The sequence below is a fragment of the Myxocyprinus asiaticus genome, chromosome 41, assembly GCF_019703515.2.
Source record: "Myxocyprinus asiaticus isolate MX2 ecotype Aquarium Trade chromosome 41, UBuf_Myxa_2, whole genome shotgun sequence".
Lineage (NCBI taxonomy): Eukaryota > Metazoa > Chordata > Actinopteri > Cypriniformes > Catostomidae > Myxocyprinus > Myxocyprinus asiaticus.
The window spans coordinates 35845202-35917290 of NC_059384.1; the positions used below are offsets into that span (position 1 = coordinate 35845202).

The window sequence follows — 72089 nt, forward strand, 5'->3', positions numbered from 1 at the left end:
CACTGACAAGTGCCATCTCCCATCATACATTTTTGCATCGGATCAAGTATGTTGAACTTCCCTTGTGGTGCGACCGGAAACGTGTTGCATCAGCAATGTGGGAGACTTGGGTTTGCATCCCACATTAACACCAGGCAGTAATTGTGTTCGCATAATCAATGACGGATGTGATTCGGAGGTTGTATTCAGCTCCCCGCATTCCGAAATGTTCGTTCCTATTCGCTGTATTACATCCTGTACAGCTAAACACAACTCGCTTACCCAGAAAATGGAGCTTACACATGCCCTTATGCCCAATGACACTTACAGCTTTGGCCACTGGGTGCAGTGTTTCAAATTTTGGTAAGCACAGACCGATTTTAGCTACATAATTCTCCCATTCATTTTAATAGAAGTAGCCTGTCTCTGCTAAATAGTCTCTGGCATCATCAGTGTTAAAATCACACATTTACCAAAAAACAAATGACACTAGTGTAATCAATTTAAATGATTTCAATTGTTCAAAATTAGACTTTTAGGCTTACAGCAGTGTGTAACATTACAAATAGACTTTATTCATTTTAACAAGCCTATTCAAATTGTAATCTGTTGAAATTTAACATTACCATAACTTGTACTGGGGAATTAAAAGGAACCAAATTGTAGGAACGACCATGAACTACTGGCTGTGTCTGGGCCACAGCTCCAACAAAACAGGCACATTCCCTCAAAATTTATCAAAAATAAAAGAAAAAAGAAAAATACTCAAAACAGGATAGCTATGCCAGTCATTATTTCTTATTCAGATTGTATAAGATACAGTGTACTAGGGGTTCTAAAATGTTGGTAATGTTCCCCATTAAAATTTGTACCCCGCTATTATATGTGATGAGGATCTAAATGCGGCTTTAATGAAAAACAAGATGAACAAAGTAACTCAGAGTTAAACGAAATAAAAACATGGGAAACCAGGCACAGAACATGACAACACATGTAAAGACTGACAAAGAAACCAGGGGAAAACAAGGACTTAAATACACAAGGGAACGAGGACCACCTGTGGAAACAATCAGGGGAAAACCAATCATAAAATGAAACTACAAAAGGACTACAAACTAACAGGAAACAGGAACTAAACAAGAATTTCAACATAAGTCAATACAAAAACAGGGAATATGTGACAAAAGGGGGGCTTTAAGGAGCGGATTCCAGACGCTCCAAGAAACAAAAACAATTGTCCATGGAGTGTGGGGGAAAACAGGTAGTTCAGGGGGGCACAAGGGGCAAGGGGAGCAGAGGAACAAGGCAAAGTCAGGGAGGCTTGAAACCAAGGCAGAGCCAGAGGGATGGAGAGCCAGAGTGATGCTGCAGGCTTGGAGGACCAAGTAGATCAGGGCAGATCAGGCAGACAGCCAGGAGACCAGGGAGACCAGATCAGATCAGGCGGATGGCCAGGACACCAAGGAGATGACCTCAAGGTGGGGACTGGGTCAGGAGTTCTGGGAGGTGGCCGCAGGACCGATACAGGGTCAGGAGGCCTGGAAGGCGGCCGCAGGACAGGAACTGGGTCAGGCGGCGGAGCCGCTGGAAGAATAGTCTCTGGGGGCGGAGCCATGGGGGGCGGAGCTGTGGGAGGCTCGAGACAAAGAGTCCTGGATGAATGGGAAACAACCTCCATGGTCACAAACATGGGAAGAGCCTCTGGAACGACCTCCGTGGTCGTGTACAAGGGATGAGACTTGGGAACGAACTCTGTGGTCGTGGGCATGGGCGGAGACTTGGGAACGACCTCCGTGGTCGTGGGCAGAGACTCGGGAACGACCTCCATGGTCGTGGGCATGGGCGGAGACTCGGGAACGACCTCCATGGTCGTGCACAAGGTATGAGACTCGGGAACGACCTCTGTGGTCATGGGCATGGGCGGAGACTTGGGAACGACCTCTGTGGTCATGGGCATGGGCGGAGACTCGGGAATGACCTCTGTGGTCGTGGGCATGGGCGGAGACTTGGGAACAGAAACTTTTCTTTTCTTCCTACTCCGGATGGCCGAAGTTGGCAATGCTGGCTCTGGGATGGATGAGGCTGGCAACGCTGGCTCTGGGACGGACGAGGCTGGCAACTCATTGGCCGTGGCAGGTGTGGGCGCTGGCTCGTTGACCGTGGCAGGCGTGGGTGTAGACAATTTTTGAGGTAGGGTCTTCATGGACCTACGCACCGACATCAGTGGTAGATCATACAACTTGGAGACAGGGGCGGCTTTAATGAAAAACAAAAGATGAACAAAGTAACTCAGAAACAAAAACATGGGAAACCAGGCACAGAACATGACAACACATGTAAAGACTGACAAAGGAACCAGGGAAAACAAGGGCTTAAATACACAAGGGCAAACACCTGGGGAAAACAACCAGGGGAAAACCAATCATAAAATGAAACTACAAAAGGACTACAAACTAACAGGAAACAGGAACTAAACAAGAATTTCAACATAAAAGTCAATACAAAAACAGGGAATATGTGACATTATCTATAATGAAAATATATGAAAATCAAGTTTAAAGTTTTTATTGAAAAATGTAGCTTTGTTGTTGCTCTTTCTTATGAATAAGAAAAAGAGTGTTTTGTCAAATGTGCTTCAAAAAATACAGTTAAATACTTAAAAAAGTAAACATTTTATTTACAACTAAATAAGCAAACTCAGAATGACTTGAGATAGTCTTCGAAGCCTCAATATGAATGGATTAAAAAATAAACAATTAATTAATTTACAACAGATTTGTTTTGAATATATACTGTGTGTGTCTAATATATACAGTGTATATATATATATATATATATATATATATATATATATATATATATATATATATATATATATATACATTTTTAACTAAATACTTAAAAATGTATATAAATAATATCATAGACCTTCTCAAATGTTTTTAGTGTGTAATCACACACAGGTCTTCTGACTGCAGATGAGCTCTTGACTCCTGGAGCGGTAAGTGGGAGGTCTGAGACACACCCACCAGGGCTCCAGCACACACACACACACACACACACACACACACACATACACACACACACACGCACACACTTCCCCTCCTCACCATCTCTGCCCATGAAGCTCACATTACCCAGTGGGTATCATTATTTTGTGTTGAATGGCTTTCTCTTTCTCTCTTTTTCTCTTATTGCAGCTCATTCTCTTGTTTACTCACTCTCACTGTCTTTTTTGTTGGTTCTCTTGCTAGGGTCTTGATCCCACACCGGCCGCAGGGAGGCATTGAACAGGTGGGCATCACTCATGACCCGCAGCACTGCCGAGAGCACTCGAACCTGCCTTACTCTCCCTCTGCCTGTATCTCTCTCTCTACATCAGTCAGATCTAACCCTGGGTAAAAGAGCAGGTCACTAATCCTGGTACCATTTTAACCGCCCCCCCCCCCCCCCCCCGAGAGTCCAGCAGAGAGAGTCATAGAAAACAGCCCGTCACGGCCGGTGTTGGTTGGAGTTTGTCTGTGCGTTCTCTCGGGGCTCGACGGAGTCCGCGGTACCCCTAGTGAAGTCTGAGAATCAACATATGCACTTATCATCATGTGCTTTTCTGGAAACCCTGTCAGGGCTGTCTGGCAATGCTAAACTGTAAAGCACTTTGGGTGAAATCATTGTGTCTTTTACCATTAATGTTAACGGCAGATCTGAGGGCCAGGGAATATGTGTGTTTGTGTGTATGTTTGCGGACTTGTTGCTGTCACTTCCCCCGCGGATCTGCGTCGGTGTCCGAGTCAAACTGCAGGCAACAGGCGGAGAGATGCCCGAACCTGTGGAAGCGCGTGATGGAAGTGACAGGCCCGCGATCAATTTGGGGACATTCTTTGTGTGTGAGAAGAACAAGTCCCCTGGCTGTGACTCCCTCCTCCGCCACCTCTCTCCTTCTCCGTGCAGGAGTGTGGATCTCCTCTGACGCTTGTGGAAGTTTGAGTGACCCGCGGTGGCCCACGCGGGATGCACCCGCCCAGGGGTGCTGCGCGTCGGAGCACTGCCGTGCCGGATTAGGAGCTCGCTGGCTGAGTTTGATGGCAGACCTGGTAAGACAAACCCTGCCAGGCACAAACTGCTCATCCACATGATGTCAGGAGGACAGAGGGGGAAAAAAAAAAATAGCCATGCAGCGGCAGAGTGTGGAGACAGATGACACCCAGCAGGAAACTACAGCCAAATCTGTAAGCATCCACAATCCAGCTGGCTCGCCCTAGGGTACCTGTCTCACAGAAGAGACTCCACAACACCCTGTGAGCTGTCAAATTAACTCACAGATCTGGAAAGACTGAAGCCATGTCCCCACAACCTCAACAGGGATGAGTGCTTTTAATTCAGCGCTGCCTTCTGTACTGATTTATACATAAATATGCGGTATATAAATAAAAAATAAAAAAATAGAAGCCTAAAAAAATGGAAATACAACATATACACAGTCGAAAAGTACACACCAGCATAAACACGCACACTCATACATGCACAAACATACACACTACTGAAGCGGAAAGCCTGCAATAGTTTACAGTTATTGCTCATGCCATGCAGTCACCTGGGAAACATGTTCTTTATGGACAAAAAAACACATTATTAAACACAAATTTTCCATAAAGAGTCTAATTTTATTCAATAAACACAGTGACCTTATTTTAATATTGCCTGATTGAAAATATACTTTAACACAAAATGACAACAAAGCAATAGGCTAAGCCATGTGTCATTCTCAAGATCCATGCAGATGACCAATTTATTATTGCTAACCATGTCATTCCACGAAATAGGTGCCTTTTGTGCCCCACATGTGTACAAAATGACTTTAACAATAAATAACTGCTGCCAACTTTTATGTGTTATTATGGGTGGTTTTCATAACACATAAGCAAAAATCCAGTAACTTTTAGTTAATTTCTTGTAGGTGTTTTGTTTTTTTCATCGTCATTTTGGCCTATCCCCAGCCCTGTGTTTCAAAAATAATGTACATTATTTCCAAAAACTATGTACAATTCTACCAGAAAAACTTTGAACAAATGAGAATAATTATAATATGGGGATAGAATAGATTCCATTGGCGTAAGCCCCGTCCAACAGTTCAGCAATCAGATTCTCACATGAACCGTCACATCATGCTGGAGGAGAGAGGAAGGGGAGAGGAACTGGCCCCTTCAGCAGGACGGGACCTAAACTGGTGGTGAAGGGATGAATGGGGGATGAAAACAACGTGCATAACAAGTGATGAAAGACTACAAAAACATATAAAACTTAGAAAGACTGCAAAATTTCTAAAGCAGATGCTGGATTATGGTCGGATGAGGTGCCTGAATTGAATGAATGGTGTAAGACTACTACAGGTCTTCCTGACAGAACAATCTCTATGCTTCCATTTCCACCAGAAAAACTCGGAATAAATTAGAATAATCATAATATGGGGATAGAATAGTTTTCTTTGGCGTAAGCTACAAATAACGGTTCAGTGCTCAGATTCTAGTTTGAACCTTCAGATCCTGCCATGTGCTCACAAAATAAGAGACATGGAGCATGAGTGTTCGGATCCTGAACCAGAACAGAAACCTAACTAGGCTGAGTCAGCATCCAGATTTAAAAAGGCTTTCCACATAGTGTGTATGTTTGTGCATGCATGAGTGTGCGTGTTTATGCTGGTGTGTACTTTACGACTGTGTGTATATTGTACACATCGACCAGAAGACGATGACAGCAGGGGATAGGAACTTACCCAAAAAGGAATTTAGGCCTAATTAATATTTAAACCCCCAAAAGCCAAAAAAAAAAAAAAAAAAAAAATGACAAACCTTCAGAAGGTGAAAAACCTGAAAAAGTAATTTTATGAAACATATAGCACAGAATGTGACTAAATAACATTAAACTATGAAAGTGCACATACTTGTGTCATACCCTACAGAAGCATGGACTAGCTTATGTGATTTGATGGGCCAAACGAAATGATGTGCACTGTTTGTGCAGTATCTTTGCAGAGGGAGAGCAATGTTTGCAATGCCCTTAAAAAGAGCCCTTGAAAAGGGGGCTCTGGTTGTGCAATACCCTTGAATAGGATAACAAATGCTTTGCGATGCATGTGAATCCTGAAAAGGGTGAGTTTTGTTGTACAATACCCTTGAAAACAACACACATAACAAGCGATGAAAGACAGCTGCAGAGCTTATAAAGCAAATGCTGGATTATGATTGGATGAGATGCCTGAATTGCATAAATGGTGTAAAACTACAAGTCTTCCTGACAGAACTACCGCTGTGCTTTTATTTCCATTAAAAAAACTGTCATAATGAAATCATAATCCTCTCAGGAAGTAAACTCTACAAGTAAGTTTCCTCTTTTTTATTTTTTTTTTATTTTACCATTTTATCTTAAATTGCATTAGGTTACCAATCTGTCACTCACTCGACATTGTGTCGATGTAGTGACACTAGGGGTCACTCTTGGGAACCCGAGACACCTCTGGTCTTTGATAAAAGGCCAATGAAAATTGGCGAGTGGTATTTGCATGCCACTCCCCAGGACATACGGGTATAAAAGGAGCTGGTATGCAACCACTCATTCAGATTTTCTCTTCGGAGCCGAATGGTCGTGCTCATTGAGCTGAATATTACTGTTCATTCACCTCTGCTGGATCTGACGGCACATTTCAGCGGCTTCTCCCTCCTCTGCACTGGTGCACTGCAGAGAATGCCCCTGGGCACTTCGGCAGAAAAACTAGAGAGTATATTTTCTGAAAGAGCTTTCTCCCTCTAAAAGAGTATATATTTCTCTAAAAGAGCGCACACACGGAACGTCTTTTTAAAGATGCCTTTCTGATTGTGTGTTATTCCTGTTTGCGGTCGTTATCTCTCAACTTCGGATGGTCATGATCGCTGTCTTTCGTGTCTGGGCGCTACCCACATGGAGGCAGCGTTTGTGGATGGTTCATGTTCTCACTGCATGAGATATCCCCCCACAGACCTCCCATTCCCCAGCACGCTCGTCTGCCCCAATCGGGCTTCCGGATGAGTTCGCCGGCTCGACGCCCTAAGCTCCCGTCCAAGCCCTGTAGGCTCACAACATCCCTGACGGCTAAAGCCTGCAGCGCTACTGGACAAGCCACCTCTGCCCTGCACGCCATGGCTCTCCTGCAGGTCCACCAAGCCAAGGCACTGAAAGAACTGCACGAGGGTAGTTCCGCCCCAGATTTGATGCAGGAACTGCGCTCGGCGACCGACCTCGCTCTCCGAGCGACGAAGGTCATGGTGCGGTCTCTCGGGTGGATGATGGCCACACTAGTGGTCCAGGAGCGCCACCTTTGGCTCAACCTGGTCGAGATGGGCAAGGCCGACAAGACATGGTTCCTTGCTGCCCCCATTTCCCAGGCGGGCCTATTCGGTGACACCGTCGAGGACTTTGCCCAGCAGTTCTAGGCGGTGAAGCAGCAGACGGAGGTCGATGACCGTCTCCTTGATGGCGCGCCTTACGAACAAGCATGCCCAGTCGGTTCTGGCCTGTTTGAAGGCGTTCAAACAGAACACAGCGGTTCCACTGAAACTTTTTCAGAGGCTCCTGGGGCATATGGCATCCTCGGCGGTGGCCACCCTGCTCAGGTTGATGCATATGAGGCCGCTTCAGCACTGGCTCCAGACTTGAGTCCCAAGATGGGCACGGCACCACGGGACACATTGCGTGGCCATCACGCCGGTCTGTCACTGTCTTTTCAGCCCTTGGACCGACCTCTCGTTTCTACAAGCCTGCGACTGCATTGGCACATCAACTGCCTCGAGTTGTTGACAATTCTGCTTGCCCTGCGGAGGTTCCGGCCATTGATCCAGGGCAAGCACGTATTAGTTCGGACAGACAGCACAGCAATGGTAGTATATGTCAAACACCAAGGCGGTCTGCGCTCTCGTTGTATGTCACAACTTGCCCGCCGTCTCCTCCTCTGGAGTCAGCAGCACTTCAAGTCGCTGCGAGCCACTCACATCCCAGGCAACCTCAACACTACAGCAGACGTGCTGTCACGGCAGGTTACCCTCAGGGGAGAGTGGAGACTCCACCCTCAGGTGGTCCAGCTGATTTGGAGTCGATTCGGATGGGCACAGGTGGACCTGTTCACCTCCCAAGAATCCTCCCATTGCCCGCTCTGGTACGCCCTCACTGAGGCTCCCCTCAGCATAGACGCACTGGCACACAGCTGGCCCCCTGGCCTATGCAAATATGCGTTTGCCCCAGTGAGCCTGCTTGCACAGACCCTGTGCAAGGTCAGGGAGGATGAGGAGCAGGTCATCCTGGTAGCACCCTACTGGCCCACCCAGACATGGTTCTCGGACCTCACGCTCCTCACGACAGCTCCCCCCTGGCGAATTCCCCTGAGGAAGGACCTTCTCTCTCAGGGACGGGGAACCCTCTGGCACCCGTGCCCAGAACTCTGGATTCTCCATGTCTGGCCCCTGGACGGGACGCGGAAGACCTAAGCGGTCTACCACCCGCGGTGGTAGACACGATCACACAGGCTAGGGCCCCCTCTTTGAGGCGCCTGTATGACTTTAAGTGCCGTCTGTTCGCTAAGTGGCGTTCTTCCCATCGGGAAGACCCCAGAGATGTACAGTCAGATCAGTGCTTTCCTTCCTGCAGGAGAGGCTGGAAGGGAGGCTGTCCCCTTCCACCTTGAAGGTGTACATTGCCGCCATAGCAGCACACCATGACGCAGTCGACGGTAAGTCCTTAGGGAAGCACGACATGATCATCAGGTTCCTGAGAGGCACCAGGAGGCTGAATCCCTCCAGACCGTGCCTCGTTCCCTCATCGGACCTCTCTGTAGTTCTTCAGGGTCTACAGAGAGCACCCTTTGAGCCTTTGCAGTCAGCCAGGCTTAAGGCACTCTCCTTGAAGACTGCCCTCCTGACTGCGCTTACTTCCATCAAGAGGGTAGGTGACCTGCAAGCATTCTCTGTCAGCGAAACGTGCCTGGAGTTCGGTCCGGGATACTCTCACGTGATTCTGAGACCCCGACCGGGCTATGTGCCCAAGGTTCCCACCACCCCTTTTAGGGACCAGATGGTGAACCTGCAAGCACTGCCCCAGGAGGAGGCAGACCCAGCCCTGTCGTTGCTGTGTCCGGTGCGCGCTTTACACATCTATTTGGATCGCACGCAGAGCTTTAGAATCTCTGAGCAGCTCTTTGTCTGCTTTGGTGTACAGCAGAAAGGAAGCGCTGTCTCCAAGCAGAGGATCACCCACTGGCTCATTGACGCTATAACTATGGCATATCTTGCCCAGGACATGCCGCCCCCGGTAGGGCTATGAGCCCATTCTACCAGAGGTGTAGCGGCTTCCTGGGCCCTGGCCAGAGGTGCCTCTCTAATAGACATTTGCAGAGCAGCGGGCTGGGCAACATCCAACACCTTTGCAAGGTTCTACAACCTCCGGGTGGAACCGGTTTCGTCCCAGGTAGTGGCACGCAACACAAGCGGATAAGCCAGGGATAGCTTGTCGGGTGTATCGCTTGCACATAGCGCCTTCCACCTCCCTTGGAGCTGAAGATGTGCGCCATTAATTCCCAGTAGTGTTCACAAACTTTGTTCCCTGGTTGACTTCCTCCGAGCCCTGTGGCAGTTGAGTTTTCGGAGAGACTCGCTGTCGGCCCAGTACACGTGCTAAGAGTCCTGTTCTGGGGTAGGTGCTCCACATGTGGCGGTTCCCTGTAAGGCTAACCCCATGCGATATATATCTTCCGCTAGTTTGTTTCCCTGTTGGCAAACTGCGTCTTCCTAGGGCAGAGCCCCTCTGCCCCAGTCTCCATGTTTGTAGTAACTCCTCCCCCGTTGGGTAGGATCTACCTTGAAGACTCTCCACATGGTCGGAAAGACCATGTGATGTAACACAGTTCAGCCAATTGTTGCGTTTCGTATAGGGACCCCTAGTGTCACTACATTGTGTCAATGTCGAGTGAGTGACAGATAGGGAACGTCATGGTTACTTGTGTAACCTCCGTTCCCTGATGGAGGGAACGAGACATTGTGTCTCTCCTGCCACAACGCTGAACTACCCGCTGAAATGGCCAGACCTTATATCGGCTCCTCAGCATAAAACCTGAATGAGTGATTGCATACCAGCTCCTTTTATACCCGTATATCCGGGGGAGTGGCATGCAAATACCACTCGCCAATTTTCACTGGCCTTTTATCAAAGACCAGAGGTGTCTCGGGCTCCCAAGAGTGACCCCTAGTGTCACTACATCGACACAACGTCTCGTTCCCTCCATCAGGGAACGGAGGTTACACAAGTAACCATGACGTTTGTCAGTTCGGGACAATAATAAATTGTCATCCCTGTTACCATGATTTTGTAAGGAAAACAAACGATAGTTAAAAAGTGGATATTTGTTGAAATATCAACTTTTATTTATCTTTCTAATAACACCCTGTACACTCTAAAAAATGCTGGGTTAAAAACAACCTAAACTGTTTTGTTTTTAGACAAGACGCTGTTTAAATATGGGACAGAACACATGTTGGGTTGTTTATTTTAACCTAGAAAAATGCTGGTTTATGTTTACAGGAATGCTGGGTTAACTTTATTTCATAAATGGTTCAGGTCCAATCTCATCACAAAGTCTAAAGTTAGTTTCTGCATTTGCAGTTTGGAGATTCCACCATCAGGTAGTAATAAAGTTAATCTCCAAACTCTAAATATACATTGTAGAGGATGTATATTTTCAAATTATGTCCCTGACAAAAGCCGTTTTATGAAACGGATGTATTACATTTGTGTTAAACTATCTATAGGTCATGGTTTATTTTTCAATTACTATTATTAACAGTTACAGTAACAGTTCAATTACTATTTTAACTCATGAACAGTTAAAACCGCCCCATTGAGCAATAATGAATGTGCAATTAGTCTATTTATATTTATCCAACATATCCTACCTCTTCTGCCATCACATTCCCTTGCATCTGTATATAACAGATTTGTATTTGTATTTTGTACATACATATAATATATATATATATATATATATATATATATATATATATATATATATATATATATATATATATATATATATTGTCCTAATGTGTACTTCTATATATACTTTATTTTAGCAAACTTATCCATGATCCAGTGGGCATTATAGGCTAGCAAACCTAAAGCTAATGAAGCTAGCGTGACATCTAAAAACATTTATGTCATATGAGGTGTCCTGTTCTTATTTTTATGATGGCTTCAAATTTTGAGCACAATGATAAGAGTGTTCGATACTCACACTCTGGTTCTGTTACCAACATAGTTTTCAGGAAACAGCTTGATCACATGAGACAAAGAAAAGAGTTTGGAGGTACACTATAGCAGTCACATATTTGGATACATTTGACTGAATTTATGATTCTCATGATCTTAAAGACCTTTTGATTTAATATACGTAAATGCTTAAAAGTAGTTTTGTATGCAAATACATGTGCCTATGAATGAATTTGTTTTACAAAACCAAAAATGTAATGCATACTGTTTATATATATATATATATATATATATATATATATATATATATACATATACAGTTGTGCTCAAAAGTTTGCATACCCTTGGAGAATTGGTAATTTATGTACCATTTTTAAAGAAAACATGAGTGAGCAGGCAAAACACATTTCTTTTATTTCTTATGGGATTCATATTCAACTGTAGGTTATAACAGAATGGCACAATCATAAAACAAAACATGGCAACAAAGAAAAAAAATGAAATGACCCCTGTTCAAAAGTCTGCATACCCTTAGTTCTTAATACTCTGTATTGCCCCCTTTAGCATCAATGACAGCATGCAGTCTTTTGTAATAGTTGTCTATGAGGCCCCAAATTCTTGCAGGAGGTATAGCTGCCCATTCGTCTTGGCAAAATGCCTCCAGGTCATGCAAAGTCTTTGGTCGTCTTGCATGAACCGCACGTTTGAGATCTCCGCAGATTGGCTCGATGATATTAAGGTCAGGAGACTGTGATGGCCACTCCAGAACCTTCACCTTTTTCTGCTATAACTACTGGAGGGTCAACTTGGCCTTGTGCTTAGGGTCATTGTCGTGCTGGAAAGTCCAAGAACGTCCCATGCGCAGCTTTCCTTCAGAAGAATGCAAATTGTCTGCCAATATTTTCTGATAACATGCTGCATTCATCTTGCCATCAATTTTCACAAGATTCCCCATGCCTTTAGAGCTCATACACCCCCAAAACATCAATGAGCCACCACCATGCTTCATAGTGGGGATGGTATTCTTTTCACTCTAGGCCTTGTTGACCCCTCTCCAAACATAGTGCTTATGGTTGTGACCATAAAGCTCTATTTTGGTCTCGTCACTCCAAATTACAGTGTGCCAGAAGCTGTGAGGTGTGTCAAGCTGTTGTCGGGCATATTGTAACCAGGCTTTTTTGTGGCATTGGCACAATAAAGGCTTCTTTCTGGCAACTCAACCATGCAGCACATTTTTGTTCAAGTATCGTCGTATTGTGCTCCTTGAAACAACCACACCGTCTTTTTCCAGAGCAGCCTGTATTTCTCCTGAGGTTACCTGTAGGTTTTTCTTTGTATCCTGAACAATTCTTCTGGCAGTTGTGGCTGAAATCTTTCTTGGTCTACCTGACCTTGGCTTGGTATCAAGAGATCCCCAAATTTTCCACTTCTTAATAAGTGATTGAACAGTACTGACTGGCATTTTCAAGGCTTTGGATATCTTTTTATATCCTTTTCCATCTTTATAAAGTTCCATTACCTTGTTACACAGGTCTTTTGACAGTTCTTTTCTGCTCCCCATGGCTCAGTATCTAGCCTGCTCAATGCATCCATGTGAGAGCTAACAAACTCATTGACTATTTATACACAGACACTAATTGCAATTTAAAAAGCCACAGGTGTGGGAAATTAATCTTTAATTGCCATTTAAACCTGTGTGTGTCACCTTGTGTGTCTGTAACAAGGCCAAACATTCAAGGGTATGTAAACTTTTGATCAGGGCCATTTGGGTGATTTCTGTTATCATTATGATTTAAAAAGGAGCCAAACAACTATGTGATGATAAATGGCTTCATATGATCACTATCCTTAAATAAAAGACTGTTTTTTTTTTGTTTTTTTTTGCATGATCAGTCATTTTTTCAAAATCAATGCCAAAATTTCACAATTTCTGCCAGGGTATGCAAACTTTTGAGCACAACTGTATATAAAATCATCACAGGATGCACGTCATGAAGTTGGTTCCTGGAAAAACATATTTCTTTTCTACTAACTAATCCACTCATGTCCATGTACTACATTGATTTTACCATGGATAAGGGAGTTTTAGGCACTCCTCTTTGCGTCTTGACAAAGAACACCCCTTATCTGTGGTAAAATCATTGCAACACATGGCCTCAAGTGGCTTATTGCATTAATACATTACAAATTGTACTTTAGGGGCAAGAAATAAATTTCCAATGTCACAATACATAGAGACACATGAAAGATTTGCAGACTTTGAATGTGTCTTATTTGTCACCACAGTACATAATTGCCATACTTCAATTTGTGTACTTTGATAGTTTTGATGACTTAACTTTTATTCTAAAATGTGTGGAAAAGTAATTAGAAAGAATGAGAAGGTGTGTCCAAATATTTGTTGTATTTGTTTGGAAAAAAAAAGGAAAGAAAAAAGGTTGATATATCAAGTTCAGTAATCAAATTGCAAAACTTTTGGTTTTCATAGTTTTGATCTGGGCCCTAAAATGCTTGCCTTCATTCACAACAACATAAACCAATCAGATTACACTTCTAGGACTGTGAGGTGTTATCACACCTCACTTTGTTCCTTCATACCTCACAGACCCTAATCATCTGTTTATTTACAGAGAAACAAACGATGAAATTCTATTACAGAGAGTAACATTGCACATCAAATCATGGGCAATATTATCAACTGCCAAAGAGAAGATTTGTCCTTTTGTGAGATCAACTAATGATCTCATGATAGCAAACTGCTAGGTCAGTCACAAGATGAAATGTAAAGAAATACAAATTCTATATCAAAATCAGTCAATACACAGGAATGTTGTAGTTGTGCACATCTTGGCTCAGTCTCAAAGCTTTAAAAGTTGGATGTGGATAACTGACTTCATTGTGCAGGTGTGTCAGCGGCATAATATACTGCTGTAACCTTTCCACCCACAGTAAACTCATCACAAACATCTTTGATTATGGAGCAGTGTGGGGCCACAGGGGCCACGGCACTTCTATTTTAAAAAAGTGTGGCGGTAGTTAAGGAGAATTATAAAGAGAACATGAGATATTGCTCGCTCCCTTTCACTGGTGCAATAATGGTAACTTTGTCCTGCATCCTCACGCCCTGCGGTCGGGTGCAAATGTCGATTTCACAGCAGCCTCAAGCGTGTGTTTTTCAAAGGGCCAAGAATCAGCAGTTTGTCATGTGCGCTTAAATATAGTCAGAAAAATGAAGCAACAAGGAGTTGCTAACAAGCAGATGATGGCAATATGATTCCCTTGAGCCGAATGACTGAAGGGCCGGTGGTATGAATCGTACTCAGTGGTAAATCCAGATGCCCACAGGTCTTGCTCTCATGGTGTTTAGGGTGAGTGTAAAGTGAACACTTCCTCTACTCAACCCTACAGCACTGCATTTCTCCAGGCATTGTTGCTGTTTCTAAAATCAAATGTAACTAATGTCATCGTACAGCAATTAACAAAGACTAGTGGTTATCTTTTTAATTTCTTTCCAATTTTTGCTCTATTGACAAAAGCCAGTGATGGGCAGTAGCTGCAGTTAGCGAAGCTATAAGCTTAATTACATTTCTCTGTAGTGAGGTGTTAGCTTTGCTAGTTTAAAGTAGCTTTTCAGTAGCGAAGCTATTTTATTGATTAGGTAGCGGCATAGCTTTGACAAAATTTTGCCAGTTTTGAATGAGAACTAAAGATGTCAGATTAACAAATTAATCACTTGAATCAAAGTATATCAAAGTACCGGTTTTACCATCTGATACTGTACCATCAGTTTACTCAATTAATACAAGACTTGTTTAACACATATCTGTAGCTAACTTATATTGGTATTATATTCATGCTGTATAGCTAGATGGGGACTGGCTCCCCCAGCTGAGCCCGTTTTCTCCCAGAGTTTTTAAGTTTCTTGCTACAGTCGCTTTTGGCTTACTAACTGGGGGCTTAAAGACAACCAATTTTAAAGCATGGCTTTCAATTATTATTATTATTATTTTTTTTTTATGAAACTGCTCAATGGGCACTTTAACACATTTAAGACATTACAACATGATTTTCTGTAAATGTGGTTGCTTCAGCAATTGAGTTTTTCATCTCACATTTTCTTTTATGACACTATTTGTTTATTTAAATCTCAGTAGAGTGTTAACCTTAAAAAAAATTTTTTTAGAGAACATTTAACTTGCTTTTAGCACCACAAGGAGACATTTCATAAAGGAATTGCCACGATACATGCAATGAACCACATAATATCATTTTGCAAACATGTATGATTTACTTTTCCAAATTATTTTCAACACTAAGCACATTGAAACAATGAAGTTAAAATTATTAAACTTACTAATGCTGGCCATGTTACACAGCTGGGTTCTACTACATATTAGTAAAAAAAGAAAGCAAGAAAACTAAATAAACACAAAAATACACAATATTGTACATACTGAAATACATAATACAGTAAATGCAAAATAATCAGTCAGTTCATTTGAGCATTTTGAGTTATGTGCCAGTTTACCCATATTGTAGTAATACTTAGGGTTAAGGGTTTGTTCAGGCTTAATTATTAGCAATAGTAATAGTGATGCCAGGAAGGAGTTGAATTAAAATAAGAAATATAACGTCAATTTACATGTTATTCATCTTGATTTTTAGATTCATTATATTAACCCTCCTATGGTATTCAAAAACAGCACCTTCCTTTGGTATCATTTTTGACCAGAAGGTTTAGAAGTGTAACCTTTTTTTTTTTTTCTTTTTTTTTTAATGATGATAATGATACAATTTTATTTCCCTGAAGTAAGAACAATACAATTATGCATTTTGTTAGGGATTTTATGCTACTTTGAACTTATTTACATGTAAATTTCTAAATTGTCCCTTTTTTTTTTTTTTTTTTTTTTTTTTACATATAAAAATAAGCAACTTTCTGGAAAAATAAAATTCAGAACCTACATTTCTACATAAATTAGAGGCAGATTGCTGCCATCTGGTGAACAAAATATAAATAACATGACTTGAAAACCATGTCATGCCAGTAACAGCCAGTAGATGCTGTAGCCACCTAATGTGTTGTCTGATGGCTTGTTGTAACCTAATTTTATATTTTATCACAATATTTGCATTTGGATATATATTAAGACGTTATCAATCTATTATTTGTCAAAGATTAACATTTTAAAATGGATTTGAAGTGTCAGTTTTTGCAGTTTATGTCATTATGCTTGTCATCAAACCTGACCATGGTGTTACAAAGTGAAGACACAGAATAAGCATTTTTCTACCAAGAATTTATTTCAAACATAAAAATGTAATAACTCAAAGTAAATGCATAATAATGTCAAGAAAATGAACATCAAGAAAAAGAAATGAACTGCAAAATTCTGAAAATTCAATTAGAGTATAAAACAGAAGAATAAGAGTATACATTGTGCAATTTCAAACTTTCTGTAGTACAAATGTATTTTGGAAACGTGTGTGTGTGTTCTGCATTGTGAGTATATTATCATCTCAACCCTTCATTTCTGAGTGTGTATGTTTAGCATTGTGGCTTATTGTGACTTATTGGTTTTATCTGACAAATGTAAAAAAAAAAAAAAAAAAAAAAAAATAGAAAAGAAAAAAGCATTGTGTTAAAGTTTCACCAGTTCATTTGTGTGTGTGTGTGTGTGTGTGTGTTTGTGAGTGTGTGTTTTGCATTGAGGATGTTTTAGAGTCTCACCCTGTAATATCTGTCTGGTTTATTCTGCATTGTGGCTGATTTATTGATTGTATTTGACAATATAATATTTTAACAATAACAATATTTTTTTTTATGTTAAGATGGCAAATGGAGGAAAATTCACCAAGTCTTGTACTGCTCAGATAAAGGAAATCATTTTTATTAAATTAAAAACATTATTTAGCTCAAATATGACCAGATTCCAAATGAGGGTTAAGCTAGATAGTTATAATATACCTTATTAAATAATTTTAAGTCATCTTGAGGCCTCCTTCTGGGCCCTGCCCCCTGGTTGAGAACCATTGGTTTATATTGTCCATAGCTGGGCCTGTTATGGACGGTCATGTGGAGAAAGGGGGTGGGTGGGTCAGAGCGTGTGTTTGGCGTGTGTCTGTATGTTGTGAGAGCACTCAGTGTCCCTGCAACAGCCTCACGCCCAAAGACATGCACGTACACACTAAGTGAGCATTGCAGGCATGCAGCAGGCACACAGTCATGCAGGAGTAAAAGGTGCACTTCTGGTTCATCAGCATGACCTGTCAAGGTTAATCCATTAGAGACAGGCCGTCTGACTGCCAGCCGCTGTGTGCCTGCTGCTGTGCCCAAATCAAAACACTTTACACAAAGACAGGAAGATGTTCTGGGTAGTTGTTGCATGATGTCTGTTGTATTTAATATTTTTAAATCAACATCAAGAAATTGGGTTAAAATTTAAAGGAATGTATAAAGTCCATTTTAGATGCTGTAGCATGCCACTATTTCCTTTAAGTTTTTTTTTCTTTTTTTTTTTTATCACCCATTTACCTTCACCATTTTTTTTTCAAAGGTCCTGGTGCAATAAATTATATATATATATATATATATATATATATATATATATATATATATATATATATATATATATATATATATATACACACACACACACACACACACAAATATTCCATTTAGTCTCACAATTAATATTGGTCATAAAAGTTTATGTATAAAATGTGAAATGTTTAGATGAAGTATAGCATGTGAACTTCCTCAATGCATTTAAAAAATAAAATAAAATAACATTTATTATTAAATTAAATTTAAGTATACAAAAATAGAAATAACAAAACTCAATTACAAATACATATTAAATAAAAAATAAAACAACATTTTAAAAGTTACACATTTATTTACACAAAAGTAAAAAAAAAATAATTAAAAGTAAATATTCATGCATACATAACTAGATTCTAAGAAAAATATTTTTTTTTAATGTGGATTCAGTGAAATAAATATACTTTTATTATGTAAGTACAAAATATTAACATAATGTTTGCTTATTTAAATAAAAGCATTGGAATAAAGAAAATATTAATATTACAGAATATGGGGGTAAAAAAGGATGATTAGGTAACAGTTTTATCACATTTAATAATATCAACACGTGTTTATGCTACTCAGTCAAATCAGCATGCTTTCATTTCCATGGTTATTACAGAAATATGATGGGAAAAGAGTAAATTGTGGCTTTGAGTGAAATTATTATCACTCCAAGTTTAAATAAATTAGTCAGAATGAATTAAAACCTGCATTCTAATGGAGCACAAATTAAAAATTCACAACCGGTGTGACAAATATGCAAATGTGAAGAGAGTATATGGTAATGAGAGCTTGTAATTGGAGTGTTTTGTAACCGGTGGTCATTAGTAGGGTAGCTGAGGGCGCTGCACTGGCCCTCACACATGAACCCTGATAAACAACTGCAGACTGGACTCAAGTCTAACAGTTTTATGCCTCTGGAGCTCCAGAGAGCTCGTAAAAACTATTCCCTTTGTCGTGCCGTTTCAGTTGGAATTACTTTTAGTATCACTTCTCACAGCACCCCTGAGACATGCTATCAGAAGATATTAAGACAGGAGATATTGCTAAAGTTCCCTGGCAAGACCTGTGGGGCAAAGGGGGCAACTGGAGGAGGTGGGGTAAATACGAGTGTTGAGTGAGGATATAGGGAGAGAGGTGCAATATCAGCCTTTTTTTTTTTTTTTTTACTCAAATTGAGCCCTGATATCAGGTAATGCTTGGTCTTTGATTTGCTCAATTTATCTGTAGAAAATCTTTATTTATTTATTTTTTATACAAATAAGAAAATTCGGTAACACTACATTAACTGAGTGTGAGCATGAAGACCTGCAGAGGACTGTGTAAGACACCACTCAGAGAAGCACCATTCTTTTTACATTAACATTAAAGTGTCATAGTCATAGACATTACAATAATGAATATAGACACAACACCTTTAATCTCTATACTAGTCTGTTTTTGCTGAATCATTACATAAATGATGAATTATGACATTTCATGACTTATATTAAAATAAGTATAAAAAAGTACCTTTATTAAGCATTTATAACATGAGTTAAAATTGGCTCAATATTTGGCAGGTATTGCATGAAAGTCGCCCTTTTTATTCATGTTGTTCTAACTCCACATAAATGATTTATAATGCATTAGTAAATGAGTTATTAATCATTAATAAACCCCTTTATAAACCCTTTATAAAGGGAATGTTAATGTAAAGTGTTCCCGAAATAAAGCTGCATGCAGCAATAGAGTGCAACAGTCTGGTTCCGGAAGATCCCATAAATTTTTCCATAAGAGAATGTATTATTAATGATAACTTATAAACCTTTAAAGACAGACCTGCTGTGAGCTCCAATGTTGTTAATCGATGGTATATGCTTCTATTAAAGATATCAGTCTGAGCTGAATAAAATGTCAGAATCTAATGTGAAAATTGGTAAATGCTTTAATCTTGATTAGGAAAAGTAAACACTTTAAACATTTCAAATTAACTGAATGCATTAAAAGGTTCATTTCTACAGCTCTATTAAAAATATATTGTTTCTATACATATAATCAACAACTTTAAATCAATCACTATATATTTTTTCATTGTTTTTAATGCAATTACGTCATTCAAGGAATTGCAGTTTATTCTCTCATTAAAGACGTTAAGTACACAGCCTTGTGCCTTTGTCTTTTTGACCAATTTGAAAAAAAAATGTGAAACTTTGTAATGTTGTGATACACCTCGGAGCTGGAAATTTTATGAAGACTTTTATGAAATCCCTATTGAAAAAATGTATGGGAAAAATACTTATGGAATCAAGATGAAAAAGTGGGCGGGCACTGGTGCGCTCTATTACAATGGCCAAACATGGCAGTTGCAGACACTTTGTACATTAAGCATGATCACAGCATAACTACTATCGTAGAACTGTCAATGGCTGAGTGCAGGAAAGATGGGCATCTTTATACTGAGAATTCCCAAGCAAAGTAAATAAGACAGAATCTTGAATTCAAGCAAAAATATTTAAAAGTAACCAGCATATATATAATCTTTTTTACCAGTAAGTGGTGCTATCCCATGTAACCGCACAAGTAACCCCAAGGGCTTGGTTACAATGACAGTTACCAAGTTTCGTTTCAATTCGCCAAAGCATTGCAAAGACACAGCCTCACTTTCATTTTGGGTTAGTCACTGTCAAATTCATTACATTCAAACAGTTTGGTATATTCAAATATATGATGTTTGGCCCTTAATAACCTCTCTAAGTTCCAGGAAGATATTTTCATTTTTTTTTAACTGTCCTCCCCCAACCCTCCTAAACCTCTGGTCCCCTCAAGCCAAATCCATAACCCCTTAAATGAGCGTCTCAATGCACACATGGTGCACAAGACCCAAATATCCCTCTCAGGAGTGAGTTTTGTGCAGCTGGGACAGGGTTCTGTGGACTATAGCATCTATTTCTGGAAAAGTCTGTCATCCGTGTCCGTGTTAAGGTGTTATCACGGTGCCTGGGGTCACACACATGTACTTTAGCACCTTCTTTCGAATCAGACGCTCTGATTGATAAAGTGAGCAAGGAGCATCAAGACTTTGCACATAGACATGCACCTGCGATCTTTCAGGACCTTTCTTATACCCAGGTACGGGGACAACACAAAGTCAACACTTCAGACAAAAGATACTGCATTCTGTACTGAGCCATTGCGTTTCTATTATGCGTTTTCATTGCCAAGTAAGATTGACAGCTCTTTCATGCTTGTGTTTAGTTCAGAATTCCTCATTTCATGATAACATGCATTGATGCATCTGTACATGCTCTTGCCTCCGAGACATTTTGAATCGCAGACTCACAAAGGTTTTTTTTTTTTTTTTTGACAATTACACTGCCTCAAGTGGAACATTTCCACCTCAATTTGTTTCTTACAGTTCTAAAGTAAAGCTATTAATTGTGTGTGGATGCGTTACCACCACGTAACTTGTTTACTCTTCCTGTTTAGCTTCAGTCATGTAATTGCAGTAGACAATCAGATGCCTGCTTTATGGGCACATGGTAGAACTGTCACTTCCTGTTGAGGACAGATAACACAGGAGCTGTCACAGCCACTTACCCTGTGCTAATGTGCCCCACGCAGCGTTGATAGTTTCATTGAATCAATCAGGGTGTTCTGTTTTTCCTATTACGCATCTCACTTGGCATGCAGCTCTTTATCTTGTTTACAAGACATAATGAACAGTTGGTGAAAACTTCAGGCACTGTGGGGGACATGATACAAACAAAATGCGAGCGCAGCCTGACAAAGTCACTGTCTATCCATCCACCTTGGCAGTAGCCGCATCGATGAAAGCATAATGCATTACACTAAAGTAGACTCTGGTCTATATAATATTGCCAAAAGTATGTGAACACCCTCTTCTAAATAACAGGTTTGGCTATTCTTTGTTTCTGTGAGGACGGATCTTAATTCTACACCATACAATGACATTTTAGAGAATGGTGGGCTTCCAAATTTGTTAAAACAAGTTGGAGTAGGAATGGCAATCGTAAGGAATTTAACGATTCCGATGTGTCTTAATGATCCTCATTAAGGGACAGTTCCATTAACAATTCTTTTAGTAATTTATAAGAAAGAAATATTTGGAAAAAATAAATTCTTCCTGGATTTACTGTCCTCAGCTGACTGTTACCAAATGATGAGATGTTCACAGAACAAATTCAGTGCAAAAGGTGTGTTTACACAGACTTTTTCCTTAAAATAATTTATTCATATTTATATTTATATATATATATATATATATATATATATATATATATATATTTTTTTTTTATAAATCTTTACACATTGTGATTTCAACAACCATCCAGTAGTTACTGTAATGTAGTCTCAAGAGCTGCAAGTAGCCTGCACACATAACATTTCGACATGACGGAATGGATGACATGCGGTTCAGCAAGTCTTTGATTCACTAAAAAGAACCAACTGATTAAAGTAATTTGTTCAGGAATCTGACTTCATTGGTCACACGCAGATGATTCAAAAGAATCAGCTCATAAGAGTCATTTGTTCGGGAATTGGACAACACTGGTTGTGCTGTATATTTTGCGCTGTAGATTCAAAAGAACCGGCTTATAAGAGTCATTTGTTCGGAAATTGGACTACACTGGTCATGCTTAATATTTCATGCTGTAGATTCACAAGAACCAGCTTATAAGAGTCATTCATTTGGGAATCAGACTAAACTGGTCATGCTACTGTATATGTTTCGAGGTGTAGATTCAAAAGAACCAAATAATAAGAGTCATTCCTTCAGGACTTGGACTACACTGATCGCACTGTATGTCACACTGTAGATTCAAAAGAACTGGCTCATAAGAGTCATTTGTTCAGGAATAAGACAACGCTGGTTGTGCTGTATATTTCACGCTGTAGATTCAAAAGAACCAGCTTATAAGAGTCATTCGTTTGGGAATAGGACTACACTGGTCGTGCTGAATGTTTTGTGCTGTAGATTCAAAAGAACTAGCTCATAAAAGCCATTCATTCGGGAATCAGTCAAAACCAGTTGAGCGTTTTTATTTCTCTTTTCTTAATGCAGATTCAAAACCGGCTTATAAGAGCCATTGGTTTGGGAATCAGACAACATTGGTCAATAAGTGTAGTTTAAGATGTAGATTCAGAAGAACTGGCTCATGGGAGTCATTTGGGAATCGGACTAAACTGCACGCTACTGTATATGTTTTGAGGTGTAGATTCAAGAGCCCTCAAAAGAGTCATTCCTTCAGGAATCATACTACACTGTACACCTGTTTCACGGTGTAGATAAAAAAAAAAAAAATAAAAAAAAACACCAAAAAAAATAGTTAATAAGAGTCATTTGTTTAGGAATCAGACTACATTTGTATATGGGAATTGGGCTCCACTTGTTGATCTGAATAGCTGTAGATCCAAAAGACCCATTTACTAAGAATCTGTTTGAGAAATGGGGTCCACTGGTCATGCATTTTTTTGCGCTAGCTGTAGATTCAAAACAACCATCTAATAAGAGTCATTTGTTTGAGAATCGGACAGCACGCTCTACGTTTCATGGTGTAAAACATAGTGTCCTAATGGATTCTCAGTTCTAAACCTTAGTTTGAAGAGTGTCCTTCTGCACAAAACCAAGTCCATATAGAAATGGTTTACTGAGTTTGGTGTGGAAGAAATTGTCTGGTTTGAACTGAGCCCAGACCTGAACCTTAATTAACCACATTTGGGATTAACAGGAACTCAGACAGCCTCCATCACTCAACAGCAGCACCTGATGCTCTGATGCTTTAAACTCAAAGTTTGAAACGCACAATTCTCTACTGGAATAGCCAAACCCGCTAATTAGATAGGGGTGTCCACATACTCTAGGCCATGTAGCGTGTTACTTTGTTAGAGCACTCAACTTTTCAGAACTACTGTGCAGCTCTCCTGCAGTGCTACTTGTTCTACAGCCTTCTGGAGAAGTGATAGGTGGTTCGTTGACCATTAACCTTGTGGCAAGCTGTGAGACGGACCCCCAAGTGAGAGCTGATGCCCCAAACCCCTTGAACTTTTTCTTCTTGGGAACTGGAGGCAAAGGAAAATAATTGCCAGAGTTCAATGAAGGAGCAGAAGTTTTATTTAACTTTAGAGTGAATTGCCTCTAATTTTGCATAAAGGACAAAGGTCCAAACTAATTAAGGCATCCTAAACCTCCTGCTGTGGATATTTCAAAATCATGCATGACACAAAACAGCTTTTATATTCTTAATCTTTGAGTGAAAGCCAGAAGTGACCCCATGACACCTGAACTGATGTTTTGTGGATAACTCGAGATGAAATCTCTTTTAAGCTCTCCATTCAGGAACATCTGCTAAATGCTGTTTGGTCATCTTTTGTAGATGTGAAAGAGGCGATAAATTTCATCTAGATGAGGGAAGCTTCTTTTAGATTAGCCGCCCAATTAACTCTGGAGACAGAAATAAACAGGCAGACAGAGACTCCAGTGTGGATATCTCCATTATCTGGTCACAAGGCCTGTTCTGATGACTACATGATTTCTGTCGCTTCTTCAGTTTGCACTTCCACAAACACACATCGCTTTGTTCCGCTGCAATTCCTCAATGGACACACTGAATGTCAGCTGGAAATTCTTTGAATTCTGTAAAAAAAATAAAAACAAAAAACAAAAAAATAAAAAATTAAAAGGGATGTGTCATAGATCCAGAAGCAGTAGTACTAATAAAAAAGGACACTGATTGTTCTGTTTTCCCTTTTTCATGTGCTGGCACAGGACAACATATTGTTGACATTAAAGAACACAAACTTGAGCTTTGAGAACAGCAGATGTTTCATAAAGGAGGCTTACAGGAAAGGAAGTATAATAAAAAGAACAGAGGCATGTTTTTGTCAGCGTATGCACAGCAGATAAATGAATGCACAAAAAGACAACTCTCTTTCATAAGAAGAGGATTTTCCCCATAAAGTCTACTGACAGAGTAACTCCAAACCAGACTGGCCACTTGTTGTCTGTTGTACAAAACATTTTGTTCCACGAAAGATGCTTTGACATGTTTCATGTTTAACACACAGTTTATGACTAATGATTTATACTATTTATACTATAAGTATTTCTGTACTGTATTTTTTTTCCAGTGCAATTTACTTGAGAAGCAAAACAGAATAGCATTTTAAAACGTGTTTTATTTTTTATAAAATATATCTCGAATGAAGTTTATTTTTCTTACCACATTGTCAAATTGTCAATTTGTCAAAATTATTTTAGAATGAATTTAGTGAGGCTCATTCTTAAAAAGAGATATTTTCAAAATCCAAGATCTATTTTCTTATTATCTATATAAATACTAAATTTATCTTGTTTAAAGGATTCGTTTTACGTTTTATTGGAAAAAAAACTTTTTGCATTGGAGTGCCTAAATAAAGGAACAGTGCAGGAGAATTGTGGGATGAGTGACACACTTGCTGTAGATGGAGTGAAGAGCACATGAGGATCTGAGCACACCAGCGCTGTTTGTGCGGCTACGGCTGGTCGCCGGCCCGCTGCCCCAGAGCACAAACATGACATGCTGTCAAACTCAGAATACTGCCCACACCAACACACAACACTGTGACCATAAGAGACAAACAGCGGAGGAAAATATAAACTGAAGGAAGAGAGAAAGTAGTTCATTTGCAGCATACCAATTTTATTTTGATTATTAAATTAAAGACTACCTTATCTACTATTTACACACTTAAATATTCAGGTTATTAATAATGTTACTGCTTTCCAATAAGCAGTTTTTTTCGAAACATTCGCTTGAACCACAGTCATTTGCTCTCATTCTTCTTGCTGAGCCTATGATTACTTTTTAACCCTATGCACACAATTGTAACAAACCATTCTCTAAGAAACAACACTCAGTTTGATAACTGCTTTATACTGATTTAATTGTCCTTACCAGCTGGATGACACAAAACAAAACAAACTAAAAAAAAAATAATAAAACAAAAACATCAAAGCAAAGCACATAAAATAAAATAAAAAAACACACACACAAAAGACTTAATTGCCCTGACCGGTCAGATTGACATCAGTTTTGGGGTGTTAAACCTGACCCAATGGGACAGCTCTGTTTGTCAGCTTGGGGCTGATATGGTGGCCTCAAGGTCTGGCTTATTTAACAACCCAGAATGAAGTTCTAAAGAGTTTCAGTGGTGACCACTGGGGTAAAGTCTGTTCCTCAGAACCACCACAGGAGGCAGATGGTGTCGTACACCTGGATAATGCTGGATATGATCAAACCATCTTGTGACGTTCAGATAATGCTCTTTCTCCTGTATGGCCAAATCCACCTGAGAGAGAGAAGAAGAATGAGGCAGTGAACATTAAATGAAAAAGTATGGGCATTACACTAGAGACATCCAGTAGGTCTATCTAACCTTATCTTCAGGGTTTAAAAGTGAGTGACACACCAATGCCTTCTGTGTAATGACAACTCTCTTTCAGTCAGTTAGTAAATGACAAACGCTGACATGTAAACATGTGATCTTTTATTTGCTCAAATTCTCATTCCATCCCTCTCTTTCTCTCTCAATGGGCTCCTTCAGGCATCTTAAACTTGCTTGGCTGTTGTCCTGGCAAAATACATCACTGCATCTCATCTCTTCTGCTGTGTCAAGGTTTATTTTCATGAGCTTCAAGCATCTGACTGTTTTAATTGGGTTTAATTGGGTCTCTAAAACCGCTTCAGTTTAGCTCTGAGGGAAACACTTACAATAATGTGATGAATCCCACAGTACATGAAAATGTCTGCCAGGGTGAAGACGTTGCCAGCCAGGTAAACCTTGTCCTCCAGATACTGGTTAATTTCCTGCAAGGCAAGTGTAAAGGAGGTCACTATGGGCCCACTGTGCCCCCAATAAAGAGAAAGCAAATACTTTTATCAATGCAGCTGCTTCGGTATCAATATTAGGAATCACTTTGAAAGTTTGAGGGTAGCCCATCATGTAAATTATGTGACGCAAGTAACATAATAACTCAATCACCTGAGTAGTAGTAGACCACCAAAATTAAATTGGATGAAAGATTTTAAAATATAAAATATTTGCATTTAGGCTTCGGAAGTAAGACTTGACTCTTGCAATATGTTAATCCTGCTCAAGTACTGCAGTAACAGGACAAACCTCCATATACCAGTACATGTGCCAAGATAAAGCCGGCGATATGCGCTTCTTATACTCTCAACCAGGGTATGAAATGAACCAAAAAGAAGGTACTTTTTTTGCACAGTGGCATGTAATTTAGCTCATTTGCTTGCCGACCTGTACGTCTCAGAGTGACTTGTTGCTGTTGTTGCTTAGATGCTTGAAGGATCCCATTTGATTATATTTTGAAGAACTGATGAAAGAAAAGTCGCCTGCATGAATTCGTTTTGTTGAGATGTTCAATGGCGCTCCGCCGCTCATGAGCTTCTCACAGAACATGCATATGATTTTGTTCTTTATGTGAGCACAGCAAATGATCTCGAAACATCTCAGGAGGTGATCTGAGTTAAAATCACTTTAAATCCAGCAGTATATTACTGTACATGATTTGTGAATAGCCTATATACTGTGTATATGAATCGGATAAAGATGGCTTTAAAAATCAAAGTGGCTGGTAAGACTGGGCATTCACATGGTCAGAAAAGGTAGTTTTATACAGAGATTCGGAAAATGCCAAATATCTGCATTAAAGGCATTGCAGATTTCACATGCGAAGGTGAGTCAGAATAAATTACTAAATTCAGGCAAGAAACTCTGAATGGCTTAAGCTGAACTTGTTACCACTTAGCAACCAGTTCGCTCACATGGGATGTCAAGCCAATTGGCTTACATGGTGTAAGCTGATAGGTCCTTTGACATGTAATCAAGTGGCCAATCAATGTGTGTACTCTCTCTTTGCCTAACATTTCAATTTGCATAGTTTGCAAGTAAGTCAGTTTCACTGCAGCGTGATACGATAGTTTTTTTCTGAAAATGCTATTTGCTGGGGCCTTTACTTCAATCAACTTGCACAGTAGGGTCTGCTTTTGGCCATCACACATAGAAGCACGTCTTTATCAAGGTAAGCCGTAGCCAAATCATGCATTAGCACACATTGCTATCTTACGTTATTTGTTTAAATAATTCCACACATAGCTAGGCTAATTCATTAGTTAAATAAGCTCTGGGATTTCCTGGTCCAGATACACATTATGAGTCAGGTCCCTAGCCGTATAAGCCTTTCGGCCAAGCAGGCCTGGCCACACATAGGCATTTAATTTCATTAGAGTTAGGCCAAGGCCCACTTAGCTAGCAAACACTCCGTGCACATGGCTCTTCAGAGCAGCAGCAGTACACAAGTCTTGGTGATAGATTGTTTGGGGGGTTGTGCTTTGTATTATGCATTTTTGCAGCTACTCTACTTTGTTGGGGGATTGTATTTATGTATAATTGTGCAGAAGCACAATTAGACATAATTAATTTCTATATTAAGAAACCACAATTAGTGCAGGCTAATATGTCTTTTCACTTCATCTTAGACAGCATGTTTGGCACTGCCTATAATGTGTGACTCTTCTTGTGTGTTTATAAATCAGTCCCTTCAGGATTTAGCGATTTGTTAGTCTGTAATATATAAAAAGATCAGCTGTTTGTTACACATGGTAACTAATTTGTCTCGTGGTAAAATTTTTGCATTTAGTACAAAGATCTCCCAGTTCTTATTCGTCTTGGGATTAGGGATGTCAGTCGATTAAATTTTTTTAAAATTGCGATTAATCGCATTTTTTTTTTTTTTTTGTTGTAGTTAATCGCGATTAATCGCAGATTTTGAAAATGCTGAAATTTGACACCATATATATTTATTTTCCTTTCAAAATGCATTTATTTCCATCTTAGGAAAGAAATCAAAACAATATGTATCAATATAATGCTTTATTAACTTTTCCAAACATAGCCTTTCATAATATAATGTCACCTATTGAAGTAACATTAAAAGTTTCCCAAAGTCTAATTGGGAGGTTGACTTATTTGATTTATTGAAAGAATTAGTCCCCACAGATTGAGTATTCATTCTTTTCATATTTCTATATTCATACTTTTACATTTAAAATATTCATCTCATAACATTATTTATGCATTTGCAACTGCTGTGTAAATGCATTTATTCCTGCTCTGTGAAAATACACCCAATTGCCCCTTCAGATACAGCTTCTGTGCCACCTTGGCTGTGTAAAGATGGCTTTAGTCCCCATAGGTTTAGTATTCATTGCAATGGGCATAAAATCTCTTAAACTCTCATCCTCCACAATATTGATCTGCCAGTAGACTGTGGCTATCCGCTTTCCTACAGCAATCGTGAAGCTGCGCTAATGATTCGTATCAGAGTGTCAATGCCAGTGTCCAGCGCCACTTTGAACTCCATGGGAAAAGCGGAGTGATAGTTAAGACTTGGCGTGCTTCAGTGGTAATTATAATGAGCTGAAAATACTTGATTTCTATCACAAGTCCCATCTGGGCTTGTTTTGTACATCAAATAATAGCGCTAAGAGACAAAATTGGCCAAAGCATGTCCTACCCGTCTCACTCATAAATGACGCCTATGTATTTATATGTATGTATGTATTATGTATGTATGTACTATGTATATTTTTAAATGTATTTATGTTTATTCTTTGAATCGTTTAATGTAATTCTGAGAGTCAGTCTTTGTGGTCAATGAAGGTTGTATGCCAGGTTGAAAATCTCAAGGATTAAAAGCGGTGTGTTCTTATTTACATCACACATTGTTCTGAAAGCAAATAGCAACAAATAAAATACAAAAATGTAGGCTCTCTTTCGCCCAAACACACAGCGTGGCTGAAGCAAGCAGACATATTTACTTGCGCGATTCAATAAAATTGAAGCACTACCTGAATAGATCTGCGCCGCTGGCTCGTGATGCACGAATTGCTTGCACACGCTGCGCTCGTTTGTTGACTATACTCCAGTCTCGTCATACTTTAATACTGTTAAGCTTTCCCTACAGCTCATAACTAAAAACACTTGATCGTGAGTAACAATTACATAAATTGGCATGCAGGTGCGAGGGACTTCTCCTCTCTCGCTGTTGCTTGCGTGCCAGTGATTACCTGCATGCCAAAGGCTGCTGAACCCTGGCCTGGATGCTATTGCATTCACTATCAAAATTCTGGTCTAAACTTTTGGTGGACCAGAGTGTGGTGCGCAGTGCAAGTCCATGACAGTCAGAGTTCATCTGGAGTGCTCATAAAATGCCCTGTGTGCACCGGAAAATAAGACACAAAAGCATGCCGTTCACATCATATATTCATTTACAATTAATACAAAAATTATTTAAAGTCCTTAATATTGCGGTTATTTTAAACAATCAAGCTAAAATCAAATTATTGCTGTCAGGCGATGTAATAATTGCAACAGGTCTGATTATTAATATATCTGTGTTTATAGTTTTTTTGTAGGTCTACTATTTTAACCATATCAAAGTTTACTTGCCTTGTATAAATTGTGATATATATAAAAAAAGGTCTCCCGTTGAACTTGTATTAGCCATTTCATAGGCTTTACCCCTTAAAAGGAAGTTTGTTTGTAACTGGTCCTGTTTTCTTTTCTGGGCTTTGCTTGTTTGACCAAATATCTGCTTGCTTCATGAGGGACAGGTGATAATGTTCTGGAATGTGGGGGGTATAAGTGCTATTAGCATGATAAGTAGAGGGCACAATAAGCTAGCCAGACAGTATTGTGTAAATTCTGTGGAATGGGTCAATTCTTTAAAACATGTAAGTATGATTGGGATTTATTTGCATTGAGATTATTTAGCCTGGAAAGTAATCAGTGATTTTTTTTTACATTTCAGAATGCCACCAGCCAGTAAAGACCGTCTTATCTACAATGTGTATGATGTCATTGATGCCGTCCAAAATGGGAACAGTGACTTTGAGAAGGACTCTGATACAAGTGATGAAGAGGAATGTGGAGATGCCTGTGAACTGGAAAAGGAAAATAAAAAACCCAATGACCGCCCATCGGATGATTATGTGGACATCTTGCCAACAAAACCAAGCCATTCAAGAACACAGACCATGCCCCGTGACAGGTATCATTGGCTGAAAAAGGATTTTATCAGTCCCAACACTGATTTTTCAGGTCAGGGCTATGAGCAGAGCTAAACATAGTAAATGCCAAAGTTTTCATTCAGTTCATCAGGTTTTGTAAATACAATCTGAACATATTTTTATAATAAACAATTTTTCATAAAAATATGACTTGTCTGATTATCATTATTGTGTGATTATTAGTGTATAGATATATAGGCTACTTTAATGGGGCTACATAAGCAGTACACCCTGCAAATGAACCATTAGATGTTCTCTACATTTGTTCAGACAGTGAGTAAAATCACTGAAATTCTGCTACCCAACAGGCCCAACGTTGCAATATTACAACTTTTCCCTAAAAACGTACTAAAATGTCAAAAATGTAAAAACCTATTTATTTCTGCATTAGAGGCCTCCTACAACAATTGTTTCAAAAGGTGAAACAATTTAAAAAAAATTTTTTTTCTATATTTGGGTCTCACAGGGGTAAGGGTGACACAAAGCACTTTAAAGCAGAAAGAAGAAAGGGCCAATACAAATTATTTTCTTTTTGTATAAGAATTATTTGTTTTACTTATTATTATGGACTTATTGTGTTTTGAATGGCGCAAAATGATATACAGTTTACTTTAAACAGCTGTTTTACTAAATTATACTCAGGAGAAATTCAGTTCCAAATCAACATGTATCATGCTACATATCGTATTGTGACATAGTTGGTGTTACACAGCCCTAATAGGAATCAAGTACAAATACTTAGTTACTTTACTTGTAGTTACTGTACTGTACATTACTTTTGCAACAGCACACCACAAAAAAAAAAAAAAATACAAATAGGAGCTGCAGATGTAAACAGCATGCAGCTCAGTGATAGTGATCACTTTACATGTGCCACGAAGCCCACAAACTTAAAAAGAATGCAGTGGAAAAAATCCTCAGTCTTCTGAAGCACTACGATCACTTTGTGTGGTGAAAAGCCCATTTAGACTTCATAAAGAAGCCATCATGACATCGTAGTTGTACCATTATGGCATCATAAAAGCCCAATTATGACACCATAAAGACTTCATTATAACATCACAGAGGCCGTATTATGACATCATAGACTGCATTATGAAATCACAGATTCATTTGTCACATTTGATGCTTCAATACATTTAACATCAATTACTTTTACACTTTACATACTCAAGTACAGTAGTGTAGTCTAGGGCTTAAGGCGTATGCCCACCTATCTTTCTTAGGATTTTGCGTATGCCCACCTAAAATAAGTGATGATACATATAGCCATCAGTACAACGAGTAAAGCCTTTTGACCCGGAACTTTTTCAATCTAATAACACGATGCTGCAGCACCGTAGAGTGAATATATATACATTTAAATTTAACTTATGCAATTAAACTTGGTGAAAATACTGCATGTTATTGCACCCGTGCTAATTTTTGATGCTCTTTGCAGATGCTGGACAACTGTGTCCCGTAATTATATCAAACGTCTTTTTTATTTTTGTTGTGCCTTTTACTGCTGTCGGTGGAGCCTTTTTCTCGTGATATCAAATCATTTCAATTTATATTTCTAAGTAGGAAAACAATTTCACTATACACAGAAAAGCACATTATAGTACACAAATAAAACAAATAACCATTCATTCTTACCTAGGCTATATATGGTAATACTAAATAATGTGTTAATGTGAACATTACTACACTCATTTAAGCTATACAATGCTTAACAGTTTATTGTGTATTATGTATGTATTAGTTTATTAATTAGAGTAATTTTCATAGTAGCCTAAAAAAAGGAACATTAATGAGACCTATAAATTTAAATACATATTTAACATCAAGTTACTATACCATGGTTCTTAGTTCTTCTGTACATCATGCCAGCAAGAAACTTACCCTGATATACAGTACATTTTGTAAATTCATGTGAGACTATAATCGCATCAGCCAAAAAACTGTAATGGAAAAAAGATTTTTTTTCCACGATTTACATATGTACTCTATATAAATGTAAATATATGAATTTTAGAGACCGGGTGCATATTTTGTATTTCTTTTTTTGGTGGGGGTGGGTGTCCTTTATAAATTCACAGTATGCACACCTCTTCAGACACTACTACACCACTGCTTGAGTATGCCGATTGGGTACTTTATTCAGCACTGGATGAGACATATAATATGCACATCAGTAGATGTGTTTGCAAGGCTATCAGTGGACAGGGCTGCTTTAAGAAATATTCACATGCAATTTACACATTACAATCTCAAAGACCAATTTTGATACAAAATATTTTAGAACTCAGCATAACTATCAAAATGTATATTCACAATCAAAATGTCAATGACTTTTTTTTTTTTTTTCATTTCCATTTTTTAGGTCTGAAAATTGCAATGTTAAAATTCCATGACATTTCCAGGTTTTTCATGACAGTAGGAATCCTGAATGTTAAGCTTAATGTCAGAATACAGGCAATCACAGGATAATATATAAAGCCACAAAACAATGTCTCTTAACTGAACACAGATGTGTCTGAAGGCTGTCCATCTCTCTTCCTCAGCTAGCAGAGCGAGAGGAGTTTGATGTGAAACTTTCAACAGCCTGCATACTACAGCGGGGGTGGATCGTGTGTGTGTGTACAGGTCTCAGGGGACAGCAGCATCTTCAGCACTTGTGCACACTACAGCACACCGTCTTGAGGGCTAATGGAGGCAGTGAACAGTGTTCAGATCAGACATTATTTTACACACTCGTCTCCCTACACTACCTAAAAACCATTCTGACTACATTATTTTACAATTGTTTTCACCAAAAATCACTGCAGTGGTTAGATTAGCTTTAACCTTTCACCAGCCATCTTGCAGTCTGAGGCATTGTTAAAGGCCTTTTATTAAACTGAAAGTTCTGGCTCTAAAATGTGATTGAATGAAACAGTTATAAAATAAAGCAATAAGCCACAAGAGGATGCAGGTTACAGTATTACAGGTACTACACAAAGCAAACCACCTTTTGACCATGGTGAAATCTAGGGGTGGGTTAAAATATTGTTTTTCCCCATTAATCACGATCTTCATTTGAATGATCTCGATATCGATTCTTAAATACCAAGATCGATCTTTCACTCATTGCGCAACCCTCTACTACAATGAGAGGAAATCACTCGCATTTGCAACCAAATGTCATGCTATGTGACTAAAGTGGATATATTTGGCTACTGGCTGGTAAATGTTTACATTTCACTCACCAGTAATTGTTTAGTTCAGTCGTGAAATGTTAAGCAGCGAGATCCTTTCACAGTTGAGAGTAAAAGTTGTTCCGTATAATGTGTGTCCAAGACGAGTCTCTCTCTTCTTTGTTTTTTTTTTGTTTTTTGGGATTTTACCCCCCCCTTTTCTCCCCAATTTGGCATGCCCAATTCCCAAAGCTCACTAGGTCCTCATGGCGGTGCAGTTACTCACCTAAATCCAGTTGGCGGAGGACAAATCTCAGTTGCCTCCGCTTCCAAGACAGTCAGCCATCTTATCAAGTGGCTTGCTGGGCGCGTTACCGTGGAGACTTAGCGTGTGTGGAGGCAATCACTCTATTCCCCACGATATTTGCACACAACTTACCACGCGCCCCATCGAGAGTGAGAACCGCTATATTGCAACTATAAGGAGGGTAAACCATGTGACTCTACCCTCCCTAGCAACCGGGCCAATTTGTTTGCTTAGGAGTTCTGGCTGGAGTCACCCAGCACTCCCTGGATTCTAACTCATGACTCCAGGGGTGGTAGTCAGCGTCTTTACTCGCTGAACTACCCAGGCCCCCCAATACTATCTCTTTTAATACCCTTTCTGTTCTTTACAGTCACTGTTTACAGAAATGCCATTTTTTTGTTAAAGAGACAGTACTGGTTTTAGCACGTGTTCAACAAATCAATGTAAATAGTAAAAATTATGCAATTTAACAATAAATATGTAACAAAAATAATATGAAATATAATTCCCTATTGAGTGAATACATTTATTTTTTTTATTTTTAAAAAGCCAAACTGTGACCAAAATGATGAAAAAGTAATAAATATAATTAGTAAAATTAATACTTTCCTAATGTACCTAGTTAAAAGGTCCCCTGTATAATTAACAGTATTAGCTGGGAAATAATTAATTATATGTAAGCAAAAGGGACATAATAATCAAAATAAACCCATATAAATCGATACTGAATTGAAATCAAATCGTGAGCTTGTGAATCGGAATCGAATTAGGAAATCTGTATCAATAACCAGCCCTAGTGAAATCACAGTAACACACAGCCCTTTGGCTCATTGCATTTAGAAAATGGAGGCAACAGCAATATGACAAAAAGACAAAAACATTCAATAAATGATTAATAAATGGAATAAACAATTCTTTTGCCAAGCAATATACATCATTAGTCTGACTGTAGACTGTTTATGTAGCAACATGGCTGTGTGGTCAAGTGTACATTTATTTGCATTTTACAACGACTCTTCAAGTCAGAATTAAAGAGTCAATACTATCTAATTTAATGTATTATATATGCACATCTGCTACCACATAGCAACTGAATTCTACATGAATGCAGCGAGTTGCTTCAAATCTTTAAAGCGGTTATAATGCTCTGTAACTATGAGTGCACAGATCGATCAGCCACCGCTCTAAATCAGCCAATCTTTGTCTTAAATCTGGGCCGATCACACATACATTGTTACTCTAATAAATGAGCGCTTGCCCAGCCATGACAGTGTGGCCTCTGAAGGGTGAGTTGTTGGCAATTCTAAACATTCGTGAATTTAAACTTTCAGACATGCTGTAATTCAGATTAATATGCAGGTTTGTTTTTAAAAAAAATGTTTAAGAGTAATGTGTGTATGAATATTAACTTGCCCTTTTTCTGGAGTCATTACGGTAGTAATTCTGACTTGCTGTACAGTGAGAGCACTGAGAGGATAAAGATACTGCAAACGGGTATAAAAATTAATTAAACAACAAAAACAAATCTGAGTATATGTGATGGAATGCGAGTCGTGACAATCAGATGTTGTGTGGAGCCTTACTGATGAGAGAAGTCAACGGAGTAAGGCCAGACTGGTTCGAGCTGACAGAAAGGCTACGGTAACTCAGATAACCACTCTGTAAAATTGTAGTGAGCAGAATAGCATCTCAGAATGCACAACATGTCGAACCTTGAGGTGAATGAGCTACAACAGTAGAAGACCACATCAAGCACTTCATTAGGACCATAGTGTTTCTAATAAAGTGCTCAATGAGTGATTTAACCACTGGAGTCATATGGATCACTTTTATGATGATGTGATTTTTGATGTTACAAAGTTCTGGCCATCATTCACTTGCATTGCATGGACCTACAGCTTTGTTTGTGTTCTGCTGAAGAGAAAACGTCATACACATCTGGGATAGTCAAAGGGTGAGTAAATGATGAGAGAATTTTAATTTTTGGGTGAACTATCCCTTTAATGATCTCATTACATTAAAGCAGCAACAACATTTCTAACAGAATTAGCAAATGCTGTTTAAAACAGTTTTAGATGGAGTATAGCATTTCACACTGCAGGGCATGTCAATTACCCTTGTGAAGACTCTACCCGTCCAGTTTAAGTTTCATCCTGGTCATTTTAAACTGTCCCTTGAATCCTGTTGCTATTGCAGTGTCTGCAGGCACTCCTGTTTGTCTTGCTGTAAATGTTGTGAAGTTGGCTTTCATAGTGCTGTGAGTTGGTGAGACAGTGGCGTGCCGTGGGCGCTACATCAGCCCTTCATTACTGTTTAAACTGCCACTATTAAGCAGCGATCAGCAGTGCTCCGCTCCAGACACGCACAGCGCCACACACTGACAGCTACTGCCAAGAGGCGTCTGTCCTGCTGAGCTTCTGTGTTAACGAGAACGCCTCTCACTGTCCACCGACAGACGCTTTATACCTTGTGAACTGATCGCAAGACAGCATGTCCTCAGCATGTCAATTAAGCAGTGTGAATGATTCTGATCCAGCCCTTTCCTGTGATTGGTTAGAAACCTGTGTGACCGTACAGATGATGAGTTTGTCTGTTTGGTGAGAGGATGTCACGTCAATGAATCGCTATGTTTTAGAAGAGAGTAAATAAAATGCCAATTGGCTGGTAACTTTATTAGGAACTGCAACATAATACATGTTTAAATCAAACTGGAGGAATGATAATCTGATCGTCGCTGATGTAAGTGACGTGAGGGAATCAAATCAAACCGTCTAGTAAAGAAAGCCTCTGTCACTACTCGCATGTCTTCTAATGACTTTTACCTCAGCGGAAAATGTACAATCAAAAGTTGATCTAGGATCATTTTCAACAGAACACTATGTGGTGACACAAACATTGTGGAATTTTCCTCATATTAATCCACCAAAATGAAAATATGAGGAACGAAATCATGATGGCTCGCCTTCACGTGTTTGTGACAGGTGCAGTTTCTCATTTAAGATGCTTCGAGCAACACAATGAGCTAAATGATGCCACTGTCACAGGCATTTTTTAAAAATAAAAAATAAGGCAAATTACAGTTTCATGACCAGGAAGAAATATTTATGGAAAAGTTTTTTTTTCTTGAATTACCGCCATAGAGCGCAACAGTGCCCACTTTTTCAGCCATCTTGAAAAAAAAAAAATTTCCCATTCATCTTTACATAAGGATTTCATAAAATCCTTTCTAAAAGTGTTTAAGCCATGAACCACACCAACCAGCTCCAAGGTGAATCACAACATTACAAACTTTGATTTGAAGCAAAAAGGTACAAGACTGTGAATGTGCAATCCCATAAAGTATTGTGAATGACATAATGAAATTAAAATAAAAAAACTATTGATATAAAGTTGTTGATTCTAAGTATAGAACTAATAAGTTCTGTATATTGCAAAATATTTATATATATATACAAATATGTAAGTAGTTTGAGAGTGTAGGGAGAGTGACTCGATTGCATCATTCACAGTACATGATGGAAGAGGGCGGTCACTGCAGAGCTCTTTTGGTGCACTTTGTTTGCCACGATTCTCTGACGACGGATCATAAGCTGTGTAGTTCTTCACCAAGAATAAACACAATTAATTTGAAATAACATGTGCTGAAGGCTTCAGCAGAAACATATAATATCGATTAACAACCTCCGAGCTCACGGTATGTCTGTCTGTAAATATTTAGAAGTTATCGTTAAAAGTCCCTTGTGGAAAAAAATGAATTTGACTTCTGGAACCAGACTTTTTGGATAGTTTGGCAGGTGTGGCAAAACATTAATTTTGGACCGTGGAGGTTTTTGAAATTATAACCGCTATAATACTTGCATGTCAAGGCATTCTGAACACTTCTCAAACATCGCAAAGACACATAAAACACTAAAAGGAAGAAAAAAAAAGAACCGTTAATTTGCAATAACTGCAAATACATTGTTACCTTCAGGATAAGTTTGAGCTCATCTTTAGGATAGCTGTCTAGTCGGGTGATTCTGTACTCAAGCCACTGCTGAACCACAGCTCTCTGCTCAGCACTGTCTCCTAACAGCTCTGCTCTCTTGGCTTCATGTACAAGATGGGCAGCTATTGTGTACAGACCAACCAATACTGGTCTATTGCTGTTTTGGAGAACAGGGACCTAGAATTGGAGAAATAAATACTGTTAAACATCTACTAACAAGCTAAAGTTTGGTGTCTTTGGCCCGGTTTCTATCTGATATCAACATCCGTCTTGGGTGATCCGATCACAAGTGTTCACACTACCAATGTGATTTATTCACTTGCATTTCCGATTATCTCTGAATGTGGTTTGAGTGATCAGATCACAAAAAGTTTTGGACTTTGTTTACACCTGTATTTAGTGCTGTCCTCGTGTGATTGGCTTATGTGGCACCCTAAGGGTAATCCTAGACTACGCCACTCCTCAAATTCACTGTAGGGCTGAGGGGAGCCCTATTGATCAGACAAATAAATACCTTTATTCTTTAAAAAAATAAAATGTTTGGGCCAGCCAGGATAAAAGAAAGCCAATTCCCCTGATTGGACAACACGGAGAACTACTGAGCTACATACACATATGACAATTTACTGCATATCATAAGTGGATACATAACCCACAAACCATCTACAAACTGGAATAAATTTGCAACCTTTCCATCCATTTTAAAATTATACACGTAGTCTGCTGCTTGTGTAATAAAATACATTCATGACGTTGAAAACAGTAGGCAAAAACACTAATACAGCAACACTCGTATATTTCAAAATGTCCAGTATATTTTGGCTAAAAAAATAAAACTTTGTATACCCGCAAACAATGTCATGGTGTGCTTAGAAACATGGCTTAATTTATCAAATCAATGGCAGTATATAGCCTTACAACAAGAAAAACGAATTCTGTATAGTAACATGCTGGCTTTCCTTGTCGGGAATGCACACATACAAACCGCAGACTGTGGCAATCTCTGAAGATAAGAATGGTACCCGGCTGTAGACCTAGCAGACTGTCTCAAGGGACAGCACTTTGCAAGGGCTCAACTTATTCAATGTTGTCAAGTGGACTGAGTGGAGATTGCATTAACTCATCAAAAATGGCCAAATTATCTGAACTATCTTCTTCATCAGATGGAAGGTTTATAGGGCAATCTTCCTGGCCTGACCCTTTCGTGGAATCACTCTTCATAGGCCGGTCTAACTGAATAAACCACCCCATTCCCAGAGGGACCACATACCACTCTGTAGAGGCAGGGATCCCAGAAATCTTGGATCTCACTCCTCCCCTTTACATGATTTTTCCAAATAAACCAACTGCCCCTCCTCTAGACTATCATCATTTACTTTCTCATTGTGCTTTTGATTACGCCTTTCTGCCTTGGCCTGAATCTGCTGCCACACATGGACGTTTGCTACTCTCAAACTCTCCTCCATAGTGTTAGGACTAAAATTATCATCATCAATCCATCCCAGCAGGAAATCTACAGGTAACCTAGGGTCACAACCAAACATCAGGTAATAAGGTGTCATACCTGAGACATGATGAGCAGTAGTATTGTAGACATATGTAACCTGTGAAATATGGAGAGGCCAATACCACTTTTGGGCTGGTGGCAAGGTTTGCAAGTGGTGCAATGTAAAATTAAATTGTTCACACCGACCATTACCCTCTGGATGATAAGGGTTTGTTCTACTCTTCTGAAGGCCATATATTTTACACAACTGAAGAAACACCATCCTTTGAAAATTTCATCCCTGTTCTGAATGTATTCTAGCTGTGGGGCTGAAGTGATAAAACCAATGTTGTATTAACATCTGGGTAACCATGCTATCTTTGGTCTCTTGTGGCTATAGCCTGGAGTGGTGGTGGCGTAGTGGGCTAAAGCACATAACTGGTAATCAGAAGGTTGCTGGTTCCATCCAGCCTTGAGCAAGGCACTTAACTCATGTTGCTTCGGGGGGATTGTCCCTGTAATAAGTGCACTGTAAGTCACTTTGGATAAAAGCGTCTGCCAAATGCATAAATGTAAATGCATTCAGTGGGTATCCATTCAGAATAGGCTTTCTAACGCCATGATCACCACGTGAATGAGTCATTAGCAGCTCATTAGCAGCTCAAAACCAATAAGGGGCGCTATAACTATAGAATTTCTGAGCTGAACACCCCAGAGCTCTTTCTCCCAACATACCGACTATTAAGTTGGAGGTGGTAAGGGCAAGTTAAGCTTGTTTTGCAAACCGTCATAAAAAAGAAAAAAAGAGGAGAAAGAAGAAGAACAGCAAACTTTAAAACACCACAATATTTTTTTTTTTTTACTAAACGTTGCAATGGAGATGTATGATAAAGACTTTACTGCAGCATTCAGCGTTCACATGGACGTCAACGCATTGGAGAGTTATTTGTTTGCATTTATTCATTCACATTTCATTAGAGATAATTATCATTTGCCCAGACGTTATGAGCGAGCATTATTAGACACATATTCAAACAATTGTGACTTCCACAAACTATTAGACTCTAAACCTGTGCTTTCTAGCCCATATTTTCTATTTTTTAACAGGATTACTAACTGTGAATTGATTAATTTGTATGTATACCATTGTGTCATATTATGTTATATTATTCTGGCAGAATCAATATTTATGGGAGCAGAATACTTATCAAATGAAATATAATAAAATATTTGAAAAAGAATTGCAATTTCCATTACATGAATTAGGGTGGAAGTTAGAACTGTGACCACATTATTTGTATAATATTTGTCTCAATACATGCATTAAGAGTTTTACGCTACACATGTAATATCCAGAAATGCTATGCAGTTCAAACCTGTAGGTTACAAGCTTTGTTATTCAATATCTGTCGTAGTATTTTATTAGTAGTTATTATTTGCTATGAACCAATGTTACCCCAAAGCTTGATAATACTGATTATTTTTCGGAGTGACTATTTGCTTTTAGATGTAGCCCATATAGTCTACTGACAACATAGAAATACACAACAAAGTGTGTTGTAAGTATTGCTCCAGTGGAGTGGAGATAATAAAATAAATAAATAAAAAATATTATAAAGGTAGTTGTACTATAGTAATAGTGTAGTAACCATGATTTTTTGGCAGAAAACATAGATTTGATGACATTAACAATGGTGTTACTACAGTAATATGGTGTTGATATAGTAACTATGTTTAATTTTGTGGTTAAAATTATTTTACTACAAAATACCATGGTGATACTATGATTACTGTATCTGTAGAGGACATCAGGACAGATCTGTGTTCCAAAAGGTTTAGTGCAATATTTAGGACTTTAGAACCCTTTTAACACTTTTTATCAAGACATTTTCATACGCTTTAAACACCCAGAGCTTCAGCGATTCACACATTTACTCGATGGGGGGAGGAAGTGTTTACATCTTTTATTTGAGCTAAAAAAGGTGCAGTGAGGACTGACATGTTGCCAGGCAAGAACATGATTGATTATTAGCAACATTGAAAAAATATATTTACACTAATAACAAACAAACTCAGTGGGGCTTTATTAATTCTGGCAGGTTGTTGTTAATTAAATTACTGATTGATTTTACAATGACGCATGATATTTGGGAGCAGTGTTTCGATGGGAAAAAGACGTTCAGATTTCATACAATGTCATAATCTGACAAAACCATCATATTGTGAACGTGAAGCACAAGTTAACATGGCGTTAATATTGCTTGATAATGTGCACCATTTCACACTGAATAAAGAAACCTCATTTGAACATAAAGATGCTTGCTCCGGTTATGGCTGCCTAAAAGCTCAAACTGATAACACTGTGTTAAGTTGCGCTGATCATGTTGTTTTTGAACCAGATCGAATCTCCTGCCTCGGTAAGTGTTTGTTTTTGTTTTGCGTCATTCTGCCGTTCGAGCTAATTCTACCACTTATTTTCATCTGTACAAGGATGCTAACATTATGTAGTAAGTTTATTCAGAACTCAGCCCCAGTTAAACCTCCACGATCACAGTGTGGCAGCAGGCGAAATAAAACAACAAACACACCAGCAACTGGAGAACATTTGGAAATAAAGTGGAGTAAAGAGAACAAATCTTGCTCAGACATCATATTCGTTATTTACATGCGTCGCAGGGCTCATTGTCTCGGTCGGTTCGCTCGGCTGCAGCGTGCACAATCCAATGTGACAAATAGCAATAATTTTCAATACTATTGTGAAAGACACACACTATTGTAGGCTACTGTATTATGTAATTAAGTTGAATAATACACTTTATCATGTAATAATGAACGCTGCCGCCCTATGCGAATGTATCGCCAATGATTTTATGTTTAAAACAAAATTGTGGCGACAAATGTAAGTTAAATACCATGTAAAAAAATATATAGAGTATAATATGAACAAATGACCAACAATGATTTTACAGGACACAATGTCAGTAGCAGCCACAGCGCAAAATGTTTTTTTGTGAATCTGCTGGATGTAGTTTACTTTCTACATGTATCCAAACAGACAATAACGTAAGTAAAGCTGGTCTCGAACCCGTGATTTGGAGGAAAAGACAGTATCAGTACGTGAGCACACAGCCCCTGAGCTTTCAGTTCACATGTGACTTACAAAGAACTTCAGTTTTTAATTACTCCACACCAACCACTGTAACTTTAAATAATATTATTTAAAAACAACAAAATAAACACACAAACACATATAAAATATATACTGTATATGTTACATATATTTCATAGCGCTTATGAGCGGGTCTAACACTTTTAATGTAACACTACCGACTAGTGCGGTCAATTATAACACGGGTAAATGCCATTAATTAAATACATTGTTGTTGTTTTTTCTTTAGGGCTAACAAATGAAATTATGAATGTTCACAATATATTTTCGTTTTGATTTTCAGGAAGATAATTAAATAGCTAATATCTTTGAAGCAACAGTTTTAATTTATTGAAAAAGGCTGACATTCGAAAATGTATCTCTTTATATCAATTCATGAGCTAATTAAGCAATAACTTTAATGCTGCCATTAATTTAGCATTGTTAGATCATCTTCTACACATCAAAATGTAAAAAATACAATACAAATAATAACATTAACAATTTAATCACAATATCTCTCACTTTCTTCACTCTACTAAACGACGGTGACAAAAGAATCCCTTTGCGCCTCCTGGCAGTGATTTTTTACAAACGTGTCTCATGTGTGAGAATTTCAAGTTTTCACGTGGCGGTACTCCCCGTGGTGCTAAGGCACATTCTGGTTGCATACCCACTGTAGACTTAGAAAACACATCAGTAAGAATATGTACATTTTCTCTGCCATCACTAGCAGGCTCCAAAATGGTAAAATCTATTGCCAGGATCTCATGACGAGAGGCTGGAAGAGTACCTTAGTAAGATTTAATCTTTGGCTGAATGGCCTTACTCAGGACACTTTTGCACTGCTGGCACCACTGCTCACCCTTTTTTTCATAGGTAAACAAAAACATCCATAAGTGGCCAAAAAAAAATAATATCAGCTGCGGATGCCCATGGCCATTCTGAACGCTCCAAAGCACCTCTTCCTGGTGGCACTGAGGGAGCACTAACTGCAAGGTTTCTTTACTTTCTCCAGGCAAATGTATCACACAGCAAATCACCCCCTCTTTTTCCACCAACTGCTCCGACTGCCACAACAACTCCTTACTTCCAGTCGACAACACATCGCCCTCTTCTTACCCCGGCTACCAGGCTTCTTGACAAAACTGCAACACTTGACCAGTTACTAGATCCAACTCCTGTAAAGCAGCCAAATCCTTGATAGAACGCCCCACCAGAGCAATAACCTCATTGCAATCAAAATCTACAACATAAGGCAAAGACTTTATCACTGCACTGCCAGGGTAGATGGAACTTCTGTTCCAAGTTCAAACCTATCGAGGTATTGCATAGATAAAGCATTAGCATTACCATTACTGCGGACTGGGCAGTATGCAATGGTAAGATTAAAGGGGTCATGTCATGAGGAATCAAATTGTCCTTGATATTATGAGGTTTAAGAGGTCATTCTACTATAAAAACATACTGTACATTTCAGAACGCAAAACTTTATCCCCAATGCAATAAAAGCATTTATTGAAACCAAGCTGCCAAAATGCCTCGTTCTCCACTTCCGTGACTTCCCTACATCACTATGGGGCTCATTAATTCATGACTACATCTACAGACGTCTTTGACCACTGTCATATCTCTCACGCTGCTTTTACAAAATGCGCTGTCAAGTTTAAACTCTGAAAAGGAGACCCCATTCTGTTTCATTCAGCTGCATTGCCTCTTGCTGAACATGCGTTCTTGTGTCCATCTGTGCTATTTTTAATTGTTGGTGTATGTAAACATGCACAAGATTAAGGCTGCAACTAACGATTATTTTGATAATCGACTAATCTAATGATCATTAGAATGACTGTTTGACTATTCGGGCGATTATTGCAACGATTAGCTCTTAACCGACTATTCAGCTTGTGCCTCAACTTAAAAGGTTGTATTAAACTTAACTACTAACAATAAAGAGGACAAAATCATCTTTAAAAATATCTCTAAATGACATTCACCTAATTAAAAAAAAAGAAAAAAAAAAAAAACTATTCAGCTTGTGCCTCGACTTAAAAGGTTGTATTAAACGTGCTTACTAAGAATAAAGAGATTAAAATCATCTTTTAAAAATATCTCTAAATGGCATTCACTGAATTACAAGGAAAAAAAAAAAACAAATTTATTTTATTTATTTTTTAAATCACTGCAAAAAAGGTTTTGTCATGTTTTCCATTTAAAATGATCTAAAAATCTAAAAAACAAGATTTACTTGAGAAGAAAAGTATAAGATATTTAGACTTGCTTTCAGAGAATGTATATTGAATATAAGTGTATTTTGTATACAGTATAATAGGGCTGGGTGATATGGATTCAAAAATGATATCTCTATATTTTTCAGCCTGTTGACAATATTCGATAAATATCTCGATAATTATGTATTTGCTCTGAAGTGGCTCAGAAGTTCCTTTTTTTTTTTATTTTCTTTTTTTTATCAGAGGAACCATCATTTCATGCAAACAGCCATTTTAGCCAAGAAGATTCAATATTTTTAAAGGCATTAAATACAAATCTATTTAAAAATAAAAAAGGCATGTTTCCCTACAGTTTTGCACTAAATGAACACAAGGGATAATGAGATCAAATCACTGTCATTGATATGGACTTTTACATTTATATTTTAAATACAATGAAACATAATAGCTTAATAAAAAGCATTATTTACTTTCATATGTTTTTACGAAAAAATGTTTTGTAAATGAACAAGGTGTGCAAATATTACTCCACTTATGTTTTGAAAATCCGGTTGAATATTGCATGTTATTTAAATTATTATCAAAGTATTACTGTGGGACCCAGTCAAATGTATTATTATAATAGTGAATTATCATTATTATTTTGAGGATCAGATTTGTTTTATTTAAAAGTAATATATTTCTTTTCCATTTACTTCGCCTTCACCTGGAGTTTTTATTTTGACACTTCACATGGAGCTTTTATTTTGACACCGCAAGTGCAGTGTGTAGTTTACAATGCTCTGCATCTGGTGAAGCAATGTTGTCCACTCCTTTCTGTTATACTGTGCCGCCTTTGTAGATTTGTATAATAATTTGTAGCGGTTACCAATGTTTGGACATGCGCGAATGCTTGGACATTCAGTACTTTATTTCTTTCACAGTGCATGTGATCTGCTCTAAAAGCGCTAAAAGCCAATAAGCCCATCTCATGTTACATTAAATGAGATCAAACGAATATTTGACATTGAACATTTTTTCTTGTCTACGCTGTCGATAACGTCAACTAATTGTTTCAGCCCAACACTTGATGGACGTCTTTGACCGTTTTGATGCGTTTGTGTGTGTCTTGTTTCACAGTGCTTTGGAATATGTATGTGCATCTTTTTCGGCTCATATCAGTGTGGGTTGCTTGTGAACCAGTCATAATGCGATTTAAGCTTTGCAACGGATCTGTTACTGAAGGAAGGGGCAGTTAAAAACACTATTGGACCTGATCAAAAAAACTTAAGTAAACAGTTTCATTCATGAATACCGAACGCTGATCGCCAAACATGCGCTCCATTACATTATAGAGGCCAAAGAGCATACGATTAAATTCGAACAGGCCAAACGGTGTGCGGAATTTGGTATAGGCTTTATCTTTCTCAGCCACCAGCACCTGATTATAGCCAATAGCAAGATCTAGAGTAGAAAACAACTTTCCGAGAAAGTCCTCAATTCAAAGAAGGGGATAAGCATCCTTACACGTCTCTGCATTTAGTAGTCTAGAGTCAACACATAATCTTATGCTTTCATCTTTTTTGTTACCACCACACCTGGGGAGGAACAAGGACACTAATGCTCTCCTGATGATCTGACTGTACAACAACTTCTAAAAATGTAGGCAGGAAAGGCAACAGGGCCAAATGACATTCCGGCTGAAGCATGGAAGCTCATGGGGATGCGAGGAGTGGAGATTCTTGCGGAGCTATTCAATAAGATCATCAATATCAGTGAAGTCCCACCTGTGTGGTATTACTATGCCGATTTTGAAGAACAAAGGCGATGTCACAGACTATCAGCCAATCCACCTGCTGTGTCACACCATGAAAATCCCACTGAATCTGCGCAATCGTCACAATATCACAGAATCAATGCGGCTTTGAAAGTGTGTGGAATAACCAACACCATCCACAAGGTGCGCCAACTGATGGAGAACCACCGGGAGAAGCAAACCATCCACATGGCCTTCCTTGACCTCGAGAAAGCTTTTGACCGAGATTAGTGCCCGACCGATATATCGGTTGGCCGATATTATATAGCCTTTCGTATCGGCGTATATTTTACTGATATGCGCCGATATGAAAACTTTTTCAGAACATATAATGCAGAAAACAATGCTTTATAATTGGTGTCATAGCGTAGTTTGTCCAGCAGAGCGCGCTCCGACTCCACTGTTTACAGAGCTGAACTGACGGTGGCTCTGCAGACAGGGCGGAGTTCAGCGGTGTCTCTTCAAGGTAAGTTGTTAACTAGTCTGTTAAATACATACTGGAAACTTAATAAACAATGACCCCATCATTTTCCCTTTTCAATATAACTAATATAACGTTAACCTTATCCCTGACAACCATGTCACTCATATCTGTTTGCTGTTAGCCAGCTATAGTTTGTCAGTGCAGTCAGTAATGTAGCAGATTGAAAGGTAAACAGAGCATATTTTTGCAGCTCAGTAGACAACGGTGCGGTGGTGGATTATGTCTGTTGAGTGTTGATTTCATGCTATGTTATTACCTAGCTGGTGAGACACAATTCTGGAAAGTAAAATAAACAATGTCCGTCTTTTACGCCCGTGACAACGAGCTTATAGCTAACTAGCTAATCATGTAGCTACTTTCATTGTTGTCAGCTGAGTGGAAGCTAATGTGTAAACATGTATTCACCAAACTGTTTTGTTCAGGATTCACAGTTTGGTACCCCCTTCAACCGAACAATTCCAGTCGTGTCATTTATAAAATGTAATATTTAAAAGTCTGGTTTTCCACCATTGAATGTTCCCCTGAACTTTTATAGCAGAATACAGTGTAACACGGCCGTTTATCTTGACTCGGCAGTATTAATATAGTCAGCATTTGACTGATACTAAACAGTAATACTGATGTTTATTTAGCTATTTATTTTTATTTATTCTTGAATTTAATGTTCAGTATTTGACTGATACTAAACAGTAATACTGATGTTTATTTAGCTATTTATTTTTATTTATTCTTGAATTTAATGTTCAGTATTTGACTGATGCTAAACAGTAATACTGATGTTTATTTAACTATTTGTTTTATTTTTATTTATTATTTATTATTTATTTTAATGGTCAGCATTTGACTGATACTAAACATACAGTACTGATGTTTATTTAACTATTTATTTTATTTTGATTCATTCTTTATTTTAATGGTCAGCATTTGACTGATACTAAACATACAGTACTGATGTTTATTTAGCTATTTATTTTATTTTGATTCATTCTTTATTTTAATGGACAGCATTTGACTGATACTAAACATACAGTACTGATGTTTACCTATTTATTTTATTTTTATTTATTCTTTATTTTAATGGTCAGCATTTGACTGATACTAAACATACAGTACTGATGTTTATTAAGCTATTTATTGTATTTTTATTTATTCTTTATTTTCTCAGTGTTCATTTCTAGAATTTTTTGACAATGTATAATAATAATGTCAAATATTCTCTGATAAAAATATTTAAGAAAGCAGCCTTCTGAGTACCTTTGCATAGACATATTGGTGCAAAATCTGTGAAAAATCCACATAGAAAAGGTCTGTTTTCATTCCAGCTCAAAAATTAACTATATCGGCCACCATATCGGTAATCTGTGAATTTTCTCTCTCTCTCTCTCTCTCTCTCTCTCTCTCTCTCTCTCTCTCTCTCTCTCTCTCTCTCTCTCTCTCTCTCTCTCTCTCTCTCTCTCTCTCTCTCTCTCTCTCTCTCTATATATATATATATATATATATATATATATATATATATATATATATATATATATATATATATATATATATATATATATATATATATATTAGGGGTGTAATGGTACATGTATTCATCCCGAACCGTCACGGTTCGGTGCATGCAGTCAGACGAAGAATACATCTGAGTCAGTCACAGGTGATCCACACACCAATCCAGAAGGGGGAGCGTGCAGTAATGCAATGCTTTTTGATAACCGCCACAACAGGAAAAAGAGCAGAAGAAGAAGACACCATCTACGCATCAACCCAAAAGAAGAATGGCGAGTTCAGATGACACGCAAGAGCTCGAAGACCCGCTTACTCGTTTTAAACAGCAGTGTGGGAAAGTTTCGGGTTCCCAGTGAACTACGGCAGCAGTGGAGAGGGAGTGGTAGATAGGACGTGGATGGTGTGTCGGCGTTGTAAAGCAGCTGTACGGTATGTGAGTGGAAATACGTCCAACATGCTAACACATATCAGACGAAATCACCCAGATGTGCCAATCATCGGAGCTAGGCAGAAAAAGACGACAGGAGTGCAAAAACTTATCCCTGCAGCTTTTAACCAGCCTCTAGATGTGAGAGCAGACAGGGCCAAAGTCATTACCCAGGCAATTGGCATATACACAAACAACATATAGTTTAAGTGGAACAAATTGTAACACTCCTTCTCCTAATGCACAAGTTTTATTTTTCATTATTCTATTTATTTTGTACTTTTATAACACAAGAGATGCTTTTCAGTTTTGTAGCTGATTGTGACCAAATACCTTTTGTTTTTTATCAACCCTACAAAAAAAATATGACCTATGCAAGAGTGCATTCTGTTTACTGCTTAGTGCTTAATACACTAAAGGACTAAATGCTGCTAAGTGGAACAAACTGTAATTTTCACTACTGTCTGTTCAAAATAAATGAAAAGGAACCTAGCATTTGGGATTTGTTGCTTTTTCCTGTTGTACCGCACTCGTATCGAACCGTGACCCCAAAACCGAGGTACATACCGAACTGTGACTTCTGTACCGTTACACCCCTAATATATACACTATATTGCCAAAAGTATTCGTTCACCCATCCAAATAATTGAATTCAGGTGTTCCAATCACTTCCAGGGCCACAGGTGTATAAAATGAAGCACCTAGGCATGCAGACTGCTTCTACAAACATTTGTGAAAGAATGGGCCGCTCTCAGGAGCTCAGTGAATTCCAGCGTGGTACTGTGATAGGATGCCACCTGTGCAACAAGTCCAGTCGTGAAATTTCCTCGCTACTAAATATTCCACAGTCAACTGTCAGTGGTATTATAACAAAGTGGAAGCGATTGGGAATGACAGCAACTCAGCCAAGAAGTGGTAGGCCACGTAAAATGACAGAGCGGGGTCAGCGGATGCTGAGGCGCATAGTGCGCAGAGGTCGCCAACTTTCTGCGGAGTCAATCGCTACAGACCTCCAAAGTTTATGTGGCCTTCAGATTAGCTCAAGAACAGTGCGTAGAGAGCTTCATGGAATGGGTTTCCATGGCCGAGCAGCTGCATCCAAGCCATACATCACCAAGTGCAATGCAGAGTCGGATGCAGTGGTGTAAAGCACGCCGCCACTGGACTCTAGAGCAGTGGAGACACGTTCTCTGGAGTGACGAATCACGCTTCTCCATCTGGCAATCTGATGGACGAGTCTGGGTTTGGCGGTTGCCAGGAGAACGGTACTTGTCTGACTGCATTGTGCCAACTGTGAAGTTTGGTGGAGGGGGGATTATGGTGTGGGGTTGTTTTTCAGGAGCTGGGCTTGGCCCCTTAGTTCCAGTGAAAAGAACTCTGAATGCTTCAGCATACCAAGAGATTTTGGACAACTCCATGCTCCCAACTTTGTGGGAACAGTTTTGGGGATGGCCCCTTCCTGTTCCAACATGACTGCGCATATAAAGACATGGATGAGCGAGTTTGGTGTGGAAGAACTTGACTGGCCTGCACAGAGTCCTGACCTCAACCCGATAGAGCACCTTTGGGATGAATTAGAGCGAAGACTGCGAGCCAGGCCTTCTCGTCCAACATCAGTGTCTGACCTCACAAATGCGCTTCTGGAAGAATGGTCAAAAATTCCCATAAACACACTCCTAAACCTTGTGGAAAGCCTTCCCAGAAGAGTTGAAGCTGTTATAGCTGCAAAGGGTGGGCCGACGTCATATTAAACCCTATGGATTAAGAATGGGATGTCACTTAAGTTCATATGCGTCTAAAGGCAGATGAGCGAATACTTTTGGCAATATAGTGTATATATATATATACATACACACAGTACTGTGCAAAAGTTTTAGGCATTTGTGAAAAATTTAGCATAGTGAGGATGTCTTCAAAAATAATGACATAAATAGTTTTCATTTATCACTTAATGTCATACAAAATCCAGTAAACATAAAAAAGCTAAATCAATATTTGGTGTGACCACCTTTGCCTTTAAAACAGCACCAATTCCCCTAGGTACACCTGGACACAGTTTTTCATGGTTGTTGGCAGATAGGATGTTCCAAACTTCTTGGAGAATTCACCACAGTTCTTCTATCTATTTAGGCTGTCTCAATTGATTCTGTCTCTTTATGTAATCTCAGACTAACATGATGTTCAGTGGGGGTCTCTGTGGGGGCCATGACATCTGTTGCAGGGCTCCCTGTTCTTCTATTCTAATCTTTTCTATTTGCAAAATTAATGTTTGGGAGTCTAACATATATATTTACTATTGACACACTAAAGCTGAAGATATAAATAACCATCTTAAGACATACATACATATATATATATATATATATATATATATATATATATACACATACACTACCAGTCAAATGTTTTGAAACACTTGACTGAAATGTTTCTCATGATCTTAAAAATCTTTTGATCTGAAGGCATATGCTTAAATGTTTGAAATTAGTTTTGTAGACAAAAATATAATTGTGCCACCATATTAATTTATTTCATTATAAAACAAAAATTGTATTTAAAAAAAAAAAAGTTTTTGAAATTGATGACTTGGACCAAATAATAAAGAAAAGCAGCCAATAAGTGCCCAGCATATAGATGGGAACTCCTTCAATACTGTTTAAAAATCATCCCAGGGTGATACCTCAAGAAGTTGGTTGAGAAAATGTCAAGAGTACATGTCTGCAAATTCTAGGTAAAGGGTGACTACTTTGAAGATGCTAAAATATAACACAGTTTTGATTTATTTTGGATTTTGTTTAGTCACAACATAATTCCCATAGTTCCATTTATGTTATTCCATAGTTTTGATGACTTCACTATTATTCTAAAATGTGAAAATAAAAAAATAAATAAATAAATAAAAATTATAATAAATGAGTGCTTCAAAACTTTTGACCGGTAGTGTATGTATGTATGTATGTATATATATATATATAAAAATCTGAAACATTCAAATCTCACATTTTTGTTTTAAGTTTTTATTTTTCATTAAAAAAAATGTCGGCTACTTTTTATGAATCCAACAACTTATGAAATTGTGTTAATGATTTTGGTGTTTCCACCTGTCACAGTAATGATTTAAAAATAAGCTCTGGGATTCACAGAAGAATAATTGATGGATCTCTTTAAATTTGACGTGTCTGACAGCTTTCACACTTTTTGTTAAATCAGTAAAATATAACATATTTTATGTCATCTATTTTCATAAAGTAGTATATGGCCTACATATTTCATGAAAAATGTCAATGTCAGTAGATATTTTGTGTTGCTCACACTGTCTACATTAGATAGCTGTCTTGTTGAAGATATTGAACTGTGAGTGAATGACAGCTGTCAGTTTCGACAGGCCACTAGTCATGTCATTCATTCATTTATATGAACATATTACCGCAGACAAACACATCTTTATAATGTATTACAGGCTCAAAACTCCAGATATATCACCTCCAATGTTTAATCTCCGTATATATTCACCTTTTTGTCTCCCTGTGTGCTGTATTTGTTGGGCTTCTTTAATCCTAGATATTTCTCCAGCGAGCTCAACTCCTGCAGCGCCATCTTGATCACACCGGAAACCTGCCTGATCCAGAGAACGCTTTGTGATTGGACTAGATCCCCACGTCCGGCCCCCATCAGGTCATGATGGACAGGTCAGATCATATGCTCCTGTATGTGTTTGACCAATTGCTAAAAATACTGAAATAATAATAATAATCATTATTATTAATATTAATATTATTAATAATAAATAACATAGTTTGACAATTTCTTCATTGTTCACTAATGTGTTAAAATATGTCCCAACATTAAGATCAGTCACTTTATTTATTTGTTTATTTATACATTTATAGAGATGTCATTAGCAGTCACCCTGTTTGGTGAATATTGTTGTTTTGTATTTAGTTTACAGAATTTGTGTTGCTTTGCATAGCCAGCTCTACAGTGGGTTATTATTATGAATATGCATTTGTTTAATGACCAAAAAAAAAAAAAAAAAATGTATCAAATGTAATATACTTGTCTTAAATCAGCCGTAAGAGTGGTACAGCACTGTTTATTTAATGAAATAGGCTAATGTCAAAGAGAATTAATTAAAAGCAAATCATTCAAAAGCATTATTATTTAAACAATAATTTAATATAGCACACATGAAAGCAAGCACTGTCATTTGTAGAAATCATGTTATATGGTGAATATTGTTGCATATTATTGCATTGAGTTTGTTTGTGTTGTCTAAAAAGCCAGCGGTTTGTGTATTTAGCATATTCATATGTGTAATGTAACGTAGGCATATATATATATATATATATATATATATATATATATATATATATATATATATATATATATATATATATATATATACACACACACGTTTTAATACATTTAATGCATTTTATTTGTTTTTGTTTTTTTGTTGTTGTTGTTTTTTTTTTTACACTATTATATAAGAAAACAGTGTTGCTGCAATGTTTACATATGGAGTTGAGAATTGCAGTAACCATTACAACAGCACAGGTTTTGGAGCGGTTCAGCTTCAGGCCGCCACTGGACTTGCTGATGCAGAGAAAACTTTGTTTCCACACTCCTATAGCCCTCTCCACTATAGAGTGTGTCCTTCCATGGGCCTGATTGAACCTTTCCTCTGAAATGGTGGCTGGATGCTGCACAGGTGTCAAGAGGTATGGGTGAAGAGGACATTCACTGTCTCCCAGCAGCCAGCTGTCACCAAATTGCTGAATTGGCCCACTTAAAAGAGTCATGTGTTTTTCCAGGCCATTTTGCCATAATGTCAGTGAAGACCCCCAGGTGATCACACACTACTTGAACATTAATGGCTGGATAGCCCTTCCTGCAAATGTACAAGGCTCATTCACCACAGGACTTTCCACTGGGATAAGGGTGCCATCGATGATGCCAATCACTCTGGGGATGTTGGCAATATTATGGAACTATTGATTGGCCAGCTGGATTTCTTGAGGAGGAAGTCAGCATGGTGTTCATAAGCTGTAACAGCAAAGGTGTTACTGCTGTCACAGCCTTGCTGACCGAAGACTTGCTGAGCCACAGGCCATCACCAACCACCACCATAAAAATTCACAACAACAATGCATAATAACACAGTGCAGTTAAGAATTGCATTGCTGGACTTAAGGCATAGTTTCTTCTTGTGGCCCTCTCAAGGAAATTGGTCCTTGGAAGCTGGAATATTCTTATGATGTCGTCATCGGATAGAAAGTCAAGCAGGGTGACCACTGTCCTTTTATAGCTGTTTTTTACACTGCCTGAGTTCTGCCTCACCTTCTGTGCTCAAGCTGTAGAATACTTTGTAAAGCTGCCATTGTTGAGCATTTGAAACACCCATAAATATTTCATTCATTTGTACACCTGCTACCTGAGGGATGGATAGAAACACCTTGGTGGCTAATCATTATTCTAAATTAACTAGCAAGATTGATTAATCAATGATTTGTGACAGTAATGGAGCACTGTTTAATATATTTATATATGTATATATATATATACTGGCAGCCAAAAGTTTGGAATAATGTACAGATTTTGCTCTTATGGAAAGAAATTGGTACTTTAATTCACTAAAGCGGCATTCAACTGATCACAATGTATAGTCAGGACATTTATAACGTAAAAAAATTACTATTACAGTTTGAAAAAAAAAAAAAAAATTAAACTACTTAAGAGTTCTCATCAAAAAATCCTCTATATGCAGCAATGACAGCTTTGCAGGTCCTTGGCATTCTAGATGTCAATTTGTCCTGATACTCAGGTGACATTTCACCCCACGCTTCCTGTAGCACTTGCCATAGATGTGGCTGTCTTGTCGGGCACTTTTCATGCACCTTACAGTCTAGCTGATCACGTAAAAACTCAATGGAGTTAAGATCCATAACACTCTTTTCCAAATATCTGTTGTCCAATGTCTGTGTTTCTTTGCCCACTCTAACATTTTATTTTTGTTTTTCTGTTTCAAAAGTGGCTTTTTCTTTGCAGTTCTTCCCATAAGACCTGCACCCCTGAGTCTTCTCTTTACTGTTGTACATGAAACTGGTGTTGAGCGGGTAGAATTCAATGAAGCTGTCAGCTGAGGACATGTGAGGCGTCTATTTCTCAAACTAGAGACTCTGATGTACTTATCCTCTTGTTTAGTTGTACAGCTGGCCTTCCACATCTCTTTCTGTCCTTGTTAGAGCCAGTTGTCCTTTGTCTTTGAAGACTGTAGTGTACACCTTTGTATGAAATCTTCAGTTTTTGGCAATTTCAAGCATTGTATAGTCTTCATTCCTCAAAACAATGATTGACTGACGAGTTTCTAGAGAAAGCTGTTTCTTTTTTGCCATTTTTGACCTAATATTGACCTTAAGACATGCCAGTCTATTGCATACTGTGGCAACTCAAAAACAATCACAAAAGGCAATGTTAAGCTTCATTTAACGAACCAAATAGCTTTCAACTGTGTTTGATATAATGGCAAGTGATTTTCTAGAACCAAATTAGCAATTTAGCATGATTACTCAAAGATAAGGTGTTGGAGTGATGGCTGCTGTAAATGGGGCCTGTCTAGATTTGATGAAAAATGACTTTTTTCAAATAGTGATGGTGCTGTTTTTTACATCAGTAATGTCCTGACTATACTTTGTGATCAGTTGAATGCCACTTTGGTGAATTAAAGTATCGGCAAAATCTGTACATTATTCCAAATTTTGGCCGAAAGTGTGTGTATATAAATATCATTATATTGTGTATTGAGAAAATCTTTACATAGTAAACTTTAGTTACTTGACTGTTGTAGTGTATGTGATGGTGGGTCACCACTGCAAAACAATAAAGGTTTGTATTTCATTCCATATGATTCATAATCATACTTATTTAATTTATTAATGACATTATTCTGGTAGTTGATAATGAAGGGATGACAGGGATTCATGGTAGACATGATTCACACAATAATTGCTTACATTTTGATCTGACATGCTACTGTGATGCATTAAGTCGCAAGTATCACATTTATGTGCTCATTTCCACATGTTAAACTACTGGATGAATTCCCAGTGTATTAGAAAAGCACTGACTCAAAACACATGTTAAAACATTTTTGGTCATCAAATGGGATATTATTTGTATTTAAATTCAGATTGTGAAGGGTTTAAACTTCTCTATCACTGAAAAGCAACTTGAAAATCTTATGTTTTTTGCCATGCAGCACCATACAGCTTCACCAGACCCCCATTTTCCAGACACAGTCTGTATCTTTCACTCCATATATATTTAATTCTATATCTTTCATTGTGTCAAGAATAAAAGTGGCGTTCTTATTGATTTTTGAAGAGTGCGCATATGTTTTTTGCTCAAGTGCGGTAAAGTGAGGTAAGAGGGAAACCCCACTATTGCAGCTCAATGCTGCGACAGGCCGCAATGAAAACAAACACACAAGCAACAGAGGAAATGTGAAAATAAAGTGAAACAACAGAGAACAGAAAATAGTGAAGTAGTTCTCAGATGCCATGTTCATTATTAACAGCAGTGTCATGGGGAAATAATGTTGCTATGGAGATGCTTACTGACCAAACCGCTTGTATACTGTAGTAAAGAGTATGCCACTTACAAAGTGCATATAAACGTAAACGTCTATTTCGTATCTTAAGCAGTTTTTTCACAATAAACATCATTCTGTCCATGTAAAAGTGCTGTTATAATTTGATATCCATTCAATCTCTGCAGTAGCAGAACTCCATCCCCTGAGTAATGTCATTAATGACAGCTCCACATTATTGAACCAACGTGGAATGATGGATATGCCACACAGTGTATATATATATATATATATATATATATATATATATATATATATATATATATATATAGATAGATAGATAGATAGATAGATAGATAGATAGCTCGATAGATACTGTAAATTACTGTAGTTTTTATAGTTGAGTTTCTTAGGCCTAGTGTGTCAGTGGTCTATTTGTCCTAACACCAATTTCCTTTTGTTTAAATGTCTGTCTAACCTTTAATTTTCTCTGTACCAACCATTATTTATTTATTGTGATGAAAGTGTTCAAAATGTGGAGCTAAAGGGCCTACTTTTTGAGTTTTGACATCAAATCTAGACTGGCTCAAGGTACATTTATTCATAGCCTGAACTCTATACATTGTCTGTGCCTTCACCTCAAAACTAAAAAAAACTTTTTTTGCTGAAACTTCCATGAATACACATACACTCAAATCTTTTATATGTTTGACCATCTGTGATGTCATGGCATAATGTTTGGAAAGATGATTTGAACACATTAACTCAATATTAATAACGTGCTACATTTGTTTTACTTAATAATTAATCATAAAATGTGTCTAATATAATTTTTATTGTGTTGATGAAATTAATGCATTTCAAACTGCATTTCTGCATGGACACGTTATGTACCTTATGACTGTTCTCAGTTTATTCAGGTAGAACAAATGCATTTGAATTTTCATTTAGCAACCTCGATTAAGAAATTATTGAGTCTTGTTTATTTATTGTTCAAACTGCAGTGAGGATTAGTAACTTGTTTAAGAGCATTCATTGAAATAAGACCCATCATAAAGATCAAAGACATGTTGAACATCACAGGAATAATCCAGTGACACACAATCCACACTCATTTTCACATCCTGCATGCATGTTTTGTATAAACAATTTCCCCTTGTTTGTATGAATGCAATCATAATCTTCTTGTTGAAGAATTGAGAAGAGCTATTCCTGTGATCTCGGCATCGGTCAGCGCAGACACAACTGTACAGCAGATGAAAGAGATGCAGTGCAGTTTATAGTAGCAGATATGTATTTACTCATTGTTTTTCATCTAAATCCTGGAAATTTAAATGGAAATGACAGCGAGGGTTTAGAGTTTCCCCGAGTCCTCCAGCAAGTTTCCCTTGCTTCACTTGGCTGTCTGTTTCCCAGCATCTTCGTGCGCGTCCTCCGCGCGGCGTGTCTCTTTGAATTTACACGATCACTGTGTGACTCCTCCATTATGAAATGTCAGCTATCAATCACAGCAGCCTTATTAACTCTATAAGGGCCAGGTGTGGGTGACATCATGGAAAGTGAAGTTTTGCGTGCCTCTCGTGCACTCATCAGTCAAATATCAATCTGTCACATGATGTGGAGTGGAGAGATCTTGGCAAGACGTCTCATTTTCTTTGAGAAGGACAAAAAATGTGGTGCTTGTGAAAGAATCCCGTCAGAACCCACAAAAAACCCAGACAGGAACTCAAAGAGCTTCTGTGATGTTGTGTCTCATTTCAGGAAGATGCAACAAGTTATTTTATTTTTTATTTTTTACAAACACAATCATACTTTGCCCCAAATTGCAGAGATCATAAACTCCACACACTAGATAGGGTACAATGGTGCTAAAGGCCCCTATAAAACACATGTTTTTTCTTGAGTGGGGGGAATAGATTTGTTATGAAGAATGTTCAAAGTGGGCTCCCACTGACTGATCCAATCACAATGGAAATGTATTTGTTTAAAGAATACTTGAGATGTGATGAAATGGGAAAACAGGAAATGGGGCACCCTTTTCTAAAGCATTATCTTAATTTGTTACTCAAAAAAGCATCTTGCTGTCTCAAAAGTATTAGTAACCTTTTAGTTAGTAAGGTTCTATCACTCTCTTCATATTTGGAACCCCTAAAAAGTTCTATAGAACCCTTTTTATGAGTTCTGTCAAAAGAACATAAAGGGTTCTTTGAGCCAGGGGAAAGGGTTATATAAAGAACCCTTTAAGGGTCCAAACATGGAATCGTAACATTTGTTTTGTTTAATTATACAGCTTTTAATGAATTTTTTGTGCTTTTACGCTCGGATGGTGGGCCCGCAAGAATAATAATTTTTTTGTCAAAATATCAATAACTACAGTCTTGACCAACACCAAATAGGTATTGTTTGAAAGTGTAAAAGCACTACTTTCCAATGCATGCAGGCAATATGACCAAAACTAAATTTGCAGACAAATCAGAAGTGTTCTGTTTTGATCATTTATAAAACAAATTGCACCATACATATTATTGTAATCAGTAAAAACAGCAAACTCATCAAATAGCCGTGTGTCATATGTTGCTGGAAAGCTCTCAAAGAGTAAAATACAACCAGACTATTTGTTTTACTCACAGACAAACATTTTGCGAGTAATAGCAAAGTATATGTCTTTGACATTTATGTTGGTGTTGCTTATATGGTGCACTTTAGCTTATAACTTCACGTAAAATAAACAGAACATAAAATATCACATATCATTATTTAGAGGAGGTGATTATCTTTCAAACAAGCCCTCACACAAGATAATCAGATGCATAGATCATTAGATCATATGGCCACCAGGAGATGTCACCATGTAATGACACAGACTTGTTGATGCAGACTCATTGAGTCAAAAGGCACTCATTCTGTGAAATCTCATTACTAAAATCATTTCTCCATGCCATGCAAACCTTTAGTCATTGTTGTGTTTGCATGTGTAATTAGTTCTTATGTACAATTATTATGTTTGATTTGTTTTGAGAGGCTTTTGGACACTATGATACTGTATATATATATATATATATATATATATATATATATATATATATATATATATGTTATAACTTATGATTGCTTTGTCGTATCAACACAACATTTTTCTCAGATACATTTGACATGATTGGGAACAAAACAAAAGCAGTTTTTTGGAGCCACCTTATTTACATCCAGAGATATATAATGTCAAATCAGAAAAATAAGAAAAAAAAGTACATTGATTTTTCAGCTATTTCTAAGGCTGAGTTTCAGAATCTATCATAATCTAGATCATTAAAACATTTGAAAAGTTTTCTTTACAATGATACCAAACACTTGACCCTACTTGTTTTTTTTTTTTTTTAAGCCTTTAATTTTGGGTATGCACTGAAACAGGAAATCTTCAAAAACACCTTCAGAACTTAAAGGGTTAATTACCAGAACATTTACTGTATGTGTGAGTTAAATATAGTTCATAAAGATACTACACTAGAAGAAAGTGAAATAACAATATAAAAACACATTTAAGTATTATTTATAAGAGTAGTAGAGTTAACACATGCAATAACACACTTCACAATGCAGTAGCTATAAGAATGAATAAATCCACAGGTTTGATATAATGAGCTAAAAGTCTAATTAGTAGTAATATTATTTATATCAAAATCATAAACATTAAATAATTCAACATTACCTATTAGTTAAAAATATAACCATAAGTAAGACAAATAAATAATACAAACTGAGTAATGTTATTTTGTTGACACTGACCATTTTTTTGTACGTTTACGTTTGTGAGTTGTACGGCTGCGAGCATGCGCCTTAGCGCTATGCAGACGGGAAAAAATTACCAACAACAAGCTCAAGCTGATTTGGTAAACAATTTTATGCATCTGTTGTTGTATTATGAGTCCATAGACTGCACTGTATACTGTACACTCAGATAAACATGTCATTTTAAAGAGAATGAATCTTGTCATCTATCATTTATCCTTTTCTAATAACACTCAAAACTGTCGAAGTACACTGTACAAGTTTAATTTTTTTGCATTATGACATACAAGTGCAAAAGTAGTGTTCCAAACTATTTGCAAATAAAGCAGAATAGTGTAAATAGGCCCCTACATAAATTAATCAGTTACCAGCCTAAAGAAGGGTTCTTTCTTTGTAAATCTTTGTAAATAGAACTTTTTGGGCAAAAAGGGTTCTTTGGAGCTGAGAACCTTTTTTTGTAAGAGCAGGGGTAAAAGTTCCCCTCATGTTATTTCTTTTCACACAAATGACATTGCTCCATAAATATTCAATAAAAAGACATTTATTTTTCTTTTATTTGTATTTATATTCTGTACACTTTGGGACAAGAAAAAAAGCATTTTTTTTTTTCTAAAGGAGGGCCTTTCGCTCCATTGTAGCCTACCCCATATTTAAACAGATCTGCACATATGCTATTCAGTTGATCTTATTTTTATTTTACCATGTCACAATTATTTCCGTAAAACAAAAACAAACAAATGAATGAAAAATGAAACTATAATTAGCACATATACAAACTATCAGAAATGATTAGGTGCTCAGGAACAAGGTAAAACTAATTGTCTTTTATCTGTCCCTTTGCTATTGTTTGCATGTTGTGGTACATCACACAGTTTTAGCCCACAGGACTATCATGAATGCACGCCCGCAGCAATGCACAATGCCGCTGCAGCGCAATGCCCGGAGCTGCCACATCCTGTATGTATGAGCCGGGACGCAGGACAGCGATACGCACTCACGGGAACAATCCGTAGCCTGTGGGAGTATTCCGATGCCAATTGTGATACACAATATGGGGTCGCATTAGTTCGAAATATATTGTGGGGTCACTGATAGTGCTGTGGGGCACTCACGTGTCCAATCTCCTTATTTGCAACCCCACTACCCCCCTCTCTTTCTCTTTTTTCTCTCCCGTTAGTCTGATTTGTCGAGTGGAGCCGTGTGTCTCGCGTGTAACTGTCTGCACTGCTACCTTTCATAACCTGTAAATGCAGCTGCTGTATATTTAAGCACACAGCAGTATCAGACGCTGTCAGGAGGCATCGGTGAGATTCACAGGACGCAGGATGACTGCGTGACAGGAAGGAGAAATGCAGGCCTGACTCCACGAGAGGCACATATCAGCTGCAGCAGCCGCTTGTTTGTGATCGTTCTGTATCTGCTTCTGTCTCCAGTTATCCGTGGATTTACACACACATCAAACCACACAGCTCACCAGAGGACACTATAGGTACAGAGGAGAGCTTCCAACATTGCCTACGGCTGTTTTATGTCGATGAATGCTACTTTTTGTTAAGTCTAGACTTGGCATATTACATTTTGAAGAATGATGCACAAAAATAAAGGAACATTTTTATTATTTCAATTTATTATTATTATTTTATTTGTAATATAGGGCAAATGTAGATAAATTGGGCCATTTTTTTGCATCTCAATTTCTTATAGTAGCCCGGCCCATACCGAAATCAAATATATGACATACTGTATATATATATATATATATATAATTATAGTTAATATATTTGAACATAAATGTGCAAATTCCACTAGTGTTTAGGAAAATATGTTAATTACAAATACGAACATGGCCATTTTATTGTATTTTGAAATATATGTTCTATATACAAGTATGTAACTTTTTAAAACCATATCAGAACGTATATTTCATAAAGGGCAAATTTAGATGAAATGGGCAATTTTTTTGCACCTCAATTTCATAAAGGTAGCCTAGCCCATACAGCAGGGATCGGCAACCTATGCCAGCATTGGCACACGGAGGGGTAATCAGTGGAATGATTATATCATAATTATCAGGTTTTGCACAAATTTTTCACACAAACTGCTATGCTTATAATATAATTTGTAATGAAAAATAAACTATTAAATTAGAAAAATGCAAAACAGAAACATTTTCACAAGTGGACTCAAACATGCGTATATATATATATATATATATATATATATATATATGTCGTTTTGCATATTCAAATTCCACTAATGTTTGGGCAATAGCTACATACTGTATATGAAAATCGACATTTTTGTACTATTTTGAAATTACCATTGAAATGACCATATATGTTTCATATATCTACAAGTATGTGACACTTCATTTCATTAAAAACCATATACAGTATGAATGAACATATCATATGTGTGTTTTGTATATGTAAACAAGGAATTGTCAAATCAAACAAAAGTTAAGTATGGAGTGCCACAGGGATCAGTTTTATGGCCTCTGCTAAAATCTGGCCTGTTAATAGTTCCTAGAATATCAAAATCCACAAAAGGAGGTAGATCCTTTTCCTATTTGGCTCCTAAACTATGGAATAGTCTCCCTAACACTGTTCGGGATGCAGACACACTCACTCAGTTTAAGTCTAGACATACACCTAATTCATCCTTCAACTCACAATTAGGGTGCTTTAGTTAGGTCTGCCGGAACCAGTAACATCTATCATGATCTATAACTCTGCATAAAATTGAATGGCATCTACGCTAATATTATTCTATTTGTTTCCATGTCTCAACCTCGGGATTCATATCTACTATAGTAAATGTTCCTGTCCCTGTTATATATGTTATAATATACAGGATCAAATATTTTGTCATCGTTGCTGGTACCGGCTCACTTCGAGCACTGTCTGTTGTCATGCAAAAATGCAATGATAAATCAGAAGTGTTTAAATTAGTCTACTGGCATATCAGAAACCACAACATACTATTCCAGTATTGTTGCATTACTCACTTTCTGTGTGGAATTTATTCAAAATTTGAATAACACTTTTGTTTTTCCATGTAAATAAAGTAATTCTAAAACACATTCTCAACTTTTTTGGATGTGTAGTCAACATAAAGAATTCGGCATGCAGTTTCCCCACACAAAATCAGTATTTTAATGTAAATTATACTGATCAAAATAATCACAATTACAATATCAAGGGAAATAACAGACAGTTATCATTTTTGTCATAATCGTGCAGCCCTAGCATAAACCTGTTACGCTTTTGTGATGAATTATGATGTTAGTTGGTTTGTCTCACTCTAAAACATTACATTGTGTTTGAAAGAATAACAGTAATCTGTATGATAATATCAACATTTCAAAATACAGTTATCAAGATACACTTCAAGTTGACATCATTATTTAAGCTAACTGGAAATCCCTCACTGAGCAATGGCAAGCTTTAGCTTTTTATTTCCATCCTGTTAAGTTTGACCCTGATCATTTTCTAGCCATAATTAAGTTATAATTAATTCAGTTTAAATGCCTGAGTTCGACCAGAGCATATTTCTGCTATACCCATTGATAAAAAATATGTCCGTAAAATTCAACACAAGCTAATTATTATTATTTTATTTTTTTTGAAAGGTACTGAATGACTCACCTGTTCTAAAGAGATATCTTGGCCTGTACAAGTATTCCTATTAAAGTTAAAGGAACAAACTATTATTGTACAAACACAGAGCACCTTTGGGAAAGATTCACTCATACAAATGCATCAAGCGAAGAGAGTGAAATAGCTAGTGACGGCAAGATGCTGCCATTCTTTGGTATCTCTTCTCTTTTGCTCCTTTTTTGTGACACAATATGAACATGTCCATCTGATGGAAGGCAGACCCCTGAGACATGGAGAACGCTGCAAAAATGAGTGCAAGTGACAGCACAGCTCCTCTGTTTCACAACACATACAGCAGCCAAATGCCAGGGGTCACGCCACGGGCCGCAGATCCCAGACCGCCGCTCACACCCATCGCCACTCATTTAAGAGTTTTAATTATGCACTGAAATCTGTTACCTCCAGCCATGACCAAAACATCTACAGGGAAGATGTTGATTGTTATATATTCTGAAAAGTCCATTTATCTTTGTTGCCGTTGCCCACTGGCCATGCAGGTTGTCTGTAAACGAGACAAATTCTAGGAGGAAGTTGCAAGTTTGCATCGCCTGTTTGGGTAATTACACATGCACACACATATCAGTGTGACACAACCCACTGTTAGAAGATCATAGTGAACATACATTGTACAAAACACTCACAAACACAATTACATCACATAAGAAAACTGAATTTTCACCAGTTATTCTTAAACTAAACTAGGCGGTGTATAAAGTTAATCCTGCAGGAGGCACTGTGGCTCTTTCAAACTGTTTACATCACACCACTGCCTCTCTGAGAGGCAAAGACAAGCTGCCCTGTGGCCCATGACTGATTTAATGACAGACACACGTCACGGATGGAAAGGGACATGCCTGTCATGTGCTTTCACCTGACAAAAAATACTGTAATATTAAACAGACTTTCATGTCAAAAACATAATCTTTTAAATAAACTTCTTTGTTGTAAGATAGTATCTGTTGATTTAGTGTATGTAAGCCATGATGGAGTCTGACAGTGGAATAATCCATATAATGTAATAATGACCAGCAGAAGACTAAAACTTCAACTGAATATATTCAGGTCATTCTACAGTTACAGTTGCAGATAAAACCATATATGTTTTAAAATACTTTGTAACTTGGAATTGTACACACAATATTATATTTCAAATCTGCAATAATGTCAAAGACTTCTTAAAACCTGCTCCATTATACAGCTGAGTAGAGACATGTTCAAGTTCATAAAAATCATAAAAATAGCAAAAAGAATATTTGTTATAAAATATAGATTGAAATAAGTAAAAAGTTAAATGAATTAAGTCTATTTAATAATTTAAATAAAAACTATTGTTACTCATTTTAATGTCAGTGGTGATACTGGAATGAAAAACACCAAAAGGACTTTTATGAACAACACTTACGAAGTTCTTCCTTAGGCTTAAGGTTATGTGTGGTGAAGTGGACCACTGACCAAACAGTGAGTACATGTTGCATTTTTTGTGAAAGTCCATTAAAAATGTTAGAAATGTTTAAGGGCTATTTCAAAGTGTCAGTGGTGTTACCCTGTTATGCAATTTCTAAAAGATTATTAATTAAAATGTTTTGGAAAATATTGATAATTACATGGTATTAAGATCAATGGTAGCATTTTTGTTTTTGCAATACCTTCCTCTATCTTGAAAATCACTGTAACCATTACATTTGTCAGTGGTGAACAGGTTCCAATTACTTTTAGTTAGCAGTAACACCACTGACAAAAGAGCCTGCAAGCCAGTGGTAAAAATACAACAGTATAAGTCTACAATTAATTCTTCAACTGTAGTGTGACCTTGAATGAAATGAGAAAGAAGATAAAATACTTAATATACAATAGCAGGTTAACTGTAGGATTGATGAGTTTCATTTTTGAAAATAGGTGTGCCTTGCCTTACCGATTGGCGAGATTTGCCGGTTGCAGTTGGGGGAGGAGTTGAAAAGATTCATCAAGCAGGACACATTTGTGCTTCCCGTCGTGTGCTGAACCTACATCAGTCACGGCAGATCACGCAATGTTTGCTTTCTTTATTGCAGACAAAGTGTATTTTAGATAGACAGGGGTTTGAATTTTACATATAATAACTAGGAACAGTATTCATTTGAAAAGGTTATTTGCTGCTTAATACAGTGCCTGTTGTGTGTACAAGAGAAAGTCCAACAAAAGCCTATATTAGTTTAATACCAATAAAGGAGTCAGTATTTTGAATCAATTTGAATAGTGTTTATGAATAAACATGATATTAATATGATAAACATAATATAACATGATATAAACATGATGTACTATTATAAAAAACACGGATTTGTGAGAGTTTAGCGGAACAGAAGATGTCAGAATAAACACCTTGGTAAATGGCCAGTTCAGCTCTTTTGAACTGATATGGCAGAAGTAGTATGTGAATTATGTTATTGCGAACTCAGCCCGTGACACGTCACTGTTGTGTGAATCTGACCAATCGCGAATAAGCTGCGTCGTCATTCAGAGCTTGTGCAGCCACTTTAAAGCAACTGCAACAACTGAGCCAGACGGCTGGTTCGAATCGCTCTCGTGGTACTTTGATGGCATACATCATGGTGACGCGGCCGTGGAGTTGTCTCAAGATGGAAAAAATTCTAACCAACATACACTGCTTCAAGTCCAGAGTCATAATCAAATGAGTCCCCGGGGGTGACTGTTTGTTACCGTGATGGCTTTGAAATGGTGAAAAGCACTATAGATATGACAATAACTTGACTGGCTTCACATAATTAATGAACATGTTATTTTTAAAAAAACAATCATGCGTTAAAGAAATGTTTTAGGAAAGTTGGTTTTAGCTAAATGTTCTTATATGTACTTAAAGGTGCACTCAGCGATTCCTGAGAAACACTGTTGATATTCGAACTCAACTGCCAAAACAAACACACCCCTCCGTTCAGTGCTCCTTTGGAAGCTCCGCCCTTGACTTATCATAATCCTTCTTTTTTAGTTTATATTCATCTGACCTTTTTCTCTTGGTCTGTTTCTCAGCCATATGTCCTCCTTGTAGTTTAGAAAGTTTGCATCAGCCAGATTTGCCGTCGCTCTTCTAATTAATTTCCCTCTCGCTCTGCCCCCACCCCCCATCCTGTGCACGCAAGAACCACCCCCTGTTGCTGATTGGCTGGAGTAGTGTTGTGTGGATCAGTCTGTTCCACTTTGTTTTTGTCCCATTTACAGAGCCAGGGCTGTGTAAAAATAATAGATTTTTTTTTTTCGGCCCACCCACAGAATGGACAGCTAGCAGACTGTGATGAGATATTTGCAGAATTTGACAAAAAGTGTATTGAATTAGAATTACTGAGTGCACTTTTATACCTGCTCAGGACACAATAATTTTTCCCATCATAATAGCTGGTGTGCATATATGATTTTAAGGTGTGTAAATATGTGAAATATTTTGTAATATTGTGGTTCAGTAGGCTAATTCTGTGGCACATATTGCCAAATGTAAGCTAACTGAAAAACAAACAGAAATGTTTAATTAAGGAAGTGACTGTTCTCCCCACATGACTACTTCCTCTGCCTGAAATGAGCAATCCATCACCATGATCCTGTTAACATTCTATGTATCCACTTAAACTGTGTGTGTGAGAAAGAGCCCTTGCATGTTGCATGTGTGTTTCAGAGAGAGAGAGAGAGAGAGAGAGAGAGAGAGAGAGAGAGAGAGAGAGAGAGAGAGAGAGAGGGAGAGAGAGATCGGGCAGGTGACGTGTCCACCTTTAGCTCGCTCAGTTGATCTATATGAGCTCAACTTTATTGCCAATTTCAGCTTTGGGACAGCTGAGGCTCTGACCATCACACGCAAACACAGACACACACACACACACACACACACACACACACACACACACACACACACACACAGACACACACACACACACACACACATTTCTACATGTCTGCACCCACAGAAAAATGATATTGCTCAGAGGTTTCTCTTTCATAGCTCATGATAAGGCTTTATCAGTTTGATTTAAGCATCAACTTTGTCTCAGATGTTTCTTCTGTCATTCCTTTGGAGAAATAAAGACAGACATAAATGAGATTGTTTACATACAATATAAGAGTATAGAGCTACAAAAGCGGCTAGTCAGATTGTCTGGCTAGCCAGTTAATCAGGCTAGTGTGGCAAGTTATGCTGCCTTCACGTTCTATCAGAATTATCGTAAATATTTACTTGCCTCCTCAAGTCAAATTACAACTGGGAAACTCTAAAATAATTTTGATACCTGAGTTTCCACGTTGAGAGGAGACATAAACTTTCAACATGGCGGGGATAATACAGTATCTGAAGTGAATAACAGGGTTTATTTTAAACCTGTCATTCATTTCATAATTTATTCTATTTTATTTAGTCTTTTTCTAAATGCCTTATTATTGCTTGCCAATTTCTTGTGCATATTGTACATTTTATACACACAAAATATAATGCATTTGAATGTAGTTGTACATTGTGGAAATCTCTTCAGAAACTCTAATGGAGAAACTTAATGTTTTTTTTTTTTCTTTGTCAAGATTACTGGGGTCTTTTTCTCTTGAGAAAATCCTCAGAAGCAGGAGACTTCAGCAAAAATGTCAATTTGCTAAATAAAAAGTCAAAGACAAAAAAAGGTTTTGAAACACACACACAATAGCTCAGCAAAGCTACACCTAGCCTGCTTATTGTAGTTATACGTACAGTTACAGCACAGATTTGCACATAAAATTAATAATCACAAAACATAGCATTCATACAGCCCCATTTTTTGCATTATTCTCAAGTTTCTGATTGCATACGATGCATCTCTCCTTAACATATTCTTCATTTTTCTGCAAGAAGCGTGCTGGGGGAAGTCGCAGTGAGCTAGCAGCACCGCCACACTCTTGCGGATTTGACAGTGTTTCCTCGGGCGATTCCAGCACGGCTGGTTTGAGAGACAGAAGCTTCCGTATCAATGATGAACACCATGAAATGGCCCTGTAATGAATAATCACTTTGGTATATGTTTCAGTCAGGCCAGGACACCATTAGCAGAGGCTGTCTCGCTGGGCCAAATCAATTCACACACACATACAGTACAGACGCTCCAGTGTTGTCTGTTTACAACAGTGTCACATTTGAACTATGCTTGTGTTGCAAATGCAAAGCATGTTGTCTTTTTTCTACTTTTCAACATTAAGTAGTGATCAAGTTAACAGTTAACAGCACCCTACCCGAGCAAAACGTGATAACATCATAACCTTCATGAAAACATATTGATAAAAAAGTTTATTATAATTGAAAGCTGACTATTTTACGCAATATTGTATGTGCTGTGTATAGAAATGCTTATTAGAAATTCAAAATGTAGCTTAGCACCATGCTAATGCTGAATCAATGGACCGTTTTCACAGACTGTGACGTGTTTCTGCCTTACTTAGTGTAAATCTAATAAACGTTTAAATATTTTCAATTAGTTTGTGTTAAACTAGGTTACACTGGGTGTAGTTTAATTATTTGGTGTAAACATTAGGCTATGCTTTGTTTAATATTACCCTGGCATTAAAAAAATATATATATATTTATGGTGAGGTTTCTTATATATATACAGTATATATATATATATATATATATATATATATATATATATATATATATATATATACAATTTTTATTTTATCCCTTTATTTCTCCCAATTTGGAATGCCCAATTCCCAGTACTTAGTAGGTCCTCGTGGTGGCGCGGTTACTCACCTCAATCCGGGTGGGGAGGACAAGTCTCAGTTGCATCCGCTTCTGAGACCGTCAATCCGCACATCTTATCACGTGGCTCGTTGTGCATGACACCGCGGAGACTCACAGCATGTGGAGGCTCATGCTACTCTCCGTGATCCACGCACAAATTACCAGGCACCCCATTGAGAGCGAGAACCACTAATCGCGACCACGAGGAGGTTGCCCCATGTGACTCTACCCTCCCTAGCACCCGGGCCAATTTGGTTGCTTAGGAGACCTGGCTTGCTGCCTAATCAGTAAATAGCTTAAACGACAGCATTTTTTATATGAATGGAACTCTTAAGGAAGCTGGTCTCAGAACAGTTTGAAAGGCACCTTATTTTCATCCTACCTCTGTATACAGCTTCTGAAGGCAGCATTTTCTGGCTATCGAACACAGCCAGCATGCTAGTTTAACCTCCTGAGACCCCCGCGTGACTGCTATGTGCATTTTCCATTTCCCTTTTTGATTTGTAACTAGTAGCAACAACCAGGGACTACATTGTGAAATTTTAAATAACACTAAGCTATTTTTTTTTTCATCAAATTGTTTATTATGTTTCCAGGAGTGTTGATTATTCATGTTTTTGAGATGTTACAAACATTACAGCTGATTTTCTGTAAAGCTGAATAAATAATTTTTATTCAAAGTAATGGCCAGCATCATCCAATCACTGCCAACCATGTTAAAATAAAATGATACATTATAAATTCTGAATCTATGTACTGATTATCATTGTCCCATGTCTGTTAATCATGTTGAGTGATCTGAACATCATCTGCAGCCTGGAACTGAACGTTTGGTCAGAGTGCACTTAGCTGCATAGAAAGCTTCAAGATGCTCCCTTGCTCCCTATTTAGTGAATGACTTAACCTCCAGTGTGCTGTCTGTCTGCACTGGTCTCAGAACAGTTTGAAATGCACCTTATTTTCATCCTAACTCCATATAAAGCCTCTGAAAGCAAAAGTTTTTCAGGTTTTGGATGCATCCATCCTCAATGTGAAAATGTACAGTAAATATAGGAATGCATTAAATAATGTTAATAAATAGAACCGTTCTGTGCAGTGATAACAAAATAAAATATAACAAAATGTATGTTAAAATGAAGCAAAATTACCCACAGATGTGCTAATGTCGAACGTTATTGAAAATAAAGTTTTTTTTTGTTTGTTTTATTTTGTATTTTTGAAGGAATAATGTCCACGTATGTGGACGACAAATTTATCAGCGCACTGACACGTGAAAAATGAATCATTTTTCAAGCGGCATATCAAACAAAACTTGAGATGCTACTCTTCACAACCAAGCAGGTTTCAATGAAAAATCTTAAAGAGACTTCTTACCAGAGGCACTTTTGTTGGCTCTGTGCATGTAGAAGCGCTTTACGGAAATTGCCATCATGTTGTTGTGTCGCGTGTCTCGGTGCGCCTGAAGTTTAACCCTTTTTAACTGTCATAGTCTAGAGTCTTGTGAACCATATTCAGTCGATTTTCATTCATTTAAATTATGCATTGCATATAGCAAAGCCAAAATACAACATCCACGCATGTGGAAGCAGGGTCGCACAAGGTTAAATCTAATAATCAGGTCTATCGCTGCTAGTGCTGAGAAAAATAACATGTACCATGTGACTCCACACTCAAGCTGCATTCCGATTCACAGGGTTCCAAGAGTGTTCACTGCTCCCTACTCACTGAGCAGGTATCTGTTGAAGTTCACTTTAGATGACAAAATTTGTTCATTTGGAGTTCCCTGCAATGACATTAAACACAGA

The 72089-nt window shown here is 37.9% G+C and overlaps 1 protein-coding gene across 1 annotated transcript; it reads right to left on the reverse strand.

Moving 5' to 3' along the window:
- Positions 1-25522: 25522 nt before the first annotated feature.
- LOC127431871 (eukaryotic translation elongation factor 1 epsilon-1-like) lies at positions 25523-53111 on the reverse strand. Its single transcript, XM_051682490.1, has 4 exons — positions 53022-53111; positions 38414-38611; positions 26602-26697; positions 25523-26179 (listed from the first exon to the last, which is right to left on the reverse strand). The coding sequence occupies exons 1-4, from the start codon at positions 53103-53105 to the stop codon at positions 26036-26038; spliced, it is 522 nt and encodes a 173-aa protein (XP_051538450.1). The 5' UTR covers positions 53106-53111; the 3' UTR covers positions 25523-26035.
- Positions 53112-72089: the final 18978 nt, after the last annotated feature.

Bases quoted from the DNA above. Each gene is read 5' to 3' on its own strand.
- LOC127431871 (XM_051682490.1), bottom strand. From the start codon at position 53,105: ATGGCGCTGCAGGAGTTGAGCTCGCTGGAGAAATATCTAGGATTAAAG. The intron at 38,612-53,021 runs GTGAATATATAC...CTCCAATTCTAG, and splicing joins GCACACAGGGAGACAAAAAG to GTCCCTGTTCTCCAAAACAG. The intron at 26,698-38,413 runs GTAACAATGTAT...CTTGCCTTGCAG, and splicing joins AGCTCAAACTTATCCTGAAG to GAAATTAACCAGTATCTGGA.